Source organism: Helianthus annuus, chromosome 10 (assembly GCF_002127325.2).
Source record: "Helianthus annuus cultivar XRQ/B chromosome 10, HanXRQr2.0-SUNRISE, whole genome shotgun sequence".
Lineage (NCBI taxonomy): Eukaryota > Viridiplantae > Streptophyta > Magnoliopsida > Asterales > Asteraceae > Helianthus > Helianthus annuus.
The window spans coordinates 120,022,204-120,094,292 of NC_035442.2; the positions used below are offsets into that span (position 1 = coordinate 120,022,204).

General features: G+C 38.2%; 1 protein-coding gene across 1 annotated transcript; it reads left to right on the forward strand.

Moving 5' to 3' along the window:
• The first annotated feature begins 2,188 nt into the window (after positions 1-2,188).
• LOC110884842 (alcohol-forming fatty acyl-CoA reductase) lies at positions 2,189-29,625 on the forward strand. The gene is made up of 10 exons (XM_022132547.2): positions 2,189-2,328; positions 2,419-2,522; positions 2,776-2,978; positions 10,395-10,495; positions 11,437-11,629; positions 26,675-26,836; positions 26,946-27,027; positions 27,101-27,367; positions 29,063-29,190; positions 29,296-29,625. Exons 1-10 carry the CDS (start codon positions 2,250-2,252, stop codon positions 29,450-29,452), a joined length of 1,476 nt encoding a protein of 491 aa, XP_021988239.1. The 5' UTR covers positions 2,189-2,249; the 3' UTR covers positions 29,453-29,625.
• Positions 29,626-72,089: the final 42,464 nt, after the last annotated feature.

Here is a 72,089-nt window from a genome sequence, read left to right on the forward strand (position 1 = left end):
ATTTAAGAAAAATTATCTTTTATGTGGTTTTAATAATCTTAGAAAAATTATCTTTTAGCATTTTTCAATAATTTTCTTAAATGAAAAAAAAAAACATTAAAAAAACGTTTTCTTGGTTCACCATTCATAAATATGTAAGTAGGTTTAAAGTAATATACAGATATTATTTTAGATGTGATTTACAGATATGTTTTTTTCTCATATGTAGATATTCATTCTTTTTGGTTTGAAATAATTATTTGCTTTTATATTATATACCAAATTTTCCCATTTACACTTCTTATTAATAAAAACAATGTAGATATTGATAATTGTCACTGAATTATGTAATTAAAATATAACTTTTAATATAAATTTGTATTTTGTTTTGTAGTAAAAACATTTATAAAATTAACATAATTATTAAAGTTAACAGAAAATATTTGTGAAAAAACTAAGAAATTTTATTAGAATCTTTTCAAAAATAATTAAAGAAAAATGTTTAAAAAGGAATTGAAGAAACACTTATAAAACCTTTTTTTAAATCTCACGATTCCAAGTTTACCATTTTTTTTCCTTCAACTCTTGTTAATTAATATAACATATTTATAAAAGGAAGTATTTTTCATCCAAATAAAATTAGGAGTGAAAAAATGTAACTTTTTAAAAATATCCATTTTGGTAAATACTTTTCAAAATACCTATTTTGGTAAATAAGTTTTCCATCTACACCTACTTGGGAAAAAACTCGAGCATTTAGAAACTAGATATATTTTGATTTATCATCAAACAATTAATTAATAAAAATCTGAAACTATATATGGTAGCTAAACTTTTCAATCATTAATTCTTACAAGTTAGCGAATTTTTACTAAAGCCCAAAACCTAAAATAAACTAGACTTTAAAAATGAACTTTTAGAGATTATAATAATTTGTTGTCATTATTTGTAAATAATTATGAAATTTAACATTATGAAAAATAAATATTACAACTATCAGTAAATTTTAGAAACCCGTTCTTCAAGTTTTGTAATTTTTGCCAGCATCAGATCTAGAGTTCAACCAAAATCAAGTATTTTTTTGGCAATGTACGCGATAGCGATTGACGTGGTAACGTAAGCTTTATTGATTGATGTTATGGTTGTGGTATTGTGTACACGAACCCAGCTACTTATGAGAGAACATCGTTGCCAGTATTTTGTGCTAATGGAAACGGTATCAGTGTTCACCTTTACGATTTTCGGCAGGTCAAACCAGATAACGACCAAACTCTTGCCACGTCGCGTGTGAAAGAAAACCACATCAGTGTTCACCTTTACGATTTGCGGAGAGAAACTAATACCATTAATATATAAAATTACATTTAGTCACTGAATTCATTTAGTAGAGATTTAGAATATTATGATGAAAATGGATCTATAAATTTTAAGTTCTCTTATCTTGTTTGGAAGCCATTGTAGTGGCACACAATTGAAAATATGTGAAACTTACATAAATTCATGTAGGGAGGCTCGTAATAGACGTTATAATTGAATATGATATTAGTCCGGACACCCGCCACAATGCGCGGGAATTCCCACTAGTATTCTTACAAATCCGTTTGAAAAAGACATTAGAACAGTAATTAAAAAAATGCATCGAAATTCTTTGTTATTTTTAATACGAAACCCGTTTTTATTTCATGTGGGAACTGTTTGAAAGTAATGTAGTTTTTTCTTTGGACGGCTAGATAACCTGGTTAGGCATTTGATCTTTGATCACCCAGGTCACGAGTAGGGGTTGGCATATTATTGTCAGTTTGAACCGATGTCATAGTTTGCCTCCCGTAATATTCGACCCTGAGACCTCTCGGACAGGAACCCCACATAATTAGTGAGTCAACCTTCCCACCTCCTCCCAAACCAATTAGTGTGCGGAACACTAGTGAGAGCGTGTTTATTTTATATTTTCTTTTGCGAGATTACAATTTTCTTTATATCTCTCTTTTTTTTTTTTTTTGAGGGGGGGGGGGGGAGGAGGAGGGGTTGGGTAGGGATTGTTGTGAGGAGGTTTATTTAAATAATTTAGCAAGCTACCTAAATTGCCCTTGATTTTATCTAGTTGCATCTCTAGTGGTTATGATCTATCATGTTCTTAATTAATGGACACATCAGATGTATATATATAGGTGCACATACGCATATGTATATATTGTACGTTAAACCCTTTCACACGGCCTCATATCCATCTCTTAAGTTGAACTCGCTTCTCTCCTCATCTCTCTCTCCCAATGGAAGTGAATAACATAGTGCAATTTCTTGAGGATAGGACCATTTTAGTAACTGGTGGTACTGGCTTTCTGGCCAAAGGTTCTCTATCTGTCTATCTATCTCTATGTCACTCCCTCTCGTTCTCCTTGAATTATGTTGTAGACATGACTTTTCTTTTTGATATTACAGTTATGGTGGAGAAGATACTAAGAGTTCAACCGAACGTGAAAAAACTCTATCTTCTTATTAGAGCTTGTGACCTAGAAGAAGCCATCAAGCGTTTTCAAATGGAGGTATGTCTAACACTAGCTAATGTATGTGTTTGTGATAGTCAGTCTACTCTCTATTCCAATTCATGTAATGTTGCCCAACGTATATTCTATATGAGGTTGGCAAAAATACAATTAGCTATTCATTTCAACGTCACTTTTTCTAAACAAATGATTGTTGCCAACCCCATACATATGTTCGTTTATAAAAAAAGTGACCGTTGAAATGAATAGAGATGCCAACTAATAGTCCTATTTTTACGTCTTGATTATGCAGGTTGCCGGTAACGACTTATTTAGGATACTAAGAGAGAAACATGGTGCAAATATAGATACATTTTTATCCGAAAAGGTAACTCCTGTGGCCGGTGACATCACCATCGAGAATTTGGGACTGAGGGACTACAATTTGATTAAAGAAATGCAAAGAGAAGTCGATGTGGTTGTGAATGCAGCTGCCTCCACCAAGTTCTATGAGAGGTAAATAATTTGAACGTTATGATTATCCAAAAAATCACTTATCATTGAATAATATTCTTTAACAAATATATAATTTGAGTAAAAGAGGTGTCAACATGAAGGACTAATATTTAATAACATTGTTACACATAACATGTTAACGTGTGTTAGATTTAGATGAATGTTTGTTTGTTTAAATTAGAGTTGAATATATAAACACTCTAAGATCAGACAAGCTTGATAAAGTCACGTCCAACCCAAGGACATATTTAAAGCTGAGGTTTTTTTTCTTCCTTCAAAAGGGTGTTCAAACCGAATTCCAAACAACCCTACAGTTTTGAAATTAAATACATAATTCAGTATGGACCATTTATTAATTATTATGTTATATATAATACAAACTAGTGGGATTAAACTCACACCAAATTGATGGGAACGCGACAAAGTTTGATCGGTATCAACTCAGTACATATTGGTATATGTTATAGCAAGCAAAAAAAAAAAAACAGAAAATAAAAGATGGGGTAGTTTGCTTTTTAACAAAATTTAAATGAAAAAATACACACAAAGGAAAATATAACATGAATAAAAACGAATCCTAAAACTAAATATTAATAAAAGAACAATAAAGAAAATGAATGTTATTCAGAAAGGCTCAAAAAAAAAAAAAAAAAAAAAAAAAAAAAAAAAACATAGATAAATGAGCAAAATGTCATTTTAGTCCTTAGAAGTTTGGGTCAATTTACTACTTTAGTTCAAATGTTTCATTTATCATCTGTGGGTTTAAAATGTTTTTAACATTGCAATTTTAGTCTAATTGACTTTAACACTATCCATTGACATATGTTAGTTAAGGACAATTTTATCATTTCCCATGTTATTTTAATTAAACCTCTAAACGCACCCTATTTGTGTAAAAAAAAAAAAAAAAAAAAAAAAAACCCACCCTATTTGTGTAAAAAAACCCACCAAACCCCCACCACTACTCTCTCTCTCTCTCTCTCTCTCTAAAAATCCACCGTCACCCACCTCCTTCCAGTAGCCACCCTCTTTCCAGACCACCACCAAATGACTGTCACATATCCACACACTTTTACATCTACAATTTAAACAAAGCAAAAACCCAAAACTGTAGGTTTGCTTCACTCGTATATCATAAATAAATCTTTCAAACGTCTTACACCCTACCTTCTTCAACAAACTAGTAATATTAACACCCTACCTTCTTCAACAAACTAGTAATATTAACATCCAACGGTGGTGATCTCTTCAAAATCCCCCGGCTCAATGATTCGCAACCTCACTTCCAAAACACAAAGAGTTGCTATACATAATCTACTTCATAGATCTATAAAACAAAGCATCAAATTTGGATCCAACATCATGAGAACCAAACCCGACCTTACCGCCAACCAGATCCGTTATATATATTAAAGTATTCGGTACCGCCATTGATGGTTCCGATAGTTTGATACAACATCAATTAGCGGCCAGAGGAAATCATGGGTTGAATGAAGCGATGATGGGTAAAGAATACAAAAGGTGGATTAAATAAACTAGGGTTGAAAAATGAATGTAATAAACAAAGTTATGAAATGACGTAAATACTCCTATCTTAACGTTAGAAAATAGACAACGCTAACTAGTTGGACAGAAATGGCAAAATTAAAAACTTTTTAGACCCATAGGCAATTAAACGATAAATAAAACATTTGAACTAAAATGATAAAATGGTTCAAACCTGATGAACGAAAATGAAATTTACTCCAAGTAAATTCATGGTTTGAAAAAACACACAACAAAAAAAAAAAAAAAAAAAAAAAAAAAAAAAAAAAACAAACAATAGGCTTATTATTAAAAAGGAAATAAACCAACAAATAAAGGAACTATACTTTGTTTAGTGTTGATTAATATAAACATTCATTATTTCATACTAGTATTTTTACATAGAGTAAATTACAAAAATCGTTATTTATATGTCACTTATTGTAAATTGTATCCTTTATCTTCAATAATTACAAAAAACGTACTCGATATTTGCAAACACTTGAAAGTTATGTCCTTTAGCCCAACTCAGTTAATTTTTTATGGTTAACTCTGACCAAATAGACCCCGTTGCAAATTTTTTTTTACGCCCGGTTGCAAAAAAAAAAAATTACGCCCCTTTAAAAAAAATTAAACCTTTTTACACCACGGTTGTAAGCTTTTTTTAAACCGCGGCTGTAAACTTTTTTTTACAGACTTGTTGTAAACTTTTTTAAGCCGCGGCTGTAAACTTTTTTTGGCATCCCGGTTGTAAATTTTTTACGCCCCTGTTAAAAAAAATTAAACCTTTTTTTACACCCCGGTTGTAAACTTTCATACACAGTTTTTTCATGTATAGTTTTTTACGGGTAACGTAAAGTTGTTCAGTAAAGTTTTAAAACAAGTTTTTTACATGGACCGGTTGTAAACTTTTTTCGTACGTGAACCATCTAAAAAATAATTTTACGCACGGAGTCGTGTGTGAAAACGTTGCTATTTTTATATGGAGCGTAAAAAATCTACAAAAATATTTACGTAAGGCGTCGATTGTTTAACTAGGCGTATGTATGTAAACCATTTTTACATGGGGCGTAAAATACAAATTTACGCATGCGGTTGGGTATAGAAAAACTTTTAATCTTTATAAACACTTTATAAATGTTAGTGAACATGTGAACTAAAAAAACTATTTGCGATTTCAAATAAGCATAATTACATAAGGAAGTTCATCGTAATGGTATCAATCAGCATTTATACATTGATCAACCAAGAAGATCTTAATCTGAATTTTCATGTGAATAATTAAGTGATAATTAGCTTTCTATTGGGTTGCTTAATGGACACACAATATATGTGGTAGTTTTATGGATTCTTTGCATCACATCCATGGGTCTTGTGTATAGTAAAATTATGAACCCTATAGTTTTATAATACATAACTAGCATTGGTGTTTTTAGCTTTTTTGCTTCTATAATTGTTACCATATATCACTACAACAGTCGGATCCTATGTGGACAACATATTATCTCAATAGTTAAAACATATTCAAAGATGGTTTGGTACTTATAACCTGAACCTATTGACCGGAGCTAGTTCCTTGACCTCAGTACATGTTCGTCGACCAATTTCTATGCCGGCAGACCATGTTCCTCAATCTAAGTAACCAAATTCTTCAAATAATATTGTGAGTAATGGATGCTTGCTAGCTAGGAACCTGAATCACAATGAATGATAAATTGGCACAAAATGAAGAAGAAATAATCCGACGAACGAAAAGAAGAAGATATAAACTTATGTTGGAGGTCATAGATCTTTGGTTGCTGGTTGATGGGGTGGAGAAGTTCAACTCCCATAACCCGAGGGTCTCATTTGCTGGATTTACTCTTTATAAAATAAATCTTAAACTAATAAATAAAAGCATCTGCAGCGAAAATTCATACAATCGCAATATATTCGAGTGATCAAATACAACCAAAGTTTAAATGTCTCAAAACGAAAACATAATATGATAATATGGGATGCTAGATTCTCATAGACTCCGCAAGTGCCACTGCCATCTCTGGAAGCTCTTCACCTGATGTGCATATTAAAAGTCAGCTAAAATCAAACAATCGGATATCACACCACACGAAGAACACAAACAACTTGAACAACTTGTTCAACTCTTTTCTGTTAATCAAAGGAGAATTACAATGAATTAAAAACAAATAAACCTACCACCCTTTATATAGGTTAACTACTTGGAGGACAAGAAAACATTTAGACTTGGAAACGCAATCATAATCAACTTATAATTTTAATAAAACTCCATAATTAAAACTCATTTAACTATTAGTCCTTAGACTTAGATCTCCTCCAAACCACCCATTTGAGATTAATCGTATCACCCTTTGATGTCCCAACTTTATCACCCCTATCAACATCAACTTCCATGTTTATTCCTTTGCAAAAATCAACTAGTTTGGTGTAAGTCCATGATTCAGATCGAATTGATTGAATTTGATAAGATAAAAAAATCAGCTGATAAATATTAATGAATGAACTGACACACATTTAATTCATACCAAAAGAGTAACAACACACTTTAGGAGATCACCCCTTGTGATCTTCTCCCCAAACTTAGACGCCGTCTCTAGAAAGATCCGACTATAAGCTTGATAAGAAATGCAAATGATTAGGCTATTTATAGTGATGGCTAAACATTAAGGCTAACCACTTTAAACATTAAGCCTAATTGTTTACAATGTAAACAATCTGCCTAATCATTTGCTTACAAACACACTATTCAACACACACTTTAAATCTAGCTTATTCGAACAACAACGAACATCCCAAAATGCAATAACACTTCTTTCCTAGCAAGCTTTTAGAGAACATATCTGTTGCTTAGTCTTGGTTACTTATATACTACAGATTCACTTCTTTTTGCACACCGTCCTACACAAAGTGGTAATGCACCTGAATGTGTTTTGTTCTGGCATCAAACGTTGGATTGTTTGCTAGTTTGATTGAAGACATGCTATCACAAAACAAAGTTACCTCATCTTCAAACTCTTGGTTCCAATCATTCATAAGTAATCATAGCCACATTAAGTCTTGAGTAGCTATAACAACTGCTCGGTACTCTGCTTTAGTAGTAGACAGTGACATCATAGTTTGTCGTTTGCTACACCAAATGATAGCACAACCTCTTAACGTGATCACGAAATCGGTTGTGGACCTCCTTGTATCCAAAATCGGCAACATAACCTACATCACTATACTCAAGTTCTAGCTTTGAATTTTTCTTGAACTTAATACTATAATTCAAGGTTGTTTTCACATACCATAGAATCCTGCCTGACGGCTTAGATGTGTGGTTTTTGCGAATTCTACATATACCGGCTCAATATGCCTATAACAAAGGCTAAATCAGGTCTTGTCACGGTAAGGTAGATTAGACTACTTAATATTATCCGATACATGGTGGCATCTTCTAGGTACCTTCCTTTATCCACACACAACTTCTCAGTTGTATCTAAAGAAATGTTCAATGACTTGTAGTCCAACATACCAAACTTGACTAATAAGTTATAATAAGACCGTTTCTAATGAAGAACTAGCTCATCGTTGTGATCAACTTCCAAGCCGAGAAAGTGACTTAGTTTTCCAAGATATTTCATATTAAATTGCACACACAACTTCTCTTCTAACTGGTTGATTACTTCTTCACAATCTCGGATTGTAATTAAATCGTCCACACAAACAAGGACAATCACAACCATAGTTCTTATTGTCTTAACAAACAAACTAGCATTGGTTGACACCATATTAAAACCATTATGCTCTAAGAATTCGCTTATCATCTCGAACCATGCCCTAGGTAACTGTTTAGCCCGTATAAGGCTTTCTTTAGTTTACCCACATAATTGGGATGTTCTTTGCTTTCAAATCCCCTATCAATTCCATGTGAATTGCATGATCCAAGTCTCTGTACATACCAGCATTACTAACATCCATTTGCCAAAGGTTCTAAGACTTCCACGTTGCAATGGCGAGAGTGACGCATATTGTGTTTAGCTTATCCACTGGACTAAAGGTTACATCATATTCTATTCTAACTTGCTAAGAGAAACCATGAGCTACTTGTCTTCCATCCCATCGGGTTTTCTATTTAGTTTAAACACCCATTTGTTAGTAACAGCCTTCACACCGGTTGGTTTTAGGACAAGTTCCCATGTTACGTTTCTATCTAGGGATTTGGTTTTAGACTTCATGGCTTAAATCCATTCAACCTTCTCGAAAGCTTATTCGTAGGTTCGAAGTTATACTTCATGAGTTCCTGTTCCTGATTGCCTTGGGTTTTGATTTGAGTTGTGACCTGGATTTGAACTTAGACCTAGTTCAGTCAACTTCATTAATTAGGTCGGTTTTGTAATCAAAACCTAAGGCTAACGTAGTTGTTTCGTAGTTGTTTCGAGATCTTCACATTGCTATATAGAATCTGGTTAAACTTCTTTTTCACTAAACCACCATGACGAATTTTCATCGAACACAACATGCCTTTTAACATAACTCTTCCAGGTTGTCGAATCACAACAGTGCCATCCCTTTTTCTCTTCGTTACACCCCACAAAAAGGGATAATTGAGTTTTTCTCCATTTTGGTTCTTAATTTGAATCAAGATTTTCTAAATTTTAAATTGTCATGATTTTTGTATAGGCTAAGACATTATTATACTTACACAATTACATAACTACACACCTATACATACCATCATTCCATATAATTATACCTACATAATTATACTTCAACCTATACCTCAACACGTAACAATATTTCATATGATTTAAAAGCTACGTAAAAATAATACAATCCTACGTATAAACAACAAACTTTGTTAAATAATTTGTGTAGCATAAATTTCATGGATTTTGAAAGAGTATATATTTGGTTTGATTTAAGAAGAGAGATATTAGTGGAAAATTGAATGTTGAAGGAGAAACATTAGAGGACACCTTGAATAAGAAAAAAACAACTTCTTTTATTTATTTGACATTAAAGTCATACACCAACGAGAATTTGATTATCATATCGTTAAAGTAACTAACATTAGATTTTTTTTCTATTTTATCATATCCATTAATTGATTGCTTTTCATCAATGGCTAATATTTGTTCTTTCTATTCTCTCATTAAATTTTCTTCTCAATAGATCTCGACCGTGTGTGTAGTGGTGAATTCATTGTGAAACAACAAAAATAGTGGGAAACCGAAAACCATGGGTAAGACATTTAAAAATACAAATAAAAGAAAATTATTTTCATTTACATGTAAAACAAAAAACAAAAAATAAATGTAATAGAGAAAACAAAGGAAGGGAAAGAGAAAGATACGAGTTTCGAAGGAAAAAAAAAAGTAAAAATTTTATAGGTTTCTAGAGTTGAAAGGAAGAAAAAATAAAGGTACAATTTTACCACTATACCCACATTGGGTTTTATAATTGGTTAAGTGGAGGGTTAAAATGGTAAAACTTTATATTTGTCTTCGTTTCAGGGGCTTCCATTTTGGAAGAAAAGTTATAAGGAAAGATTTTTCTTTCACATCTTCCTCCCACTTCTTTTCACTTTCCTTCGGTTAATAAAACTTTGTAACACATATTTTATACTTTCTTTTGACCTTCTTTCACTTTCTATTAGTAAACTCGGGAACACAGTCTGAGATAGAGAAAATAACACATCCGTCCATGTACTTAACAACATTAATAAACTTTAACTATGTTTACAAGTGTTTGTATACAGGATTATGTTATTAACAGTTGTTTTAAGACCTGCAATGTCATCTGAAAGATTAAATTGTCATCCTTGAGCTGCCCATGATATTATTAAAGTAATATCCTAATGTCGGTTTAAACCCTTTGGTTTGCTTATTGTAGATATGATCTGGCCCTCAATATCAACACTTTTGGAGCAAAACATGTTTCTAACTTTGTCTTGAAGTGCATTAACATGAAGGTGTTTCTCCATATATCTACAGGTTTGTTATTTGATGTGTAAGTTTGGATCACCGATTCATTCTATCTTAGCTTATGTTTTTGCTTATACTTAAATACCAATGATCAAAACACAAAGGATGATCCAGTGTTTAGAATGCACATGATGCCAAAGTTTCCTGTCATATTAAGGTTTTCAAGTGAGAGGGAGTGATCCTAAGAATGGAGTAATCAACCTTCCTCCTCTCTACATGGTTTTAAAAAAGCGTGTGACGATTTGATTCAATTTGATTCCAAAAGCCGATGTGTGATGCACGAAGCACACACATCACTTTTCAAGGTTTCATTATTAAAATACCTAATAAAGATTTATGGATAAATTTTAAATGCTAAATTATAAGATATTCTCATCATATCTAGTCAGATTTGTTCAAATACTCAAACCCATTACTCAATCGATGGTTAGACTTTTTCAACCACATCATGTGATGAAGTTGCATCGCGCGACGCGATCTCCCCACCGCATCATGTAATGTGTGCATTTTAAAACCAAGCTCATATATATATGATCAAGATCATTTGAGAACCATTTGAGTTGAGAGAACCATAAGAACTCCCAACTCCCATGCTATCTTTTAGAAGAATCTCAAATCTCTTATATATTAGTTGTTTTGTGCTTGTGTAATAAGACCCCTATGATTAGTAAAAAAATCAGATTTAATTAATAGTACCAAAGGCACAAGTGATGGAATTTGAAAATGTATTAGTCCCAAGTTCACAATTAATTTTTAAATTTACTACGATTAAATGTGATATAGAAAATGGTGGGATATACTATTTTTTGGACATTGCTTTCAAGATAAAGTTTTAAAACTAAAACGGGAGTTTCTTAACATTTAAGAGCTCCACCATGCAAGTAATTGACCAAAATTTGTGTCATACATTTGGAACATAATGAAATGTAAACTGAGATGGTGCCTTTCAGCTTATGTCTCCAGTGAAAACCATGGGCTTATATTGGAAAAGCAATTTAAATCTGGTGACTCCATCAATGGGAAAACTAAAGTGGACATTAACAAAGAGAAAGAACTGATGGAGGAGAATCTGAAGCAACTGACGACTATAAAGGCTACGAATAAAGAGATTGCATCTTTCATGAAGGATTTGGGTATCCAGAGGTTCCCTCTTCTCTCTACTTTCTTCTCATTACTTGTCCCTCATACAATCTTTTCATTATTAGATTGCATAGGTTTTTTGAAATCTTTTTAGCTTACTCAACGTGTTTTGGATATATATATATATATATATATATATATATATATATATATATATAGAAAAAGTATATCGTACATTACGGCTTAACATACTTCACGTACGACAACGTGAGTGATTTCTTCTATAACATGCGTGATTAATGTTTTCAATATGCGTGATTATTGTGTTTCAACATGCATAATTTTGGATTTTTGAGTTATAACGTGCGTGATTTTAAAATGAACGTGCGTAATTACCTGTTATACGTGATGTACGTTAAGCAGTAATGTACGTTAACCTTCCTCTATATCTATATATATATATATATATATATATATAGGGAGAGGATCATGAGAAAACTACATTTAAAAATGAGAAAACTAGAAAACTAATTAAAAAAGCCTAAAAATAAAGCTAAAAAACATACCAAATTTTATTTTTTACAATTTTTTATAAAAATATCGCTATTTTTTATATATAAAAAAATTTTCAAAAAAAAAAATTGTTGTACTGCACATGTGCATTATATGTGTACAGTGCACATGTGCAACACAACAAAAAAAATATCTTTTTATTTTTTATTTTTGAAAATTTTTTTCAATGCATAAAAACTAGTGATTTTTTTTTATAAAAATTTGTAATAAAAATTTTTTTTTGTATGTTTTTTAGGCTTTTTTAGTTAGTTTTTTGGTTTTCTCATTTAAACTAGTTTTCTCATGATCAATCCCCTATATATATATATATATATATATATATATATATATATATATATATATATATATATATATATATGGCTGCTAGAATGAGAACCACCCCGAGTTGTAAGAACCGCGAGAACTACACCCCACGGAGCGCCGTTCGCCATGATTTTTTTTTACAAGTAGATGTGTGTATTATAAACACAGCCGTAAAAAATCATGGCGAACGGCGCTCCGTGGGGTGTAGTTTTTTACACCACAAGTTTGGTGTTTTTTAATTTTTTTTTCTTTTTTCTTTTTTTTTCACCAAACTTGTGGTGTAAAAAACTACACCCCACGGAGCGCCGTTCGCCATGATTTTTTACGGCTGTGTTTATAATATACACATCTACTTGTAAAAAAAAATCATGGCGAACGGCGCTCCGTGGGGTGTAGTTCTCGCGGTTCTTACAACTCGAGGTGGTTCTCATTCTAGCGGCTATATATATATATATATATATATATATATATATATAGGGGAAGGATGTATAGAAAACCCACTTTAATTTAGAAAACCCAGGAAACTCAAAGCTACCGATGTTTTTTTTTTCTTGAAAAAATTTACACATGTTATATACATGTTTTTAAGAGTTTTGGGCAAAAAAAAAAAAATCAAAAAAGCGCCAAGTAGATATTTAAAAAAAAAATAAACAAGTTTTGGTGTAACACATGTTACATTCATCTGACATATTTGTAACATGTGTTACAACAGAACTTGTTTATTTTTTTTAAATATCTACTCGGCGCTTTTTTTATTTTTTTTGCCCAAAACCCTTAAAAACATGTATATAACATGTGTAAATTTTTTCAAGAAAAAAAAAACATCGGGAGCTTTGAGTTTCCCGAGTTTTCTAAATTAAAGTGGGTTTTCTATAGATACTTACGTTATATATATATATATATAGTGGAGGGTTCAAATGAGAAGAAAAATTTTGTAAGAATAAAAAGAATAAGTTTTAAACCAATAGAAATGCTCCATTTTACTTCATTTAATATGTGTATTTAATGTTATTAATAAGGGCATATAGGTAAATTTATAATTGTAATTAATTAGCTAACTAATTAAACTTGTAACTCACTTTTAAATATATACTATTTCAAGAAAAAATAATTTAGGGTGAAAGACAATTTTCGACATGTGTAGAATAAATTTTAATATTTGTAGGATAAATTCTTAAATGTGTATGATAATTTTAGATATGCGTAGGGTAAAATTTCGGTAAGTGTAAGATATATATATGATAAATTTTGAAAATGTGTAGGATAAAATGTTTTTTGTTTTATTAATGAGAAATAACATAATTAATGGGAGGAGTTATAAACTATTTAATGTTTTACCATTATGCCCTTTCTTCTTTTTCTTCTCACATTAAATTTCTTCTCAAATGAACCTTCCCCTATATATATATATATATATAGGAAAGTTTACGTACATTACTTCTTAACGTACATAACATACGCAACCAAAAAACAACATGCGTGATTAATATATATAACATGCGTGATTATATATTGATCAATTTAACGTGCGTGATTTATGTACAAGTTTGTGCGATTATATACAAGTTTCCTGCATGCGTGATTAGATTTTTTAAGTTTATAACGTGCGTGATTTTCAAATGCACTTGCGTAATTTGGTCGCATACGTTATGTACGTTATGTACGTTAAGCCGTAATGTATGTTACAATTTTTCTCTCTCTATATATATAGGATATATATATATAGGAGAAGGATCCGTTAGGAACCATCCTTTATTGCGAAAACCGCGAGAACCAGTGTGAACACAAATAGTAATACCTAAAAAAATCTAAAAAACACCCAAATTTTTTTTTTACTATTTTTTTTTGTAAAATTCGCTATATTTCCTTTACAATAAAATTCCGAGTCACAGTTATCCATGCACATGTGCATTTGTATAATTTCTTTGACAAATTCCGTAATTCATTACAAATATTAGACAATTGCACTTTCATTTACACTATCACGTGTAATACACTACTTTTTACGTTAACAATATTAGAAGTGCACATGTGCATCTATATGTATCAACATGAAATAAGGTGTTTTGGTACACTAATTTCTCTTTCATCTATCATTCCATCCATAATACACAACATGCACATGTGCATTTGTAGGTCCGGCTAGGAGGATCTAGTCGCCTAATCCTTGTATACAAACCACCCTGGTTGTGCGGAATCCAACCGAGATAGAACACGCAATATAACGACACACAAGACTCAACGATTAACACCTCTGTATTAATACGTATGAAAAGTCAGTTACAAGCTCAATGTTTACAAATCTATTCTGTAAACTCTCTCTCAATGTGTCTGTGTTCTGTGCTCTCACTTGTGCTCTCTATGTCTTCTAACTAGAGACTGTCTATTTATAGCCACAGACACCATGAAACGAATCATGCTTGACGAAACAGACCAACATCGGCGAAACAAACGGAACATGGTCGACGAAATGGAATCCAGTCGACGAAACAAGTGTGTTTCGTCGACTTCCTTGTGTTTCGCCAATTATGGGCTTGGGCCCAATTGTGTTTCGTCAAACTGCTTAGCCCAAATACTAAGTTCAAGTCCTTTATGCATCTTGGCCTGCTTAACTTGTTCTTTCACATGACGGAGGAAAGCCGCGTCTTTAACCGAATCACGTCGCGTCGAGTCGCGTCCACATATCATGTATCAACAAACTCCCCCTTGGACGCTACTCGCGAGGTTCGCCTTTCATGTCTTCTATGTCGGAGGATCTTCAATGTCTTCACGTCCTGAAAGCATAAAGTGTATCAACAAACTCCCCGTTTCATGTAGGAAGTGTGTTGACAAACTCCCCCTTAACATAAGCTCCCCCTTGAGTTATGCTTGTGAATGACTTGATCTTCAGTACTTGAGATCCTTGTGGAGTTGATGATAGTCAGCGGCAACTCGATTATCTTTATCTTTTGAGTGCCTTCACGCCGTGTCTTCATTCCGAAGCTTGTCATCGACTATGTTCTCCTTGCCTTTAGAATCTGCACATGCAAGAAATCTAAACACGTAATGAGAACAACTGCTTGGAATATAGTTAACATGACAAACGACACACGTATGACCATATTTCAATCAAACACCGTCCGACAGCTTGAAAGTTTAACAAATTTATCAATTTTAGTTTCTAACTTTCAAAAACTTGCAAATTTCGACCGTTTATGAAGATTTAGTCAATTCGGTTTTCAGTCAGGTTACAGGTAACGAAGACTCGAGCTCCAACATCGTACGATCGAAAATAAGATAGAAATAAAATCTTTTTGGCTTTTATAAAGTTTATATTAAAACACACCTAAAATCTTTTTGGTGTTTTGAATATTTCAAATGTAAAGACAGAAAGCAGTAAATAAATATATACAGGCATTCTTTTTGCGAGTTTCGAGGGTAAGAGAATCATATCAGTGTACGGTCACGCCAAAACGCTCTTGTTGTTCAATTAGTTAACATTAAGATAAGCATCCTATAACGATTATCGGTATTGTTGTCCACATAAGCTCAACTTATCAGATGTAATCATGGCGAGGGGATACGTTAAGGTATGATTTATACTTACCGACTGGTGTTCATCCACATCACGACACATTCCCGTATCAAGGTATGCACGAGAGTTCATCTTACTGGTGAGTATACCGATTATCATCTGTTTGACCGTATATGATGTGAGATTCTCACTTATTTTGACTTGAAAACAAGCCCTATGTGATAGAATCACTTATTGATGAGGAACTTGATTTTCGATGCATGAAGGGCACAGGAGCAAGTCCGTGAACAGGTCAGTACTTTCGTACAGCAGAGAGACGAACTTGACTCCCGGATAAATGTGATATTTTATCACTTATTTGTTTGGACATGTGATTGTTGATCACTTATTGAGGTCGAATGCAATATGTACACGTATGTATAGTATCATGGAAGATCTAGACTTGCGTCCCCGTTATTTTTCGGTAAAAGAAACAACCATGATACCCAGATGATAAGCAGCATAAAGACCGAATCTCTCAGAACCTCGGCAATCTCTCAAACGAAATTTCGGTACTAAGACCATATGCCAATGAATGGTTCCCACCTGGTCTTCAGTCGATTTAAGATTTATATCACCCTGCACACTTTAAAATGATTGTGAGCCTACCGATACATCTTATATAGAGCTGCTTATCGTTTTTCATTTAAGGTTTAAAGAGGTTTGGATAGACCACTGATGTACTATCATTTTCTCTTTTGCTCGCCAGGAAACTCATTTTTGTTTTTCTATTGTTTTTGTGTTTTTGAAATTTTTCGATGTTTTTGGATTTTCAAATTTTGGATTTACTCCCCCTAAAATCAACAAACTAAGATAAATTTAAAGACACAAAGATATTTACAAAAATGATTTTCCGATGTTGGTTTTACTCTTGCTTGACCTTAATGTCGTTTACCAATAATAAAAGGTCAAATCTTGATTTGTCAAATGCTTTGGTAAAAAGGTCGGCACGTTGGTCATCGGTGTGGACCTTAACAACATCGATTAGCCTTTTCTCAAAGCAATCACGTATGAAGTGATATTTGATTTCGATGTGTTTGGTCTTTGAGTGCTGCACAGGATTTGTAGTGATCTGTAATGCAGCGGAATTATCAATGTAAATAGGAGTAGTTAGGAATTCAAAATCGTAGTCGCGCAATTGTTGTTGGATCCACAGGACTTGGGAGCAACAACTTGAGGCAGCAATGTATTCAGCTTCGCATGTTGAAGTAGCGACACAAGTCTGCTTCTTGCACTGCCATGTGACTAGGCGATTTCCCAAAAACTGACATCCTGCCGTTGTGGATTTGCCGTCGATTTTGCATCCGCCGAAATCAGAATCACTGAAAGCGATCAAGTCAAAGTTATTATCCCTAGGGTACCATAGACCGGTGTCAGGGCAACCCTTCAAATAACGAAAAATCCTTTTTACAGCTGCAAGATGTGAGGCCTTCGGGTTGACTTGATATCTGGCAAGCAGGCACGTTGGGTACATTATATCTGGTCTTGATGCTGTGAGGTACATAAGAGATCCGATCATTGCGCGGTAGTATGAGGGGTTAACAGATTCACCCTTCAAGTCCGGAGTAATTTCGTGATTTTGCGGCAATGGGGTACCGATGGGCGTTGCATCAGACATCTGGAACCGGCTCAAGATGTCACCAACATATTTAGTCTGATGGATGAATATCCCAGACTCGGTTTGTTGCACTTGTAGGCCCAAGAAGAAGGTCATTTCCCCCATAGCACTCATCTCGAATTTATCCTGCATAATGCGCTCGAAATTCCTACACAAGACATCATTAGTAGAGCCAAAAATAAATCATCAACATATACCTGTACCAGAAGAAGATCTCCATCTTGTTCTTTGATGAAAAGAGTACAATCGATTAGACCTCTGCAAAAACCATTCTCCAGAAGATAGTTAGATAAGGTTGCGTACCAAGCTCGCGGTGCTTGATGTAGACCATAGAGAGCTTTGTTGAGCAACCAAACCCGATCGGGATGGATAGGATCTTCAAAACCTGGAGGCTGTTCGATGTACACCTCTTCTTCAACCACACCATGTAAGAATGCACTTTTGATGTCCATCTGGTAAACCTTGAATCCTTTGAATGAGGCATAAGCCAGAAAGATCCGAATTGCTTCCAGACGTGCAACAGGTGCATACACTTCGATGTAGTCGATCCCTTCAATCTGACGAAAACCTTGAACGACTAAACGTGCTTTGCTTCGAATAACTACACCACGGTCGTCCTTTTTGCATTTGAACACCCAACGGGTACCAATCTTCTTGTAACCAGCAGGTTTCTCTACGAGTTTCCAGACACCAAGCTTCTGGAATTGTTGCAGTTCTTCCTGCATTGCTTCCACCCAGGAGTTATCTTTCATAGCTTCTTTCCATGTTCTTGGTTCTTCCTGTGAGACATAACACGCGGAAGACCAATAATTTTGTTGCCCGGATTCTCGAATAGTTGCATACAAGCCTGCATTGTTGTTGTTCCGCAACATGTTTCTTGTTTGAATGCCACTTTGCACATTTCCGATGATGTTTTGTTGAGGATGGGTATTATGAATCCTTGTTTCAGGATTATCTCGAACTGGAATATTCGTACCCAGATTGTTGAGATTGAGATCAACAACCAAATCAATGCCCGGAATTGACGAAGAGGATGATGCAGTAGCTTCAGCTGTTCTAGGAGCATCCACTGGCGGTGTTCCCTCTGAAGTACCATGAACTGCTGTTGTTGGAGCTTCTTGATCTGCATCTAGAAATTCATCATCCTCTGAAGATTCGTTCAATTCGGCAGCATCGTGAAAATCCTCATTGTCGAGAGCATTATTGTTCACTGAAGATGGCTCTTGATTGACAAGAATTGGACGAACCACCTGTGAAACTGTTGCATTGTCACTCTCGAAAAACATCCGTGCCGCAACATTTTCTTCAACGGCTTCAAAATTGATCGAATTGAAAAAGTCATCGTACTCAAACATCCAAGGATGACCAGGACATTTGACTGGCAATGTGTGCCTTTGTACTCTGACTTCAGACCATTCCGCGACCCTTTTTGTCTCTAGATTCCAGACTCTTAAGTTCGGGGTGGCATACCCAAGAAATTATCCCTCAATTGCTTTTGCCCCAAACTTTCCATTAGGATCGATTATTGTGCATGGAGCTCCAAACGGCTCAAGATATGATAAATCTGGTTTCCGTTTGTGAAGAAGCTCAAAGCAGGTCTTGTTGTGCCTTTTGACTGTAAGGACTCGGTTCAACGTGTAACATGCAGAGGCCACAACTTCAGTCCAGAATGGAATGGGCAACTGCGACTCTACCAACATAGTCCTAGCAGTCTCGATCAATTTGCGGTTCTTACGTTCAGCGACGCCATTCTGTTGAGGAGTGTAAGCCGCACTAAATTCATGAAGAATACCTTTTGAAGTGCAAAACTCCGCCATGGCATGATTTTTAAATTCAGTACCATTGTCGCTGTGTATCCGCCTAACCTTCAACTTATACAAATTCTCAATCTGAATGATCAAGTTTTTGATAATGCCAAAGGTTTCACTCTTGTGTGCCATGAACGCCACCCAAGAAAATCTTGAATAATCATCAGTTATCACGAGGCAATATTGATCATTCTGAAAGCTTTTGTGCTTGACAGGACCGAACAAATCCATGTGCAAACGTTCTAACGGAACTGCCACCGTGTTGATCTTCTTAGTCGGGTGTCGCTTCTTCGTTTGTTTTCCTTTCTGGCATGAAACACAGACGTCCTGAAGATGGAAATTTTTAAGAGGAACACCATTCACCAATTCATTTGACACCAAATGATTCATTTTGCGTAAGTGAATGTGACCCATTCGTCTGTGCCAAGAGATTAAGTCTTTTTCTGTGGCTTTAGAAACGAAACATGTTGCTTGTGCAGATGTAGTGATAGCTTGGCTCATATCAAGGACATACAAATCATTTATCCTTGGAGCAGACAAGAGAATCCATTCTTTTGGAATTTTGAAGCCGGGTTTCAGCACATAACATCCATTGGCATCAAAGTGTATTGAGAACTGCTTATCACAGATTTGTGAAACGCTGAGAAGATTGTGATCAAGTTGTTGCACGAAGTTAATCTTATCAAAGCTGACAATCCTGTTGGATATCATTCCTTCACCTGTAATATATCCGCCCTTATCTCCAGCAAAAGCAACATAACCTCCTCTAATAGATTTGATGTCGTAGAAAAGCTTCATGTCGCCTGTCATGTGCTTGGATGCCCCACTATCAACAATCCAATGACTACTGATAGTTCCTCGTGGAACACCCTGCACATGAACTCACTTGATTAGTTGGAGATGGGGACCCAAGCCATTCTGGTCTTGGGTCTTCCATTTTCATCAACAACAATAACTTCTATTCTTTGATGATTTGTAAATTGTGATGATCCCCTTGATTCAATAACCGTTTTTGGTTTCCAGGTCTGTTTTGTTTTACCAGTGTTATTCTTTAAAATTTTAACTTCATGGTTGTCAGAAGTTTTTGAATTTTCTGGTTTGACAGAAACAGATGTTTTGTTAACCACATCGGTCTTAATTGCCTTTTCAATTTTCTTGACCTGTTGGCGTTTCTGTTTCTTTTCCCTTTCTTTTACAAGACGGGGATCTAATTTTGTTGAAACAGATCGCTTACGGTCAATTTGGTCACGGGAATCATCAACTTTGCCTTTTTGTTTATGAAGATATGGACAGTTTCGAATTATATGTCCAATTTCACCACATTCAAAACATGACCTTCGTTCAACAAACCCCGAAGTATCATGTGATCGTCTTGCCGATGATGATGAACTTTGTGATCCCGAGGTACTAGGTTTTGAACAGTTTGGTTCATTTATTTTCAACACTGTTGCTTGTTTAACAAAATCTAAGTTAGATTTGTTTTCAAACGTTTCAATTTTGTCCGTTCCCTTTGATTTCACAAAGTTCACATTCTTGTTCTTCTTTTGATTCGGCTTCCTTTGACCTTGAGACGGTAATTTTCCTTTTGGTTTGGTATGATTTTGCTGTTTTTGTACTGTTGGTAATTTCTGATTGCCGTATTGTTTTCGAACTTCGGCCTTTGGAATAGGAGGGCACTGTGTTACTGTAACAAGTGATCCTGTCTTTCCCAAAAACTTACTTGTAGAATTTTCAAAGACTTTACTGATTAAATATTGATTAACATTCTTAATGGGAAAATCTTTGTCAGAATATATTTTATCATCACCAACAAGAGTGTACAGCAAATTCACACTCTCTGACTCTTTTGCAGACGTGGACTCGATTGCAACAGTCTTAGCGGTTTTTGCAGGAGGATCACATAGAATATGATTCTCAAGAGGTATGTCCTCTTCTTTGATTTCCGCATCAGACTTTGCTGGGTTAGTATCATCGGACTCATCATCAGAAGAATCAACATCCTCAATAATAATTGGAGGATCCTGATTCTGTTCAGCAGAAGACACACATGTATCTGCTGATACATTTGAATCGGATGATACTTCTTTCTTGTATCCGAGTCCTGTTGCAAATTCCTTAACGTCTAGAGGAACAGATGGTTCAAAGAAAGTTCTATCCTCCTCGTCAAGCATTGCATCATAATTATGTCTCACAGGTGGTGGACATTTCTTGTAACCTATGCATGTGACATCCCGTTTCTCTTTCTGAACGTCAATGATGTGATCCAACACATAGCTAGAGCTCAAATAACTGTCTAGCTTAAGTTGGATCGCCTCACTTTCAGTTTTGACACAAGCCATCTCTTTTTGCATTATCTCAAGGTGAGTTATATACAAATTAATGTCAGTTTGTTTTCTGGAAACCATTTTTGTTAATTCGGTTTTATCTTTCTTTAATTTCTCAATTACCGATTTAAACTCCTTTTCATGGTTTTCATAAAACATGTTGGCTTCAGTGCACTTTGAAAGATCCACGGTTAACTTCTGGTTGTGGATGAATGTCACATCATACTTTTCTTGCAAAGCCTCGTGTTTGCTTTGCAACTCACACCACTTGGTATTCAATGAAACATGTTTGTCTTGCAAGTCAAAAAAGCTAGCTTGTAAAGCATCATGTTTGCCTTGCAACTCAGACATGTTTGCTTCTAAATCAGCAAATTCAACACGCAAACTATCACAATTATCACAAATAACAACAGTGGGTTCATCGACACATACCTGACTCGATGAACTGTCGATATTAGCCATAAAGGCTGAATGGAGAGAAGACGAAGAATAAGCAGCTTGATCCACCAAAATAGATCTTCTATTAGTTCCTGCTGCAGCTTCCTCCAAAAGCTCATCAATATCTGCATCAACTGACGCACTTGATGTCTCACCCACATGATCATCACCTGAACTCGAGGATTCTTCATCTGAACTTCTACTGTAACCAGAAGAGTCTTCATCCTCAGAAGATTCACCACCATTGGCGGAAGATTCTCCACCACTGGTGTGAATTAAATCCTTGACAACTTCAGCAAAACACGCTGTTCCATCTGGAGCATCACCACTTAACTGAATTGACCAATCACAACCTTCATCTACTTGAACCACAAGTGCCTGGTTGGCATTTGATGGTCCCGCTTGGCTTTGGTTGTTGACAGGTATCAACGTACGCTCAGTGTTCCTGTTCTGATTCTGCTGGTTGCCTTGATTTCTGAAGGGATTCTGGTTCCCATGCTGTGCCGGCCTTGTACACTCCCTTTTAAAGTGACCCCGTTCACCACAATTAAAGCACTTTACAGCCTGCTTATCGAACCCATACTTGGTGTCTTTCTTGCTTTCCAAGCTGGTTCTGCCCGTTCTCTCCATGAAATCTTTTGCCCTCCTTACAGCACTAGCAAAGGCCCACTTGATGTCCATTAAATCCATCTCTTCCTTATCAATCTGCTGATAGTCTTCTTGAGTCAGATTAATGTTGCCAATCTGACCTTCCACTAGCCCACAATACGCACTCACTAAAGTGTTAAGCAGCTCCATGTGTTCCTTTGCTACTTCCACACTGACCTTAGAAAAGCTTGAAGTGTCGAGCCGTACTGTATTTGGCTTTGATTGCTGACTAGCAGATGACGTGCTTCCATATCATGCTTGTTGTTGAGCAGGAAGTGGATTCCCATATAGATCAGTTGCTACAATAGATGGCCGATAGACTTGCTGTTGAGGAACTGGCTGTAGAGGATTCCCATACAGATCTGTTGTCGGAGCTGGCTTGACCGGAACATGTATTTGATTCCCATAAAGATCTGTGCTTGTAACAAAAGCCGTCTGAAGAGGAGCATGAGATACTGGTCTTGCAGAGGAGGTGCTGGAGGTTCCATAATACATGTCTGGATTCTGTGGAACTGGAACCTTCTTTGCCTTCAGAGTTTCTTCCTGATCCTTATTCTCCAACAGCTGCACGAAGTCGTTGATGTTTGTTGTAGCCAAAACCCCATTGTACTTCAGGATTTCCAAGAAACTATTCCATTGGGGTGGCAACGCATCAGCAAACTTCTTCACTACCTCTACTGGAGTTGTCACTACCCCAAAATTACCCAACTCAGTAAGCAAGTGATAGAACCGACTTGTCATATCTCCCAACGATTCCTTATCCATACACGTGAAGCCATCGAATTCTTTCTTGAGTAGATCATGTCGCAATTGACGTGTTGCTTCATTTCCTACTCCTCTGGTCTTCAATGCATCCCACAATTTCTTCGTTGTCTTGAAACTGACAAACTGATGGTAAATATATTTGCTTAACGCCTGAGTAAGAATGGCGTATGCTTTCTTTTCCAGATCATACGTCTTTTTCTGATCTTCAGGAAGATCGGCAAACGTAGTAGCAGATGAAGCGGCAACCTCTATCGTTTGATCAAAATCTGTGGTGAAATGTAACCACAATTCTGTATTTTGCCCCAGCACGTATGTGTAGAACCTATCAACCCATCCCGGATACTCATTTAAGTGCATCAACTTTGGAGGCTGATTCAAACTTCCGGTTTCGCTCTCGCTCAATAAGATGCTTTGAATACTAGGTGTCTGATTCGATACAAACGCCCATTGACCGGTAGATATAGCATTTGATTGCGACGAAACGGATACGGGAGATTCGGCCCACGAAGGAGATAAACTTGTATTTCTGTACTTTCCCTCATCCGGAGACGGAGTTCCCCACCAACTTGGATTCATATTTGATAAAGAAAAATGAATACCTGAAAATCACACCTCAAACAAACAGTTAAGTCACAATTGCAAACCTTCTGTTTAAATTCAGAAAGTGTTTCGACGAAACAGTTTCACGAAACAGACTTTGTAACTTTAAACTTGACGAAACAGATTTATGTATGGTGAACGACGAAACAAAATCCCAACACTTATCCACTAAACAAATGGCCCACTTAGAAAGATTATTGGCGAAACAGATTGGGTGAAATGGGCTGGACGAAACAAGAAAAGGTCTTTTGGGCCTTATGATCTTGACGAAACTAGTTAGCTTTTGAAAAAGAGGCCCACTTGACAAAACAGTTTTTTTTTTAATTTGTAATTGACGAAACAAATGGGTTCTTTTGGGCTTACCAATCGGCGAAACAACAGGATCTTTTGGGCTTTTGACGAAACAAAGAGCCCAAATTGACTAGGGCAGCCCACTAATACTTCGACGAAACAAAATGCAATACAAAGTGACGAAACAGAATATTTATGAAACAGGGTTTGTGTTTCGTCGAATATATTTTTTTGGCGAAAGGAATCTTGTGTTTCGCCGAACTTAAATAGATTTTTGTTTCGTTGAATGTCTGTTTCGTCGTAAAAGGTGTCAGTGGGTTGGTAAACTTTTCAACTTTCTTAACCTGACACACACAGACATGCTTTTGGCTCAGGACATACTTGTTTCACCAAACAAGTATGGTTTCTAATATTTTAATCAAGTAACAATTTTCAAAGCACAAACAACTTTCACAAATAGTTTCCAAAGATCTAAAAGTGAAGAACTTGAAGAACACTTTGAATATTATATGAACACTATAAGTTTTCCGGTGAAACGAAACTTTCCGAAACACACGATTTTGCTAAAATGTTTAATAAAAACCAATAACTAACATGAGAACATGAGAAACAACAAGGTTTTTAATAAAACACCAAGCAAAACACAAGATATTTGAAGATTTGACCAGATTTTTCAAGAAAAAAAAAACAAAAACTTCAAACACCCGGAAAACACCCGAAAACACTCGGTTTTAACAAGGAGAAGAGCCAAGGCTCTGATACCACTTGTAGGTCCGGCTAGGAGGATCTAGTCGCCTAATCCTTGTATACAAACCACCCCGGTTGTGCGGAATCCAACCGAGATAGCAAACCGAGATAGAACACGCAATATAACGACACACAAGACTCAACGATTAACACCTCTGTATTAATACGTATGAAAAGTCAGTTACAAGCTCAATGTTTACAAATCTATTCTGTAAACTCTCTCTCAGTGTGTGTGTGTTCTGTGCTCTCACTTGTGCTCTCTATGTCTTCTGACTAGAGACTGTCTATTTATAGCCACAGACACCACGAAACGAATCATGCTTGACGAAACAGACCAACATCGGCGAAACAAATGGAACATGGTCGACGAAATGGAATCCAGTTGACGAAACAAGAGTGTTTCGTCGACTTCCTTGTGTTTCGCCAATTATGGGCTTGGGCCCAATTGTGTTTCGTCAAACTGCTTAGCCCAAATACTAAGTTCAAGTCCTTTATGCATCTTGGCCTGCTTAACTTGTTCTTTCACACGACGGAGGAAAGCCGCGTCTTTAACCGAATCACGTCGCGTCGAGTCGCGCCCACATATCATGTATCAACAGCATTTTTGTCATTTCTTTGAGAAATTCCGTAATTCATTACAACTATTAGACAATTGCACTTTCATTTACACTACCATGTGTAATACAATACTTTTTACATTACCAATATTAGAAATGCACATGTGCATCTATATGTATCAACATGAAATAAGGTGTTTTGGTACACTACTTTGAATACACTTTCCCTTTCATCTATCATACCATCCATAATACACTACCATTACCTCCTACCATCCATAATACAATATCGTTACCAATATTTTCACTTTATTACATGTATGTAAACACCATTTATACCATCCAATCAACATATTACATCATAAATTGACAACTATAACCAAACCATCAACCACTAGATATAACTAACTAAAAAACATGTATATGGGCCTACTTCTCCATTCAAAATCACAAACTTTTTGTACCAAAACACGTTATATCATGGTTATACCTAATGATGCACATGTGCATTTTGAATATTGGTAATGTAAAAAGTAGTGTATTACGAATGATATTGTAAATTAAAGTGCAATTGTCTATTCCTGATAACATATTACCGAATTTTTTGAAGTAATGATACATATGCACATGTGCATGGATAACTGTTACTCGAAAAAAAAACGTTTTTTTTTTTTTTTTTTTTTTTTATGGTAACGAAATATAGCGATTTTTGTTAAAAAAATAAAAAAAAAATTTGAGTGATTTTTTTATTTGTTTTTTAGATTTTATTTTGTGTTCATATTGGTTATCGCGGTTCTCGCAATAAGGGTGGTTCTCGCATGAACTTACCCTATATATATATAAAGTTGTTTGTATTGATTAATGATGTTTAACAACTGGGAAGGGCTAAGCATCATGGATGGCCAAATACATATGTATTTACAAAAGCAATGGGGGAGATGTTGCTTGGAGAATTGAGGAAGGATGTGCCCTTAGTCATACTACGCCCTTCCATTGTCAGCAGCACCTATAAAGAACCCTTTCCCGGATGGATCGAAAATCTCAGGTAATATACCAAAATCAACTTAACCAATTTACCTCTATGTTCATTATTTATAAATCTAGCAATTTCTAGTGGGTCATTTGCTAACTAAATAAGTGGTTTTCGACTACAGAACCATTGATACTGTATTTGCTGGTTACATAAAAGGAACGGCTACATGCTTGCGAGGAGATCCAGATTGTATAATGGATATAGTCAGTTTCCCCACTTGATGTGCTATAACATAAATTCTCAGAAACATTTACTTATTTGAATTCGGGGATGTAGGTACCAGTAGACATGGTGGTGAATGCTATGATTGTCGCAATGGCAGCTCATGTGAATCACCCCAATTCAGGGATCATTTATCACGGGACTTCTTCTGCTTCAAACCCCGTTAAATTACATCAGATTGTAGATTGGTCGGTTGAGTACTTCACTAAACATCCATACATAAGCAAGGACGGGTCCATTAAGGCTCGCGATTTCAAATTGTTGACTTCCGAAACAAGCTTTCAGAAATATATTGCAATTCACTACCAACTTCCCTTAAAGGTATATTAGATACTTTCAAATCGTTTCTTGTATATATATAGGATTAAGATTTTCGAGTTGTGAGAACTGAGAGAACTCGGTCTTTCCGTACGAATTATGCGCCAAATTTTTTCACACCCCTAGATTAAAATGTTAGAAAAAACTGGCGTAAAAAAATTGAAAAAAAACTTTTAAAGTGGTGTTTTTCGGCCCCTTATATACACCTGGTGTAAAAAGCTGATAACATATGCATGACATCACTTTTTACAGCATTTACGGCTGCCGTAAAAGAAAAAAAATGGTTTTTTTAGTTTTTTATTTTTTTAGAAAAGTTATTTTTTTTAGGATTTTTGGTAACAAAAATTGAAAAAACCTTTCGTAAGGTCGAGTTCTCTAAGTTCTCGCAACTCGTAAAAGTTTTCAGTTTAACCTAACCCTATATATATAAAATATATCATACAATATGCCTTAACGTACATTGCGTACGCGAGGCAAATCGCACGTTATATTTACAAAAAATGTGAAATCGTATGAATATGTTTTTGAGAAGTCGCATGTTTATATAATGAAATCCCATGTACATATATGTATAAAAGTCAATTTCGCATGTACATATATATACATATATGTATAAAATCGCATGTACATATACGCATATGTATAGAATGAAAGTCGCATGTATATATAGAAATGAAAGTCGCATGTTATAAACCCAATTTCGCATGTTGATACGAAATCGCGTACGCAATGTACGTTAAGGGATTTTGTACGTTAACCGGCCTATATACATATACATACATACATACATATACATATACATACATACATATATATGCATATGTATGTATATATATATATACATATATATAGGGGTGAGTTAACGTATAATATTCCTTAATATTCTATACTTATACTTATGAGATGAAATTACGTATATTATAAAACTTAAACTCTAATCACGCATGTTGAAAAACCATAAATCACGCATGTTGAAAATCATAATCATACATGAACATAATCACCTACGTACAAAATCAGAAATCACGAATGGGATAAACCTAATCACGCATGTTATAAGCCTAATTACGCATGTTATAATTTCATCTCGTACGTATTGTATGTTAAGTAATATTGTATTTTACACTTTCCCTATATATATATATATATATATATATATATATATATATATATATATATATAGGGGAAGGATGTATAGAAAACCCACTTTAATTTAGAAAACCCGGAAAACTCAAAGCTCCCGATGTTTTTTTGTTTTGAAAAAATTTACACATGTTATATGCATGTTTTTAAGGGTTTTGGGCAAAAAAAATCAAAAAAGCGCCGAGTAGATATTTTTAAAAAAAATAAACAAGTTTTGGTGTAACACATGTTACATTCATCTGACATATTTGTAACATGTGTTACACGAAAACTTGATTATTTTTTTAAAAAATATCTACTCGGCGCTTTTTTGATTTTTTTTGCCCAAAACCCTTAAAAACATGTTTATAACAAGTGTAAATTTTTTCAAAAGAAAAAAACATCGGGAGCTTTGAGTTTCTCGGGTTTTCTAAGTTAAAGTGGGTTTTCTATAGATACTTACATTATATATATATATATATATGTTAATATATTATACACGCACTAATGGCACACTTTCCCTATATATATATATATATATATCACACTAATGGATTAACACACCCGTGAGACCAGGCCTTGAAAATAGCCAACATGGTACTTTGTCATGCTCTTGATGGTGTATACACGGATTTCAGCCGAAAGCTACAGATTGGAACTCTATTTTCAGATCTTTTCAAACATTACGCTTTATCAAAAGCAATGTACGTATGTTATTTTCTCATGTATTAAGAAACCAAAAGTTGTTTCTTTTTCTTTTTTTCTTTACAATTCTAATGATCATAAGGACTACGTTATACCTTCTACAGCTATGATGATTCCAACCTCAAGAACCTGCTAAACATTTACAAAGAAAATGCCGATGATGAGGCACAAGTATTCTTCTTTAATACGAGTTCTATTAACTGGAAAGACTACTATATGAATACACATCTCCCAGGCTTAGTTAAGTATGCAATCAAATAACTACAGCAAATCCGGAAAACAATTTCAATAAGCTTCGGAGTAGTATGTCGATTTCTGATTATAGTTTGTATAAGATTCATCTCTGTCAAAGGCAATAATGTTCTCACGAATATATCTATTACTAGTTCACTTGTTTGAATAATTCAATCATGCAGTATTAATAATACTGCAGTATTAATAATACTGAAAGCATGAGAACAAAGCTTGGGGATTGTATCTCTTGAAACCAAAGATTAAACGAATATGATGAGTTGTTTGTTTGTATATTTCAATGAGGAATTGTACACATAGTGCTATCTTTTTTTTGTTATTGCAAGCACTATTTATACTAGAAAATTGGACCATGATAGTAGTGGGTTAAGTTATTCTACAAATGCTCCTAAAAGTAAAAAGTGTAAGAAGGCATTATACACTACTAGAAAAGGGGACAATTTCCTACACAATTTTTTTGGTCACAGATTACAACATTTTTATGACGAATTTCGTCCAAAAGAAAATTTCAGGATTTTGTTGCAAATTTTCAGTGTATTCACGACGAAAAATAAGAAAACCCTAATTAATTTAAACTTGCGTCATAAATCTGTCGGAAATAACCTACATAAGGTTAATTATTATTCTTTACCAAATAAATACTTATATAGGCAAAAGATCAAATACAAATAATCTTAACATACTAAACATACAAATTGAAGGAAAACCCAAAAAGACAAGGTGGCATTTTTGTAATTACCACCAACTATCAAAGTTACAACCAATAATACCTAAAAAAACACAAATTTTTTTTTAACATTTTTTATTAAAAAATCGCTACATTTCGTTAGCAAAAAAAATTTTTTTTTTGGCTGCTACTAAAAGTAGCGATTTTTTAATAAAAAATGTTAAAAAAATAAAATAAAATAATTTGTGTGTTTTTTTTATTTTTTTAGAATTTTTTAGGTTTTTTGGGGGGTTTAGTTTTTAGCATTTTAGCTTGGGTGGGTGTGGGGGGGGGGGGGTTAGGTTTTTGGGGGTGAGGGGGGGGGGGTTAGGTTTTTTTAGGTTTTTGGGGGTGGGGGGGGGTTAGGTTGTTTTTTAGGTTTTTTTTTTGGGGGGGGGGAGGAGGGGGGGGGGTTAGGTTTTTTTAGGTTTTTGGGGGGTGGGGGGGTAGGTTTTTTTTAGGTTTTGGGGGGGGGGGGTTTAGGTTTTTTTGGGGGTGGGGGGAGTGGTTAGTTTTTTTAGGTATATTTGTAGAGTAACTTTGATAGTTATTGATAATTACAAAAATGCCACCTTGTCTTTTTGAGTTTTCCTTCAATTTGTATGTTTAGTATGTTAAAATTATTTGTACAAGAACTTTACCCTACTTATATAAGCCAAAAAAAGTAGGGAAATTAATATCGTTTCCAACACATTTATAACGAAAAATAAGAAAATCCTAATTAATTGACAGTTGTGTCACAAAAAGGTCGGAAATAATCTACGAAAGGTTAATTATTATTCTTTACCGAATAAATATTTATATAAGCCAAAAAAATAAGGGAAATAATATTGTTTCCTACACATTTATGACACAAGGATTATTTTTTAATTAACTTAAACCATCCGTTGAAATTTCCGACATAAACCTAAACACCCACCCCACCACCACCCAAAACCTAACCCCCCCCCCCCCCTAAAAAAATAAATAAAAAACTATATCTCACCAAAAAACCTAAACCCCCTCCCCCAACCCCAAAAAATTAAAAAAAAAAACCTAACCCCCCCCCCACCCACACACACACAAAAACTAAATGCTAACAACAAACTATAAAGCTAAACCCCACAACTACATGCTAAAAAAAATCTAAAAAACAAATTTAATAATTTTTTAAAAAAATCGCTACTTTTCGTCACCCAAATTTTTTTTGGTGGGTGGGGAGTTTAGGTTTTTGGGTGATGGTATGTGTTTAGGTGTTTTTTTGGTGTAATGGGTTTATTTTTATGAGCCTTTGTACAACTTATTTTTAGGAGCATTTTTATTGGATCCTAAACCTGATAGTAGTTCGGATCTAATACTCGTTTTTTGAGAAATTTACGAAAATAGCCAAGAATAAGTTTGACTTACCAAAATGGCCACCCCATGCATCGGTGGAGCTGGGCATCACTGATTACGAGAGAGCTCATGCGTCCTTAAATATAGAAGTGACACGTGTCCATGACTCATCCCATCATCCCATGTGTCCGTGACTCATCTCATGCGTTGCCGACTCATCCCATGAGTCCTTAAATATAGAAGTGACAAGTGTCTCAATGGGATGCATTGGATGAGTCACGGACGCATGTGATGAGTCGACAACGCATGGGATGAGTCAAGGACACATGGGATGAGTCACAGACGCATGGAATGAGTCACGGACGCATGGGATGAGTCATGGACGCATGGGATGATAGGATGAGTCACAAACGCATGGGATGCCTCAAATCTCGCTAAAAGTAAATTTTATGAGTCACGGACGCATGGGACGCATGGATGTCATTGAGTCAAGTGTCACTTGTATATTGGCAGACGCATTAATCAGCCCTGTAGACGCATAAGCTCTCTCGTAATCAGTGATGCCCTGCTCCACCGACGCATGAGGTGGCCATTTTGGTAAATCAAATTTATTCTTGGCTATTTTTGTAAATTCACCCTTTTTTTCTTTTAAAATGGCAAACTCAGAAATCCACTACACCTACCAAATTCTACACCAGTTTTCACCAAGGGGCCGAAACCCTGACCACTTGGGAGACAAAACCTTACTGCACTCCTTGGTACTACCAGGCTACAAGCCCTTTGGCAATACTTCTTTCTTCCGCTATTAAATGCTCTTTTTATCCATTTCAAATACACAGTGGTGGATAGATTTTGGTCAATATGTGGCAGAGGCGGTAGATGTACTAGTAGTTCAAGTTTTTATTGCGAGTAGTTGAATGTGTAGGTCAAATGCTTAAACTCGCAGTAAACAGTCCTGATCCAGATCTATTAGCAGGGTAGATGCATGTTTTTTGTTGATAGGCTGGCTTTTAGTTGTATTGGTCCATCTGTTGGACCTTCACCATGTTAGGACTCTTCTAACACCGGTTCCGATAGAGAACTTTAGCGCGGCTAAAGTAGAGCGAATGCACAACATATTACGGTTAAGAGGAAACTTTGAATATTATTGAATAAAGCCTCTCTAATTCAAGCCAAATGTTTTACGTAATGAAATTGAATCACTAACATATGTGGAAAATATTGAAATAGTGATTTCTGCAAATACTTTAGTGTTAAAATAAACTATTAAAACAATACCTCATAGTAACAAGCATTACATCTCTTTTCTGATGCATCATATAGCTTAAAAGGATTATCCAGTTAAACCTTTACTAGCACTGTAAATCGATCCAATAGATATATTATTAACCAGACCCAAGACTTGATTCTTCTAGCTGGTAAACTATCAAACCATGCGCGTGCTGCGCCTACGAAGGTCTGAACAAATAGGACACCGAACTTGTAATGACCATCCTCCCACAACGCCTACGCTTGTGAATACTTTGAGGTGGTCATCTAGATCTGTGAGACGATTGTATTTTCTCACGTTGTGTGGCAGCTTAGTTTTCTCAAACGGAGCCATAGCAATCTCTTTGATGAATTTGGATTTCTTAGCTACGCCCTCTGAACGGTAGCTTAGGGTGAAATCATGTTCTGCAGCTAAATTATACCCTGTGCGCGGGGGGTTTTATGACTCATGATTCGGTGGAAGCCTGCTGAAAACATAGGTCTCTTCTTGTCTATATGTGGAGTCTTCATCTTTAGTGTTGTGCTCCCATGCTTTGTTGATGTTGCGCGGCCCTAGCCGGCTGCTTAATAAGGGTTTCTCCTGTTGATGAGTGTGTTGCTCATAATTACTCTTCATCTCCTCATAAGTGTCGTGCGTGTCGTGTGCGCTTTGCCTTCTTATCGTTGATGACCTTTCATGTTGTTGGGTCCGTGCGTGCGCGTGTTGTGGAGTCTGACTGCTCACTTGACGTGGAGCTGGAGTTACGAAAGGAGACGGCTGTGCTTGCGTTTGGTGCAGTGCTTTTTGTGCGCTCAGCTGCGCATAGATCAACTTCAGTGTTGCTTGCGACTTAGTATACCAGAAAGTGAGAGTTTCTCCTTCTGGTAACCCTAGTAATGCAGAGACATTTGGTTGTGCCGGTGCCGATGGTGCTGATGGACAAGCGCCATGGCTTGCGTTTTATTTGTAGGGAGTCATCTGTTGGATTACCCGGGAGGCACTTCCAAAGAAGTCAGGGACTCCGGCGCTTGCTAACTCTTCTCTGACGGGCTCGTCCCTTTAATGGCTTTGGACGTGCGCGTTGTCCATTGCTGGGCCAAACGGAGAGTTTTCTTCGTCATCTGAAAAGAGGGGTTTGGTTCAGCCATTGAAGAGTGGTTTTAAAGAGAAAATAGATGAAAATGGTTGTAAAAAATGTGGTGGGTGCCAATGATGAAACACTGGTTAACACTAGGTTATCCCAAATGATTGTCTTGTGGATTAAGGGTTCAATTTCTTCCTCCACACGCCGTTAGCTGAATATCCTGCAAAACAGAACACCGGTGACTCGCCACAAGGAGGGGAATAAGGGGGTTCTCCTTGTGACCACCCTCCGGCGTGAGAATAAGTACTGTTCTGAGGTGAATATTATGCGTTAAAAGTAAAGGGTGAGAGAGCAGAATCCTTAAACTTGAAGGTTGAGTCCTATATTTATAGCCGAAGGATGTAGGAAGAGGAGGAGGTGACCTGCAAGCTAGCCATTGGGTGCCAGTTGTTCGACCAAGGGGAATATCCTTTCTGTCCCATCTGCTATCGCCAGTCTAGTGGATGACGTGGCGTGCACTCATTTGTTCCAGCTGGGCGCCCGTTAGTACTAGCTGTCGGCTTGTCCTCCAAAGATCTTGCAGTCGTGGTTGACGTCCATCTATAGGTGCCACGTGTCGTCCTTCCTGTCTAGAGGAGCATCTTCCTTGTCACCTGCGACTCCTTCTAGAAGCTTCTAGAAGTTTCTGGATGCATATGGGTGACGTGGACGCCATGCTGGAAAATTGGTGTGGTCTCTATGCCATGTGTGTACTATTTTGGGACTATACCTCTTCAAGTGGCCAGCTAGCGGCTGAAAAGCGATACAAAACAGTTCTGAAAAGTAAGGTTACAACATTTCAGATATATCAAATTCCAGCCAACTTTCCCACTCTAAATGAGCAGCCTTTGCTCTATGTTTAGCCCCAAAGAAAGTCTCCTCCTTGATAAGCTGCACCAAATTTTTACATAGGTATCATGTTATTTTTGAACTCCTTTTCATTCCTGGACACCCAAAGCCGCCAAATACCGCCAAGCACTACCATATGAGACGTTTTTTTTTCCACCTTTTAGATCCAACCTAGTCCTGCACGTGTTTCAAAATCTGCCCTACGGAATCGAAGTCGGTAAGGATCAGAATTCTTATACGTCTAAACATGTGCCACCACACACACCTAGCCCAAAGACATATCATGAAAACATGACTGCACGACTCCTCTTTTTTCCTGCATCTGCTGCAGATAACGTCTTGGACATAGATCTCTGTCTTTACCAAAAGTGTCTTAGCCGCAAGCTTATTAAGGTCAGCCCTCCAAGCCAAGTAATTCACCTTTAGAGGAGCCCAAGAGTTCAATCTGAAAGACCCCATATTACTATCCACGGACGCCTTCAGAGCAAATTCATGACAGATACTATTAGTCGAGAACCTTTCACCTGCATCATTGATCCTAATACATCTGTCTTTTCCTCCCGGGAGGCTGACTTGCTGCAACAGATGCATAATCCCACCCAATTGAGCCCAATCCGCGTCTGATCTCGGATGCTTTAACCAGCCCCACCTCCATTGAACATGCCCCTCCCCCCACTTGTTCTAAGCAGTCGCAAATCTTTGCCCCCTTATTCACAACCAACTTGAAGACATTTGGGTACACTTGTTTTAACAGCCCATGACCCGTCCAGTCATCCAGGGAAAGTCTAGTGGATTCGCTGTCGCAACCACCGACCCCTACCCCAGGAGCGGGCGCCGCGAGACGCAGAGCTGGTGGTATTAGTGTTTATTAATTTGGCAGCGGAAATGAGACATCAGGACCGTACTTAGGAAATTGTTTCAGGGTTTCAAAACACCAACTTTTATAATAAATGGGACAAAACCCAAGTTTCATTAATAATACAATTATAGGGATAGACCCTAATTATTGAAAACATAATCTCCTTTTTATTTAGGTAACTCTTATAGCCACTTCTTTAAGCCTTCAGTGCTCCATGACTGGCTTCTATTAGCTTTACATTAAGTCACCTGAAACGTCTTTTAAAAAGGTTTTATCAGCAAGAAATACTGGCGAGTGCATCCCAGTTTAATCAAAACAAGCTCTTATAACTTTACAATATCAAGAGCGATGACAATGTTTATATCTACCAATATACTTATTCAGTATTTGTCATGTTGGCAGTTCCATGACTGTGGTCATATTACTCATTGGCTAACTCATTATCCAATAGTAACGTATTTACTAGTAGTGTATACAAAACCCACATACCGGCAACAATTGTAGAATACATAGACTCAATCACTGTAAATATAATTGAAAATATTTGAGATTTTGTAAAACAGTTTGGTAGAAAAAGAGAATGACTCACTCTGTAGACTTAGGTAATTCTACAGCTTCCTGTTGTTGTTCCTAATTATAGTATATTAAAAATAAACAATGCACACGTGTTAGTAAGATAACCCAAATCACATTAGCCATACAACACGAGACAGAACTCCAACGAACTTATTCAGGTAGAGCCTCAACATGCGTAACGGAGCCCTAGATCAATCGGGTAGGGTAACGAATTAGTGATTGGGGGTTAAAATACTTACAACGAGGCAGAGCTTCATGTTTTAGGGGTATAATATCGAGCAGCTTTTAGCTATTATAGGGACTGAGAGAGAAAAGAAAATGAACGAATTTTAACTGAGGCCGATCACCTCCTTTTATAGGCTGATTTTGGGATGTCTCGCGCCCAGCGACCCACTGGGGTCAGCCCTTCGCGGCCTGTGAGAGACCCTAGGTAGGGTTTAGCTTTGGCATCTCACAATGTAGGTTCAACACGAAGTGGGGACATGTGGCTCAAGGGGGTTCTGGAAAGTAAGGGGGTCTCGCGCCCCACGACTCTCACGGCTAGGTTGTTCGCTACCCGCGAGTGAGACAGAAACCTTATTTTATTTGATTTTTGCTAAAATTAAGGTTAAAGGGGTTCGGTTCTCGTATAGGGGGGTGTATTTGAAGGCGTTTAGGGGTGTTTTTCGGGGGTTGTTATATCCTCCCCACCTTGCTTTAAATCTCGTCCTCGAGATTTACTGGAACAGGTGTAGATATTTCCGTTTCATTTCTGACTCGAGTTCCCAAGTGTATTCTGGTCCTCTCTTTGAATCCCATTTCACTTTGACCAGAACTAATCTCTTGTGCTTGAGATTTTTGATCTTTCTATCTTCAATCTGTAGTGGTTTCTCTATAAGCTTAAGTTTCTCATTTATCTCTATGTCCTGAAGAGGTACCACTAATGATTCGTCTGCTGAGCACTTTTTGAGATTACATACATGAAACACATCATGTATACCTGCCATTTCCTCTGGCAATTGTAGCTGATAAGCTACTGGTCCCATTCTTTTGATAATCTCAAAAGGTCCAACATGCCTTTGGCTTAGCTTTCCTCTTTTAACGAATCTGACAACTCCTTTCCATGGAGAAACTTCTAACAATACCTTATCTCAAACTTGAAATTCCAATGGCTTTCGTCTATTATCTGCATAACTCTTTTGACGATCTCGTGCTGCTTTTAGTCTTTCCTTGACTTGAAAAATTTTGTCCGTTGTTTCTAGCACTGCCTCTGGTCCAGATAGTTGCTTTTCCCTAATCTCTGCCCAACAGACTAGAGTTCGGCATTTTCGTCCATAAAGTGCTTCAAACGGTGTAGCATTGATGCTGGTATGATAGCTGTTGTTGTAGGAAAATTCTATTAATGGCAAGTGATCATCCCAATTTACTCCAAAGTCAATTACACAGGCTCTAAGCATATCTTCCATTGTCTGAATTGTCCTTTCGCTTTGTCCGTCCGTTTGAGGATGATAAGCTGTGCTTAGATTCAACCTGGTTCCATTGCTTTTTGGAAACTTGTCCAAAAGTGAGATGTAAAATGGCTATCTCTATCACACACAATGGATAAAGGAATTCCATATAAGGAAACTATTTCATTTACATATAACTTGGCTAATTGTTCCATACTGAAAGTTTCCTTCATTGGTAAGAAATGAGCAGATTTGGTTAATCTATCTACAATCACCCAGATTGTATCATCACATTTTCGTGTTTTGGGTAATTTTAGTAACAAAATCCATTGTTATCAATTCCCATTTCCATGTTGGCATCTTTAATTTCTGCAATAACCCTGAAGGTTTCTGATGCTCAGCTTTAACCTGTGAACATGTTAGACATTTAGCAACATAGTTTGCTATATCCTTTTTCATTCCAATCCACCAAAAATTCTTTCTTCAGTCTTGATACATCTTATCACTACCGGGATGTATTGTATATTTAGACTTGTGAGCTTCTTCTAAAATTTGGTTTCTTAGTTTTCCTTGAATAGGTATCCAGATCCTTTTCTTATGAAATCTCCAAATTCCGTCGGTTCCTTTTCCTAATTCCTTAATCATTCCTTTTAAACCTTCAGCATCGTCCTTGATTTTTGTTTCCTGTACATCTCTAATTTGCTCATTAAAATCTGTCTGTAAATTTAATCTGAGAGAGCAAACTCATTTTGGCTTTTCATGATACTTTCGACTTAAAGCATCGGCCACTATTTTAGCTTTTCATGCATGATACTGGATATCACAATCATAATCACTAAGAATTTCCATCCAACGTCTCTGCCTCATATTTAATTCCTTTTGCCCAAAAACATATCTCAAACTTTTATGATCTGTGAATACAACAAATTTACTACCATAATGATAGTGTCTCTAAATCTTAAGGGCAAAAATTATGGCTCCTAACTCTAGATCATGGGTTGTATAATTCTCTTCATGTTTCTTAAGTTGTCTAGAGGCATAAGCTATAACATTTTGACGTTGCATCAACACACATCTGTATCCTAATTTAGACGCGTCACAATAGACTATAAAGTCTTCAGTTTCTTCTGGTAACGCGAGTATGGATGCGTTGGTTAACCTTTCCTTTAAAATCCTAACTGCTTCCTCCTATTTTGGTCCCCATTCAAACTTAATTGATTTGCAAGTCAGTTTGGTTAATGGAATGGCTACTCTAGAGAAATCTTGAATAAAACGTCTATAATATCCTAGCAGTCCAAGAAAACTTTTTACCTCCGTTGCCGATTCAGGGACTTTCCATTTGGTAATTGCCTCGATCTTTGTGGGATCCACATGAATTCCTTCATGATTAACTAGATGTCCAAGGAATTGTACTTCTTGCAACCAGAATTCGCATTTTGAGAATTTAGCGTAAAGCTTTTCTTTTCTCAATAATGTCAGAAGTGTATGCAAATGTTCCACATGCTCTTCTTTACTCTTAGAGTAAATTAGAATATCATCTATAAAGAAAATTATGAATTTATCCAGGTATGGTTTACATATCCTATTCATCATGTCCATAAACGCGGCTGGGGCATTGGTTAAACCAAATGGCATGACTGTAAATTCATAATGACCGTACCTTGTTCTGAAAGCAGTTTTAGGAATGTCCTCTTCCTGTACTTTCAATTGATGATATCCTGACCGTAAGTTGATCTTAGAAATGAATCGACCTCCTTGAATTGATCGAACAGATCATCGATTCTTGGTAGTGGGTACCGATTTTTAACTGTAACCTTGTTCAATTCCCGGTAATCAATGCACATACGCATCGATCCATCCTTCTTCTTGACAAATAATACCGGTGCTCCCCATGGTGATGAACTAGGTTGTATAAAACCATTCTCTAGTAATTCGTCAAGCTGTTTCTTCAGTTCCTGCATCTCCGTCGGTGCTAGTCGATATGGGGCTTTGGTAATCGGTGTCGTGCCTGATGTTAGGTGAATTCTAAATTCAACCTCTTGATCTGGGGGTAATCCAGGTAACTCTTCTGGAAAAACGTCTAAGAATTTAGGTACTAGGGGAATATCTTTTAATTCTTTTCATTTAGTGTTAATGATTACTGAAATCATATACACTATTCCTCCTTTCTTTGCATGGCTTGCAGCTTTCATCACAGAGATGAATTTTGTTGACCTGGATGGCTTGTCTCCTTTAATTGTGATCTTTTCACCCTTTGGTGTACTTACTTGTACAGACTTTTGATCACATAAAACACTAGCATGATTGGCTACCAACCAATCCATTCCTAATACGACATCGAATCCGGCTAGATTCATTCGAAAAAGGTTAGCAGTAAAATTATGGTTTAGAATTTTTATCCTTGCTCCCTACAGGATTTCGCTTATCTTATTAGAATCTCCATTTGTCGTCTCCACCAGACAGTCTTGTTGAAGTTTAGTTAATGGTTGGTTGAGAAGTTTGTAGAAAGAAGTATTGATAAAACTTTGGTTTGCACGAGAGTCAAATAATACTTTAGCAAAAACATCATTAACTAAAAACGTATCGGCAATCACATCCGGAATCATCTTGGCTTCTTCGGCTATCAGAACGAATGCCCTGACATTCTTCTTGGGTCCTTCGGTTGCCTTAGCTTTGCTGGTTGTTGCTAGAGCTAGTTTTGGACAGTTCGATATGATATGACCAGCTTCTCCACAATCGAAGCATAGCCTATTGCTAGCTTTCTTCCTGCAGTCTTCTTCCTTATGCCCAGACATCTTGCAGAAGTTGCAGTATATTGAGCACCTTCCTGAGTGCTTCTTTTTGCAATACTTGCAGTTGGGTGAAAAGCAAGAACCTGTACCTTTCCCACAGTAGGAATTACCATATAGAAACTCTTGGGTAAGCTTTTAAGCTAGGTTCTTTCTCTGGTTTTCTTCTTGCGTACGTACCAACTCATCAGTCAGGGTGTTGGCCAGTTCTACTGCCTCTTCTATGGTTTGTGGCCTAGCTGCCTTGACTATATGTCTGATCTCACTAATTAATCCCCAGATGTAACGGGATATTAATACTGGCTCTGGTGAGGCCAAGGTTGGTACTATCCTAGCATATTCAAAGAATATGGTAGTGTACTCCCTGCAGCCTATTCCAATCATTTCATGAGGAGCACATAGTTTTCTTTCAACTATCTCCTTAAAGTTGTTTAATTCCATGTTATAAACTCTGTCACTTCCTCTAGATGGGAGAATGGTATTCCACCACTCTAAGGCTGCATTCTTAAAAATATTAGGAGCAAACATGATTTTATCTTCATCTACACATTTACTTATTTTTATGACTGCTTCTGTCTTTTCTATCCAGCGCAAGGCTGAAATAGCTCCTTCATTGCCTGAGAATTCTATTGGTTTGCAGGCCAAGAATTCTTTATAAGAACAACCATAAGAGATGAGATGGTTCTTCTTCTTTTTGGAATTGGAGCTTGGATCAGAAGTCCGTGATTTCCGTTCACGCTGTGACTTGGTTCAGTGGTTTGACGTTTACTTCCAATTACAGAATTATTATTTTCTGCTTCTTTAATAGTCTTAATAATATATGGCATAACATCTATGATTCCTTGTGCGACTATATATTCAATGGCACTTTTAATCACTTGGTTCCCGTTATTATCATTATTCTGGTTTTCCTGATTTACTTCGTTGTCCATCTGAATTGTAAACATTACCAGGTATTAATATCACAGGATAAGATTATATTCAAACAAACATTCAAACAGGTTGAACTAAAAACGTCGAGCATTGCAACTTACTTTTATATATATATATATATATATATATATATATATATATATATATTCATCTAGTACAAATTACAACTGGAATTTAAATACTAGTAACTATGCGTTGATATATATATTAGTTTATCTGGTCTAGTTGATGATATATTAATTTTTTTATCAAAGTACAAAATTACACATACACACACACAAACATATATATATATATATATATATATATATATATATATATATATATATATATATATATATATATATATATATATATATATAGGGTGTGGTTTGGCTACAAAGTCCATTTTTCCTACAAAGTGTACAAAGTCATAAAACACCACAATTTCAGTCGTAAAACACACTTAAAACCAACAAATAACAGAGTAAAGATCACTAAAACACAATAACAAAACCCTAATAGTCAATAAAAACTTCAAACACACCATCATAGAACTATAAATATAAAACACAACGTGATAATCAACATAAAACACACTAATGTTAGTCATTCGATAATCAAAGCCTTATCATTCAAAACACAACACAAAACCCACAAATATGGCGTTTTAGTAATCTTCACTTTGTTATTTTTGGGTTTTAAGTGTGTTTTATGGTTGACATTATGGTGTTTTATGAATTTTTACACTTTGTAGGAAAACTGAACTTTGTAGCCAACTCCCACCCTATATATATATATATATATATATATATATATAGAAAACCCTAAAAATTACATGTAATATACATGTAAACTAAAAATTTTAGAAAACCCTAGAAAACCCTAAAATTTTTAAAAAACCCTAGAAAACCCAACCTCCCGATACTTTTTTTTGAAAAAAATAATACATGTAATATACATGTTTTTAAGAGTTTTGGGCAAAAAAAAAAAAACAAAAAAGCGCTGAAGGAATGTTTTTAAAAAAATAAACAAGTTTCAGCATTTTTTGTCTAACACATGTTAGTCACTGTAACACCTCGAAAAATTTCGTCCAATAATGTCTTGACACGTGTCATAAGGTTCCGTTATGTGAAAACATACTTTAGAGGGACTAAAAATGACAAACAGTGAAAACGATGAAACGTAAGGGTCCAAAGTGTCAACAATGGATAAATAGGCTCTATGATAACCCCACATAATGTTTATAACCTTTAACGGATGGTTCATGGATCATACGACGCGGAAATTGCACGAAAGTGAAGTATTTTAAACTATAGGGGCCAAAAGTGTCAACATGTTTAAATTATACCTCTGAGTGAACTTTTGGCAGACCCGAAGCTTTGTATAGCTAAGATATACTCACTAGAATATGTGGTAAAAATTTCATGAAGTTTCGTCAACGTATGAGAAAGTTATGGCCAAAACCGTACTTAAGGGACTAAAAGCGTCAACGTCGAATTTCAGGGCATTTCGGTTGAGCGCTAAGTTATCCGAGGACATTACCATGTTGGTAAAAGTCCTAAGGTCCTTAAAAGCCAAGGTTGGGGGTTTACGGATCAAGATAAGTAGCCAAACCATCGCATCTAAAGTTCAAGGACCAAACGTGCAACAAATGAGCCAAGTTTGACCAGCTGACCCCCAGGCGCCCCGCCTGAGGTGCCACGCGGGCCGCGACCCAGCGCCCAGCGACAACAGTCGCGAATTGGGCTGTTTTGGCTCCGATTTTGAGTGGAATCCAGCTCACTTGCACCTCCAATCGACCCAATAGCATGCCTTGCATGCCTACAACTACAGGAACCTCGAAAATACTGATTTAAAACAAGAATTGATCTCATTTTGATCATTTGCACTTGAAGAACATAAGCTCTCAACATTCAAGAACTTCAAGCAAGCTTTCTGGAGCATTTCTGAAGATCAAGGTCGACTACTAGTGATCATTTAACATCTTTAGGACCATTGTAAGCATTCAATTCGTCCTCTAATCCATTCTTGTTGTGATTATTAGTAAAAGTCAAACTGGGTGATCATAACCTTTGACTTTCTGATTAAACGGATTTCTTTCCGTAATTTCTCGAATTGAAACTTGTTATAGATTGGTATTTATGTGGGAAACAAACCCTCTAAAGGGTACTAACTGATTCCCACTACATGCATGCTTAATGTCGAGTCAAACCTAATTCTAAAAAGTCAACAGAAGCGATTTTTGTGAAAAATGACATGATTAATGATATAGATGACATGCAACCTGATTGATCATTGAAAATAACTTGTAATATATATATAAATGTGTTTTAATCATCATCAACTCGACAATCTATAGTATAGCCATGAATCGGAACCGAAAGTCTTGTAAAACGATTATTTCATAGACTATCGATTCGGATTCATACATGCATGTTCGAGATCTGCATTGGAATGTATTTTTGACTATTTTCATTTTAGTTAAACTTTCTGGAATTTTCGTTGATTGAGTCTATGTTTAGCCTATTCGAATGCTTGTTTCCGGTTTATGCATAAAATTGACTATTTTGCCCTTTTTGATTTAAAACGGGATTTTTGGAAAAGTGAAAGGATAGAAATCTTTATTTTTATTATATAAACTTGCACCGAAAGTTTCGGATCAGTTGGTGGTCCAGATTGTGAGTTATGGCCATTAGCGTAAACTATGTTATAAATTTACATAAACGGTCCTTTTTGCGTAGAACCCGTTTCTGGCCACATTTTGGTACGAAACTTTTTACCAACTGATTATATATAATATTCTGGGAATTTTGATGATTTTTAATTAATTTTTGGCTGAACGGATCCTCGATCACCTAGTCATTTCGGCTTATGTCGGTTTTGACCGTTTTAGCCATAAAATGGGTTTTACACATCCTTTTGACCCGAAACCTTTTTCTACTGATTTTGTATGATGAATAAATTATTATAAGACTTCTGGAAATATAAAAATCTCAGATTTACTGTGAAAACCCGAAAACGCCCTTAAATCGTATTTTTAGCGTTTTAAGCGCGTAATAAGCGTTGTACTTGTTTTAAACCCATAAGACTTATACCTACTGATGTAAATTACATATTTTCATATAATAACAGTAAGTATGATATTTTGAACTCAGGTTTCCAGTTTTGGCATTTTTAGCCCTTGTGAAATTACTAAATTGCCCCTACGGTGCATAGTTTGGTTTTAAATGATATGTTTGATATATGAGTCATACCCTACTGATTTAAATATGTTATATTAAGTATATTTACTGTATGAACCAGACCCGAAACTCAGATTTCTAATTTTATCCTTTTATTATCTTTTAAATGACCAAAATGCCCTTCTAAGGCATAAATTGAGTTTAAAATTATCCCGGGCAATATAGGACATAACTTACTGGTATAATATCATATTCCAAGCATATTAATTCAGGGAACTTGCATTTGAATCTTTTGGCTACCCGTATCGCCCTTTTCGCGTTCGGTTCGGTTTACGTAACTAGTTTGCGTAAATTGACCGAAACGGGTCAAACATTATCATTTTTACTTCAAAATCCAGAATGTATTTAGTATACCCATACTATACAAGTATTCAAACTTGTCGGGTCTAAATCACATTCTATCCGGTCTTTCGCTTAATCGTGCGTAAACCGTATCACTCCTAAAACTAACCGGTCAAAGCTTAAGCTTAAATAAAAGGCCGTTAGGAATCTAATAGGTTAATTATAAACCTTTGTTCCAGATTAGGAAGCCCGGTAAAAGCTACCACCACTTATCGTTTGTGACTTATACTTGCTCAGGTAAATACATTTTGACTTATTTTCCCTATACGGGCTTGGGGTACGGTATTTAAAATACCGCTTGATCGGGCGCACAAGTCCTGCTCCCTATGGGTGTTCAGTCTTGAATAGCTTGTGCGATTTCGTTTAAACAGTTTTGTCTTACTTAAAGGCTTTGGGGGGTTGTTGACCATGTCCCGGATATCCTTGGCATTATCTTACGAGATGGCCACGACCAGAGCACGGGGTGTAGGCGTACACCCGTCGTGTATAACTCTTTGATGTGGTGTGTCAATTAAATCTCTAGCCCGGACAGTAGATCCCGGGCCACCAGAGATATAAGTGCATGTAATTCGTTCACAAGTTTATATTTTATAATTATCCCAAGTTAATAAAATATTTATGCCTTGTGCATTTAAATAAATTTTCAATCATTTTCAAAATGAGTCAGTCGATTTGTATTTACCAGTGTAAACTGACGTATTTTTCCCAAAAGATTAAGTGCAGGTACTATACGGAAATAGGCTGGCTGTTTCCTAGAGAGCGTCCACAATAGTCTCGCAAACTCGGACGACATTTATCTGTTGAACTATTATTTTATCTTATTTTATTGATCCGCCTGTGGATCCATTTCAACTACTGTGATATTTATTATTACGCTTTATTTAAAAGTTGAAATGTTTCTATTCTGCTTCCGCTGTGCATTATTATATTGTGTTGATTGTCTATGACGATGCCAACTACGTCACTGTACCCCACACCGGGCCCACCGGTGACACGTGGAAAATCGGGGTGTGACAGGTTGGTATCAGAGCCAACGCTGAGTGAATTAAACACTATCCTAACGTGTTTAATCTCAGTTACACAATTGCACATTCCTCGATTTTCGAGTCTAGACAAAGAACTTAGGAAATGTTCAACATTTCGTTTAATTTATTTTTAATTATTATTGCATTGTCTTATAAATATGTTGTGCAACTTGTTTGACTTTTGACAGGATCAGGATGCCGCCAAGGATGAGAGGTCGTGGAGGATTTCCTACATCCCATGATCATGAGGCTGGTCCCTCGCATAGGCGGGCCCCATCTGCTACACACCACACAGCCGCCAACGACCTTTGGAGGTCTTTTGCCGAGCCTGCTAGGCATTCGGTTTCCGCGAGCACTTCTCCGTCATTACCCCACTCGTTTGGGCCCCATTCGGAGAACGGGCCCCATGATTCGCTTGGATCATACATACCGTTGCACCAGTCACCGCACCAGCATCCAGCGCCAGCCTACCAGGGTTTGTATAACCCTAATGCTTATGTGGAGGAGCCAGTGGGCCATAACCCACTTGGACAGGAGGACCACTTTTCTGGTGGTCACGGGATGGACGTGGACGAGGAGACAGACCCTTCGCTCCCACCATCAGGTACACCAAACCACCCGATTGAGATATCGGATGGGTCGCCATACACAGGATCACCATTTAATGGTGTGGACAGCTTCCAGGAGAGGTTCAAGCAGCACGATTGGTACTTCACCCCTAGCCACAACTCTCCTATGCTTCAGTCACTCCATGGTACTCCGATGCTCCAATCGCTCCATGGTTCGCCGGTGCACTCACAGCACCACTCGCAGCAGCAGCAGCTCCAGCAGCAGCCGCCTCTACCGCAGGACCTATCTGAGGCCCTGTGGCGTGACGTGATCACTCCGTCACCACTGCCGCCACCAGTTTTACCTCCTCCGCCTCAGAGGCCGAGGAGGAATGCGCGTATATCTACGCGCGGAGGGATTCGCATAGGCACCCCTCCACGTGTTAGTAGCAGCCGCTACACGTCCCTACCCGGGGAGTCTGAGACAGGGGAGTCTCAGCATCCAGTATCGGAGGTTACTTCCGTTCCGATCCCGCCTCTGCCGCCGCAGAATTTTGGAGAGCCGATTCCGGCTTATGCTAGTGCCGCTCAGTTCAACCCGTTCGAGCAGGTATTCCCTCAGGGTTATGATTACACGGGAGACCCTTATTGGCAAGCTGTGAACTACAGCTCACTCCCACATAGTGGTCCACTTGGAGACCCTTGGGCTGCTGGCCCATCTACTTTTGGTTACCCTCCGGGTTACCAGCAGCCACCGCAGCCGCAGTCTTACCAGCCGCCGCAGCCGCAGCACTACCAGCCACCACCACCGGCGCCTATGATGTCGCCGCCGCAGGTTCAGGAGATCCTGCAGGGGATTGATAGCATGCGACGCGAGTTTCAGCACAACATGCGAGAGGATCGCCGACGCACCAGTGGCATGTTTAAGAAGGTATTTGATTTGCTCAAGGGTAAGAGCAAGAAGGATCGTTGAATCCTTCGATTATCATTCCATGTACTCATGTCCCTGCGTGGACATTTATTCCAGTACTCTACCCTGCGTGGGTATATCTATCTTTCTCTACCCTTGCGTGGGTATGTTATCCTGTTAACCCCTGCGTGGGTTTGTTTTATTTTATTTTGTTATTGTTGTACTTGTTTAGCCCCTGCGCGGGCATGTTATTCATGCTAGTTATGTTATTTCAAAGTCCCGTTTAGGGCAATTATGTACTGGTACTTTATTAGAAATTTAAATGGTTAATTTGAATTTATCATTTTATTTGTATGCATGAATAATATTAAAATAATGGAAAATATCAATTTTTATTTGATTTGCCATTTTATAAGAATCTTAGTAAGGTATAACCTAGCCTGAATGCCTTATTAACAGGCCTGGCCCTGATGGTAAAACCTGGTTGAAAGGATTCAACTCCCTGTTAACATCTGGGAACATGTTAACATTCTGGCTAAGCGTGATCTGTAGAATCACACAAGCCACCCTTTTTAATAAATTATCTACAGATTATATCTGTATACAAGTCTATTAATGACTTGATACCTACGGGTTATGACTATGTCATATAGTGGCAGTTGTGGTCTATGACTCCCTGCCTAGTAAAGAAATATCTACAGATTTTATCTGTACACAAGTCTACTAATGGCTTGATACCTACGGGTTATAACTATGTTATATAATGACAGTTGTGGTTTATGACTCTCTGTCTAGTAAAGGATTATTTGTTTAATTATACAATTTATAATCCTATAAAAATCTAAATTTATAATTTAGTAATTGTCCGTTGTGACTAGGCCTGTGGTGCCAATATATATATTTTCATTCCTTGATTGCTAATAAGAGCCTGAATGAAATCTATTAAATTAACTGCTAAGGTTTTTGATACCATGGTTAATAAATCGTCTAGGACGATAATACTGTTAGGTTCTAAATAAGACCTTGTCCTTTAATGTAGCTTAAAGCTACGATGGCCAAATCGGAAGAAACCAACAGTCATTCTGGGGAACGCTCAGATAATGCAAAGATTCACGTTACCGGTGCAGAATTGCAAGCACTGATTGATAATGCTGTCGCCAAGGCTATGGATAGGCAGTTCAGAGAATCTAGTGGTACTCAGAGTAGAACCCGCTCAGTGACGCATGTCAAGGCCAAGACTCATTCTGGGGCTCATAGTAAGCCGCCGTCTAAAAAGAGTGAGCCAAAGAAAGCTGAGGATGATAATCATTCCTCCAACCACAGCAGCGTTCCAAAGCAGGAGATTGAGCTGAAGCGTGACACGTACAGCAGGTCCTGTACGTACAAATATTTTGTATCCTGCAAGCCCAGAGATTTCACTGGGGAAAAGGGAGCCGTCGATTGTATGACGTGGATCGACGAGATGGACACTGTAGTTGATATCAGCGGGTGTGCTGATAGGGACGTCGTTAAGTACGTGTCCCAATCATTCAAAGGAGATGCGTTAGCATGGTGGAGGTCACTCCTACAAGCTGCCGGTAAGGCCACACTGTACGGTTTGTCATGGGAACAGTTTATGGCCCTGATTAAAGAGAATTTCTGTCCGCAGCACGAGGTCGAGCGAATCGAATCGGATTTCGTATCCTTAGTCATGAAGAACCTCGACTGTCAAACGTATCTTACTACGTTCAACACGCTGTCTCGTTTAGTGCCTTACTTGGTGACCCCGGAGCCGCGTAGGATTGCTCGATTTATCGGGGGTCTGGCACCGGGAATAAAGGCGAGTGTTAAAGCTTCAAGACCTACAACATTTAGATCCGTAGCGGATCTATCCCTCTCCCTCACTCAAGACGTGGTTAGATTGAGAGCCATGAAGAGCTCTGAGGAGAACAAACGGAAACGTGAGGATGACACCTCACGAAGATCTGAAAAGCGACATAGAGGGAACAACGACCACAGGAAAGGGTCGGGGTCTAGGAAAAGTGATCATCAGTCGGGTGAAAAACCCAGATGCAAGTTTTGTAGGAGACACCACTTTGGGAGGTGTCGGTTTGAAACAAAATCCCAGTCTTCGGAGAAGCGATGTGGAATCTGCAAGTCCACCGATCATAAGGCTGTGGATTGCAAGAAGATGAAGGATGCAACGTGTTTTGGTTGCAACGAAAAAGGTCATATTCGGCCCAACTGTCCAAAGTTTGCGAAGAAGGCCGAGGAAGGGAAGAAGACTAATGCGAGAGTCTTCAAAATGGACGCAAAGGAAGCAGTCCTTGACGATAACGTCATTACCGGTACGTTTCTTGTAAACGATATTTTTGCTAGAGTCTTGTTTGATTCTGGAGCTGATAAGTCGTTTGTAGATAATAAGTTTTGTAAACTGTTGAACCTTCCTGTTAAAACCTTAAGCGTGAAATATGAGGTGGAATTAGCCGATGGAACCATAGAAACCGCCTCAACTGTTCTAGATGGATGTGTTATATCCATTAGGAATCATTCTTTCCCGTTATCCTTGCTTCCCTTTAAGCTAGCTGGATTCGATATAGTGATAGGCATGGATTGGTTGTCAAGTAACCAAGCCCAGATTCTGTGCAATAGAAAGCAAGTAATAGTTAAGACTCCGTCTGGCGAGTCACTTACTATTCAAGGAGATACCCAGCATGGATTGCCGGAGCAAGTGTCCATGCTCAAAGCATCCAGATGCATGCAGAAGGGATGTGTCATTTATATGGCATAAGTTACCATAGATGAGCCGAAGCCGAAGATTGAAGATATTCCTGTTATTTCGGAATACCCTGAGGTATTTCCTGAAGAACTACCCGGATTGCCACCGGATAGACAAGTAGAGTTTCGGATAGATATCATACCAGGTGCAGCACCTGTAGCAAGAGCACCATACAGATTGGCACCAACGGAGATGAAGGAGTTGAGGACGCAGTTAGATGAGCTTTTAGCTAAAGGCTTTATTAGACCTAGCTCGTCTCCTTGGGGAGCGCCAATCTTGTTCGTCAAAAAGAAGGATGGTTCGATGCGTCTGTGCATCGATTACCGTGAGCTTAATAAGGTCACTATCAAGAATCGGTATCCGTTACCCAGGATCGACGATCTATTCGATCAGTTGCAAGGAGCAAGTTACTTCTCCAAGATTGACCTCAGGTCAGGTTATCATCAGTTAAAGGTCAAGGATGAAGATGTGCACAAGACCGCGTTTAGGACTCGTTATGGACATTACGAGTTCCTAGTGATGCCGTTTGGGCTCACAAACGCACCAGCCGCGTTCATGGACCTCATGAACCGCGTCTGCAAACCCTACCTAGATAAGTTTGTTATCGTCTTTATTGATGACATTCTTATCTACTCGAAGAGCCAAGCTGATCATGAGAAACACCTTCGTTGTATTCTCAAACTTTTAAATCAAGAGAAGCTTTATGCCAAACTCTCGAAGTGTGAATTTTGGCTTCGTGAAGTCCAGTTCCTTGGACATGTTGTTAGCGAGCGTGGTATCCAAGTAGATCCCGCTAAAGTCGAAGCAGTTATGAATTGGCAGGAGCCGAAGACTCCTACTGAGATTCGCAGTTTCCTCGGATTGGCAGGATATTACAGAAGATTCATCGAGAACTTCTCAAGGATTGCTGCGCCCCTAACCTCATTGACCCGTAAGAAGATTAAGTTTGATTGGGGCCCTAAGCAGCAGGAATCCTTTGACATTCTGAAGCAGAAGCTGAGCAATGCGCCAGTGTTGACATTGCCCGATGGTATAGATGAATTTGTGGTGTATTGTGATGCATCACATACTGGCATGGGCTGTGTACTCATGCAGAAAGGCAAAGTCATTGCCTACGCCTCTCGACAGCTAAAGGTGCACGAGAAGAACTACACCACCCACGATTTGGAACTGGGTGCGGTTGTATTTGCTTTGAAGTTATGGAGACATTACTTGTATGGAACCAAGTGCATAATTTATTCGGATCACAAGAGTCTTCAACACTTGTTCAATCAGAAGGAATTGAACATGCGTCAAAGGCGATGGATGGAAACTCTCAATGATTATGATTGCGAGATACGATACCATCCAGGCAAGGCAAATGTGGTTGCCGACGCCTTAAGCAGAAAGGAAAGGGTGAAGCCGATCAGAATCAATGCCAAGCGCATTGAGATAAGGAATAATTTGAATGAAAGGGTGTTAGCTGCACAGAAGGAAGCTGTGCTGGAAGCTAACTATCCTGCAGAAAAGTTGGGAGTAACTGAGGAGCAGTTATCCCACGACAAAGATGGGATGCTACGCCTAAACGGACGAATATGGGTTCCAGTATATATGGAGGACTTCGGGATGTTATCCTCCAGGAGGCCCACAGCTCTAAATATTCCGTTCATCCTGGAGCTGATAAGATGTACCAGGATTTGAAATCAAACTACTGGTGGATTGGTTTGAAAAAGTCCGTGGCCGAGTATGTGGCCAAATGTTTGACTTGTGCGCAAGTCAAGGCTGAGCATCAGAAACCGTCAGGTTTGCTTCAGCAACCTGAAATTCCCAAGTGGAAATGGGAAATGGTGACAATGGATTTCATCACCAAGTTGCCAAAGACGAAAAAGGGAAATGATACCATATGGGTCATAGTAGACAGACTGACTAAGTCAGCTCATTTTCTACCCATCAAAGAGACGTATAGCTCAGATATGTTAGCTCAATTATACGTCGATAAGATAGTAGCGCTACATGGTATACCTATATCTATTATCTCCGATAGAGATACTAGATATACGTCGCATTTTTGGAAGAGTTTCCAACAGTCGTTGGGCACTCGTTTGAATTTTAGTACGGCTTACCATCCTCAGACTGATGGCCAGAGTGACCGTACTATTCAAACTCTGGAAGACATGCTTCGTGCATGTGCGATCGACTTAGGTGGTAGTTGGGATAAGCACCTACCACTGATTGAATTCTCCTACTACAATAGCTACCATTCCAGCATAAAGGCTGCGCCTTTTGAGGCCCTATACGGTAGGAAGTGTAGATCGCCCATTTGTTGGGCAGAAGTTGGAGATGTCCAGTTGTCTGGACCAGATATCGTCTTTGAGACGACAGACAAGATCGTTCAGATCCGTGATCGTTTGAAAGCTGCCAGGGATAGGCAGAAAAGTTATGCGGATCCTAAGCGCAAAGATTTTCACTTCGATGTGGGTGAAAAAGTGTTGCTTAAAGTATCACCTTGGAAAGGTGTAATGCGATTTGGAAAGAAAGGCAAGCTAAGCCCAAGATACATAGGACCTTTCGAGATAATCGAACGTGTCGGGGCAGTCGCTTACAAGTTAAAATTGCCTGAAGAGCTTAGTGCTATTCATAATGTGTTCCATATCTGTAACTTGAAGAAGTGTTTCGCTGACGATTCACTGGTTATACCGCATACAGATATACACATAGACGAAAGTCTAAAATTTGTGGAAAAACCTTTGTCGATTGAGGATCGACAGGTAAAGAAGCTTCGAAGGAAGCAAGTGCCTATTGTTAAGGTCAAGTGGGATGCCCGTAGAGGTCCCGAATACACATGGGAAGTGGAATCCACGATGAAAGAAAAATATCCCCATTTGTTTGAATAAATCTCGGGGTCGAGATTTCTTTTAAGGGGGTGAGGATGTAACACCTCGAAAAATTTCGTCCAATAATGTCTTGACACGTGTCATAAGGTTCCGTTATGTGAAAACATACTTTAGAGGGACTAAAAATGACAAACAGTGAAAACGATGGAACGTAAGGGTCCAAAGTGTCAACAATGGATAAATAGGCTCTATGATAACCCCACATAATGTTTATAACCTTTAACGGATGGTTCATGGATCATACGACGCGGAAATTGCACGAAAGTGAAGTATTTTAAACTATAGGGGCCAAAAGTGTCAACATGTTTAAATTATACCTCTGAGTGAACTTTTGGCAGACCCGAAGCTTTGTATAGCTAAGATATACTCACTAGAATATGTGGTAAAAATTTCATGAAGTTTCGTCAACGTATGAGAAAGTTATGGCCAAAACCGTACTTAAGGGACTAAAAGCGTCAACGTCGAATTTCAGGGCATTTCGGTTGAGCGCTAAGTTATCCGAGGACATTACCATGTTGGTAAAAGTCCTAAGGTCCTTAAAAGCCAAGGTTGGGGGTTTACGGATCAAGATAAGTAGCCAAACCATCGCATCTAAAGTTCAAGGACCAAACGTGCAACAAATGAGCCAAGTTTGACCAGCTGACCCCCAGGCGCCCCGCCTGAGGTGCCACGCGGGCCGCGACCCAGCGCCCAGCGACAACAGTCGCGAATTGGGCTGTTTTGGCTCCGATTTTGAGTGGAATCTAGCTCACTTGCACCTCCAATCGACCCAATAGCATGCCTTGCATGCCTACAACTACAGGAACCTCGAAAATACTGATTTAAAACAAGAATTGATCTCATTTTGATCATTTGCACTTGAAGAACATAAGCTCTCAACATTCAAGAACTTCAAGCAAGCTTTCTGGAGCATTTCTGAAGATCAAGGTCGACTACTAGTGATCATTTAACATCTTTAGGACCATTGTAAGCATTCAATTCGTCCTCTAATCCATTCTTGTTGTGATTATTAGTAAAAGTCAAACTGGGTGATCATAACCTTTGACTTTCTGATTAAACGGATTTCTTTCCGTAATTTCTCGAATTGAAACTTGTTATAGATTGGTATTTATGTGGGAAACAAACCCTCTAAAGGGTACTAACTGATTCCCACTACATGCATGCTTAATGTCGAGTCAAACCTAATTCTAAAAAGTCAACAGAAGCGATTTTTGTGAAAAATGACATGATTAATGATATAGATGACATGCAACCTGATTGATCATTGAAAATAACTTGTAATATATATATAAATGTGTTTTAATCATCATCAACTCGACAATCTATAGTATAGCCATGAATCGGAACCGAAAGTCTTGTAAAACGATTATTTCATAGACTATCGATTCGGATTCATACATGCATGTTCGAGATCTGCATTGGAATGTATTTTTGACTATTTTCATTTTAGTTAAACTTTCTGGAATTTTCGTTGATTGAGTCTATGTTTAGCCTATTCGAATGCTTGTTTCCGGTTTATGCATAAAATTGACTATTTTGCCCTTTTTGATTTAAAACGGGATTTTTGGAAAAGTGAAAGGATAGAAATCTTTATTTTTATTATATAAACTTGCACCGAAAGTTTCGGATCAGTTGGTGGTCCAGATTGTGAGTTATGGCCATTAGCGTAAACTATGTTATAAATTTACATAAACGGTCCTTTTTGCGTAGAACCCGTTTCTGGCCACATTTTGGTACGAAACTTTTTACCAACTGATTATATATAATATTCTGGGAATTTTGATGATTTTTAATTAATTTTTGGCTGAACGGATCCTCGATCACCTAGTCATTTCGGCTTATGTCGGTTTTGACCGTTTTAGCCATAAAATGGGTTTTACACATCCTTTTGACCCGAAACCTTTTTCTACTGATTTTGTATGATGAATAAATTATTATAAGACTTCTGGAAATATAAAAATCTCAGATTTACTGTGAAAACCCGAAAACGCCCTTAAATCGTATTTTTAGCGTTTTAAGCGCGTAATAAGCGTTGTACTTGTTTTAAACCCATAAGACTTATACCTACTGATGTAAATTACATATTTTCATATAATAACAGTAAGTATGATATTTTGAACTCAGGTTTCCAGTTTTGGCATTTTTAGCCCTTGTGAAATTACTAAATTGCCCCTACGGTGCATAGTTTGGTTTTAAATGATATGTTTGATATATGAGTCATACCCTACTGATTTAAATATGTTATATTAAGTATATTTACTGTATGAACCAGACCCGAAACTCAGATTTCTAATTTTATCCTTTTATTATCTTTTAAATGACCAAAATGCCCTTCTAAGGCATAAATTGAGTTTAAAATTATCCCGGGCAATATAGGACATAACTTACTGGTATAATATCATATTCCAAGCATATTAATTCAGGGAACTTGCATTTGAATCTTTTGGCTACCCGTATCGCCCTTTTCGCGTTCGGTTCGGTTTACGTAACTAGTTTGCGTAAATTGACCGAAACGGGTCAAACATTATCATTTTTACTTCAAAATCCAGAATGTATTTAGTATACCCATATTATACAAGTATTCAAACTTGTCGGGTCTAAATCACATTCTATCCGGTCTTTCGCTTAATCGTGCGTAAACCGTATCACTCCTAAAACTAACCGGTCAAAGCTTAAGCTTAAATAAAAGGCCGTTAGGAATCTAATAGGTTAATTATAAACCTTTGTTCCAGATTAGGAAGCCCGGTAAAAGCTACCACCACTTATCGTTTGTGACTTATACTTGCTCAGGTAAATACATTTTGACTTATTTTCCCTATACGGGCTTGGGGTACGGTATTTAAAATACCGCTTGATCGGGCGCACAAGTCCTGCTCCCTATGGGTGTTCAGTCTTGAATAGCTTGTGCGATTTCGTTTAAACAGTTTTGTCTTACTTAAAGGCTTTGGGGGGTTGTTGACCATGTCCCGGATATCCTTGGCATTATCTTACGAGATGGCCACGACCAGAGCACGGGGTGTAGGCGTACACCCGTCGTGTATAACTCTTTGATGTGGTGTGTCAATTAAATCTCTAGCCCGGACAGTAGATCCCGGGCCACCAGAGATATAAGTGCATGTAATTCGTTCACAAGTTTATATTTTATAATTATCCCAAGTTAATAAAATATTTATGCCTTGTGCATTTAAATAAATTTTCAATCATTTTCAAAATGAGTCAGTCGATTTGTATTTACCAGTGTAAACTGACGTATTTTTCCCAAAAGATTAAGTGCAGGTACTATACGGAAATAGGCTGGCTGTTTCCTAGAGAGCGTCCACAATAGTCTCGCAAACTCGGACGACATTTATCTGTTGAACTATTATTTTATCTTATTTTATTGATCCGCCTGTGGATCCATTTCAACTACTGTGATATTTATTATTACGCTTTATTTAAAAGTTGAAATGTTTCTATTCTGCTTCCGCTGTGCATTATTATATTGTGTTGATTGTCTATGACGATGCCAACTACGTCACTGTACCCCACACCGGGCCCACCGGTGACACGTGGAAAATCGGGGTGTGACAGTCACGAAAGTTGCTGAAATTTGTTTATTTTTTTTTAAATAATCCTTCGGCGCTTTTTTGTTTTTTTTGGCCCAAAACTCTTAAAAACATGTATATTACATGTGTTATTTTTTTCAAAAAAAAAAAATGTCGGGAGGTTGGGTTTTCTAAGGTTTTTTTAAAATTTTTAGGGTTTTTTGTCTAGCATTAGCCTATATATATATATATATATATATATATATATATATATATATATATATATATATATATATATATATATATATATATATATATATCAGGTTTTGGCTTGGCTAGAACTGCATCTCACGCTCATCATACTTCTGGCCGAGTTTCTCACGTATCTGACGGATCCTATTTCCTTCTTCAACTAACTCTTCACCATATTGGCGAAGTTCCTACACATTCTCTTGGTTGATGGGTGGTAGTGGTGCTGGTACTAGCTCAAGATAACGTGGTATGGGTTCTCAGTAAGGGTATGGGTTGTCTAGTATATCCTGAATTGCCTTGGTATCATTCCACCATGGGTCTAAAGGGTTCAGTGTTGTATACTGTGCTATAGGGTTTGGTGCAGAAATTCTAGGGATCTCATTGGGGTCAAATGCTGGGATTGGGAATTGGTTCTCCTCGTTTGGTTCTAGCTCCATTGGTTGGTTAGGGAATTAGGGTAGAAATTGTGGTTCAACTACTTGGTTAAGATTAGGGTCTACTACTGAATTTGCTAACATGTGGAAATCAGCTAATTGCCTATCAAGTTCCTCCTCCCATAATGGTCTAGCTTCCTGGGTTTGGGCATTCATTTCTCTATTTGCTTTTGCAATTGCTCACTGTTGTTGGAGTTTTTTCATTCTTTTCCTCCTTTCACGCGCTCCTCTACTAAACAAATCTCTCTTTTTAGGGGGGGAATGGTTCCTCAGATTGTGCCTTAAAGATAAAGATTCCTTCCTCAGAATCAGCGGTGTAGCCTGAGGTTGGCTGGGATGAGGTTCCTTCATTCTTTGGGGAATTAGGTAATTGACGGTAAGCATCAGAGGTACCTTGCTCACTCATACCGTGAAGTAACAAATTATCAAATAACACAAAATAGTAATATACATATTTACTCAGAATCACATAAATTATTTCCAAACACAATTGGTTAAAATTTAGGTATTAACAGAACACCTAAATGGCTTAAACCTGTGTCATGGCTCTGATACCTCCTTCTGTCGCAGCCCCCGACCCCTACCCCAGGAGCGGGCGCGGCGAGACGAAGAGCTGGTGGTATTGGTGTTTATTAATTTGGCAGTGGAAATGAGACATCAGGACTGTAGTTAGGAAATAGTTTCAGAGTTTTAAAACACCACCTTTTATAATAAATATATGGGATAAAACCTAAGTTTCATTCATAATACAATTATAGGGATAAATCCTAATTATTAAAAACATAATCTCCTTTTTATTTAGGTAACTTTTATAGCCACTTCTTTAAGCCTTTAGTGCTCCATGGCTGTCTTCTATTAACTTCACATTAAGTTACCTGAAACGCGTTTTAAAAAGGTTTTATCAGCAAGAAATACTGGAGAGTGCATCCATGACTGTGGTCATATTACTCATTGGCAAACTCGTTGTCCAATAGTAACATGCTTTTATAACTTTACAGTATTGAGAGCGATTACAACGTTTATATCTACCTATATACTCATTCAGTATTTGTCATGTTAGCAGTTCCATGACTGTGGTCATATTACTCATTGGCAAACTCGTTGTCCAATAGTAACGTATTTACTAACAGTGTATACAAAACCCCATATACCAGCAGCAATTGTAGAATACATAGACTCAATCACTGTAAGTGTAACTGAAAATATTTGACATTTTGTAAAACAGTTTGGTCGAAAAAGAGAATGACTCACTCTGTAGACTTAGGTAATTCTACAGCTTCCTGTTGTTGTTCCTGATTATAGTCTATTAAAAATAAACAATGCATACGTGTTGGTAAGATAACCCAAATCACATTAGCCATACAACACGAGACAGAACTCCAACGATCTTTGTCAGGCAGAGCCTAGACATGCGTTACGGAGCCCTAGATCAATCGGGTAGGGTAACGAATTAGTGATCGGGGGTTAAAATACTTACAACGAGGCAGAGCTTCGTGTTTTAGGGGTATAACATCGAGCAGCTTTTAGCTATTATAGGGACTGAGATTGAAAAGAAAATGAACGAATTTCAACTGAGGTCGATCGCCTCCTTTGATAGGTTGATTTTGGGATGGCTCGCGCCCCGCGACCCACTAGGGTCGGCCCTTCGCGGCCCGGGAGAGACCCTAGGTACGGTTTAGCTTTAGCAGCTCACAATGTAGGTTCCACACGAAGTGGGGACACGTGGCTCAAGGGGGTTCCGGCAAGTAACGGGGTCTCACGCCCCGCGACTCGCAGGGCTAGGTTGTTCGCGGCCCGCGAGCGAGACAGAAACCTTATTTTATTTGATTTTTGTTAAAATTAAGGTTAAAGGGGTTCGGTTCTCGTATAGGGGGGTGTATTTGAAGGCGTTTCGGGGTGTTTTTCGGGGGTTGTTATATTCGCCATTTCCCACCTCCACTCTGAACTTGTCTCTGATAAAAATCCCCCATTTGCCGATATTGCCATCCACATAACTGATATCTTTCCACCAACCTGTGATAGCTTTATCGACCGGAATTAATATGCAGTCAATGTTTGACCCGTGAATAGCCTGGAAAACTTTCACCCAAAGCTGGCTCGAATCATCCCGAAACCGCTACCACCACTTAGCCAACATGGCTAAGTTGAAGTCTTCCAACCCCCTAACCCGAGTCCCCCTTGTCTTTTCGGCTTGACCATTTTACCCCACCGAATCTAGCACATCTTGCTGTGATTTCCCACTCGAGCCCACACGAACGCACGCCGGATACCTTTAGTTGTCCTCAACACAACTTTAGGGGGTCTAATAACTCCCAAAAAGTAAGATGGGAGGTTGCCCAAAACGGTCTTCGCTAGCGTAACCCTTCCAGCAAAGAAGATTATCACCCAAGAAGACACAATAACCATTGGTGGAACGGCGTGAATCAAGACAACCGCCCCAATCGGCATCAGAGTAGGCGACAAGAGGATGTACAGCAGACTTGATTATCCGAATCCCATACGAAATCGTGCCCTGTAAGTAGCGGATGATATGTTTCATAAATTTAAAATGCAGATCTCGCGGCTCATGCATGAACAAACCCACCTGTTGAACCAGATATCGGGCCTGGTAAACATCAAGTATTGCAGAGCACCGGCCAAGCTTCTGTATAAAGTGGGGTCGTGGAGAAGAGCCCCGTTAGTAGCGCTAAGCTTACACGACAAGTCCACAGGAGTAACACAGGGCTTACAAGAAGACATGTTAGCTCGGTCAATAATATCCTTTACATACTGTGACTGGGAGAGAAATAAGCCACTGTCTTGATGTGTTACTTTAATGCCCAAAAAATGATGTAGCCATCCCAAGTCAGTCATTGCAAACTCTCGTGAGAGTGAAGTAATAATATCCTGTAAAAGAGCATCCGTGGATGCGGTGAGAATAATATCGTCCACGTATAGTAATAAATACGCGACGTGAGGCCCCTTGTTGTAAATGAACAAGGAAGTATCGCATACTGATGTGAGTAAAATGCAACATATAAATTACATCAAATGAGGCATAAAACTAACCCTTTTTAAGTACTAATGTTGGAAAAAGTGTGCTTTTGTCTTCCTTTTGTATTTTCAGGGTTAAAAGAGCTTAAATGAACAAAAGAAGCAAAAATGCAGCCAAATCCAACATAAATACAAAGAAAAGGAAGAAACGTGGCATGCCCGACTCCTCGACAGCATCTCCCAAAGCAAAAACAAGAAGAAAGCTGAGCATGGGGCTGTGCCCGGCTGAGCATGGGGCTGTGCCCAGCTGAACACGGGGCTGTGTCCAGCGGACACGGGGCGTGTCCAGCTCAACACGGGGCCGTGCTCAGCGAGCACGGGGCCGTGTCCAGGATAGTCAGCCCTGGCAGAAAAGACAAAAGTGATAGAAGCTTCTACTACCCACCACGGGGCCGTGCCCAGCGGACACGGGGGCGTGGTCAGAGTGCTGCAGGTGCATTTATTGTAATTGCGAATTACAATTAATGAAGAGAGAGAGTGTCAGACGGGCACGGGGCCGTGTCCAGCGGACACGGGGCCGTGCCCAGGCTTCTGTTCAGCCTATAAATAGGAGTGCTTGGCTTCATTTCAACTCATCCCTTGGCACACCACCTCTCTCACACTTCATCCACCACCCACCACCACCATAACACCATCATCCACCACCATCATCCATTGTCCATCATAGAGTGTGTGAGTCGTCTCGGGATCCAAGATTGATCGTAAGAGTTCTTGACAATCAAGGCCATGTTTGCCTAAGTCTCTTACATCACTTGGTGAAGACAAGTGTTTAGTATAATACTTTTTATTTTTAATCTTTTGCACTTTTTATTTGGTTTTGTATTAATGACTTTAATAACTAGTTACTTATGTTGAAGGTGATCTTTCCTTATCGTTTGTCCGTGGTGTCTTGGCATTATTTTACTGTCTATATAAAATAAAAGATTTTCACCATTCATATCTCCACGGTCTATATGGAGGTATGTTGGCTACCTGGTCGGGGGTTAAGGGAACGGTTTGGTAAAGGTCTTGCCCTTGTTCAGCGTTTAGAGGTCCTGCTTGGGACCTGGGTCAAATTTAGTAGGATCTCCTTCAATGCCCATAGGTATTGGATGGCGGGGATCCAAACTCTTTGACCCCCTCATAAGCTAACTACTATTAATACTATACCCCGGCTATTTAGGACTGTATCCCTGCTGACTCAGACTACTTAGCCGAGGGTAACGTCGCCGCCAAAAGCGGGGCCTACCATAATTTGCATTAATAACTTAATTCATTATCTTTCAATAATCCAACCCTTTAGGATTGTATCCTTGCTGACTCAAACTACTGGGTTGAGGGTAACGTCACCTCCGAAAAAGGGGCCTACTACAATAACTAAGATAATCTCTTAAACAAGTGCAAAAGTGCGAAAATAATCAAAGGTTATACTAATACACGTGTCGGATCCAAGTGATTCATCTTGTCTATCTGTTTTTATTTTATTTTATTTTTCAGCATTTAGTTAGTTTTTATTTTTCTTAGTTTAAAACATTTTTCTAACTTTTTGATTTGATTAGACGTTGAGGATAAACCGGTATTAAAAGCTCTTGTGTCCTTGGACGACCTCGGTATCTTACCAACACTATACTACGTCCACGATGGGTGCACTTGCCCATATGTGTGTTTAGTGTTAGTAAATATCGTGTTTTATAAATTTAAAACTTGGCTAAAAGTGTAAAAAGGGCTTAAAAATATATCTAAAAGTATAACACACTTCACGCACATCAAGTTTTTGGCGCCGCTGCCGGGGACACAAGGATTTTAAGAAAGCTTAAAATCAACGGCCTAATCAGTTTTTCAAAACCTTTTTAAAACGCGCGCATTTTTTTCTGCATTTTAGTTTAGTTTTGCATTTACAGTAGCCTGAACACGGGGCCGTGCTCGCTGAACACGCCCCCGTGCTGCATATTTTTAGTTAGATACCCAGATACAGAGTCTGAACACGGGGCCGTGTTCACTGAACACGCCCCCGTGCTCAACGTGACCAGTAACTTTAATTAAAACGCCCAGATACAGACCCTGAACACGGGGCCGTGTTCACCCAACACGGGGCCGTGTCCAGCTTCTGTTTCCGTCTTATTTTTGTTTTCTGGTCCCGAGACTCAGTTGTGGTCTGTTGAGTGATTCTTATGGATCAATACTCAAGAGGTTACAACTACACCTATGATGAGGATGATTATAGGGGTAATTATTGCACTAATTGTCGTAACACACGCTCGGTTCAATATAATAACTCATATCAACCATCCAATTCATACAACCATTATGAGGAGCCCAGGTACGAGCCATCAACTTCATACACATCCTATGAAGACCAAAGGTATGAACCTCCTCCCTCATACTCATATTTTGATGAACCAAGGTATGAGCCTTCATACTCATACTTTGAAGATTCAACATATGAGCCACCACCTTCATACACTTATTATGAGGAACCATGGCGTGAACAACCCACCTCATATGAGTACTATGAAGAACAAAGTTTCGACCCTTATCCATCATATACTTACAATGAAGAACAATGGTGTGAACCATCTACTTCATATGAGAATTATGAGGAGCCAAGGATCGAACAACCGGATTCAAGCTTTGAGGATCCAAATTCTTTCAATCTTACCGAAGTGACCAATAGGATATTAGAACACATTAAAACTATCGAACGTTGCATAAAAGAATCTCGCGCAAGGGAAGAGGAATCCCGCGCAAGAGAAGAGCTAAAAAATGATAATAACGTAGAGATAGTTGAAAGTGTAAAAATGGAAGAACAAGAAAGTGAAAAACCAACACATGAGTTAAACAACGAAAATGGTGAGTCCAATAATGACAAAATTCAAGAAGAGTCTAATTTTGAAGAAATTAATCTCTTATCACCTACTTTCGAAAATCATTGTTTAATAACCCCTCATGCCAAGTTTTTAAAAGAGTTAAACACTAGTGCTAAAATCAAAGACTTAGTAAGTGTTAAGTTAACTAATGATCAAACCTCGCTAATAAAAGAAGATCCTTTTGAAATTAACATTACACCGGTTCCATGTTTCTTTCAAAATTCATTTATTAGTAATATCACCATTGATAAAGATCTTTGTGTTAACATAATGCCTAACTACATTTTTGAAAAATTAAGTATTAGTGATTTTACTCCACTTCAAATACCCATTTTTCTATCCGATCGAAAAGTGATAAAATCAATCGGTGTAGTTGAAGATGTTTTGGTTCACACAAATCAATTGGTAATCCCAACCGACTTTGTCATCCTCGATGACGCTCCTTTAGTCTTGGGAAAACCTTTTGTACAAACTCATAAAGCTTTGAAAAACCGGAAATTCAACAATCTACCTCTTCAATTAGGGGCATTCAAAAGGAGCATAGATCTTGAGCGCTCAATGAAATATCCTTTTGGCAATAATGATCCCCTAATTGAAGATGAGCCTGAACCACCCGATAAGGAGGGTCTAGCCAAGGACCCTTATAAACGTGGCGCACCACGGAGGCATTCCGCGGAACTATCCTTAGTTTTAGATTAGTTTAACTTTTATGCTTTCTAGTTTAGTTTTAATTTGCAGGAATAAAACACACTCGGGATGGTGAAGGATACTAAGGGAAGCTTGAACCAACACCCCATGCGCAAAAACAGAGCCTCTCGACAATTTTTCTTCATTACTGCAAGTTCAGCACGGGGCCGTGCTCACCCAACACGCCCCCGTGCCCAAAAATCTGCAGAAATGCCCAGTTCAGGTACCTGGACACGGGGCCGTGCTCACTGAACACGCCCCCGTGCCCAGCCTTCTGTTTACTTTTGGTACTGGCAGTATGGACACAGGGCCGTGCTCAGCCAACACCACCCCGTGTTCAGCTACCCAGTAACATAAAATCTTGTTTTTAACCCACTTTTACACATTTTAATCAACCGAAAAACTTATTTTTGGAACACATTGAGGACAATGTGTAATTTAAGTGTGGGGGGATACTAAAACCTTGAATTTTGCAAGTCCTAATAACAAGCCTTACATAAAACTCTATTGGAACCGCTAATCACCCCAAATTTTTTCAAAAACTTTTCATTTTTTTTTACTTGTCTTGGTTTAATTTGGGAATAACAAGTTCTAAAAAGGTTATATTTTTATAAATTTACAACCGATAGCGTCGTGATAAAAAGAACCAAATAAGAAGATTATGAAACGGCATGACAATCTTAGTTAAAATTTGATTATATATACTTGATCACATAAAAACCCATTCCCACAAAAGTGAGTTTTGAGCCTTTATTGAGCATACAAATATACATCTTTAAACTAAATGCTCATTTTTCGTTTCTTGTGTGAATAGCCGCTTGGTTCTTACGACTCTAGAACTTGCCACGACGATACATTCCCGGTCCTTACCAACTTAAACCCGAGTAAGTAAATGATGGAGGCATTAGGACTAACCCCTTTTTATTTCTACACCATTAATTTTTTTTTTTACCACCTACCCAAAAATCCCCCTAGTTAACCCCTTTGAGCCTAAACCTTTTCGTTTCTTTCCCCAAAACAAACACCCTTTACCCACCAAAACCTTTTTCATTTTAAACCCTTTATTTTAGTAACAAAGCTCGGTTTTCTTGTGACACAAAAAAAAAAAAAAAAAAAAAAAAGAGATGAAGTTAGCAATAAACAAACAAGCTCATCAAAAGAAACCTTGTTTGAAAAATGCTTCATTAGAAAAAAAAAGTGAAGAAAAAAAAAAAAAAACAAAGTGTTTTACGAAAACCGACGCTTTTTACGATTTTCGCCCTTTTTACTAACCACTAACCCAACCACCCACCTTTAACCCAAGCCTAACCCTTCACCCAAAAGTCCTCTTGATATTTACAAAGGTAAAAAGTTAAAAAGGAGGAGGATTGATTGCTTGGCAAGCCTATGGAAGGCGTAAGTTCCATGCCGCTCTCGAGTGATTCACTAAAATATACACCTTCGGCCGAGTGTTGAGTGATCTCCCGTGAGGTATGTAAACTTGTATATAAATGGAATTTTAATAAGGCATGCTATGCCCAAATAAGTAATTTATCTTATGAAACGTTCTAAATAAATCATAACGAATAGGATTGTAAATAGTATAAAAATAAAACCCAATAAAGATCTTGGATTCCCGACACTCAAGACAAGCCCAAAACCTTCTCTTCTACCCATTCCATTTGGGAGTGTAAGCCACATATTAAAGAGTTTTGCTTGAGGACAAGCAAAGATTCAAGTGTGGGGGTATTTGATGTGAGTAAAATGCAACATATAAATTACATCAAATGAGGCATAAAACTAACCCTTTTTAAGTACTAATGTTGGAAAAAGTGTGCTTTTGTCTTCCTTTTGTATTTTCAGGGTTAAAAGAGCTTAAATGAACAAAAGAAGCAAAAATGCAGCCAAATCCAACATAAATACAAAGAAAAGGAAGAAACGTGGCATGCCCGACTCCTCGACAGCATCTCCCAAAGCAAAAACAAGAAGAAAGCTGAGCATGGGGCTGTGCCCGGCTGAGCATGGGGCTGTGCCCAGCTGAACACGGGGCTGTGTCCAGCGGACACGGGGCGTGTCCAGCTCAACACGGGGCCGTGCTCAGCGAGCACGGGGCCGTGTCCAGGATAGTCAGCCCTGGCAGAAAAGACAAAAGTGATAGAAGCTTCTACTACCCACCACGGGGCCGTGCCCAGCGGACACGGGGGCGTGGTCAGAGTGCTGCAGGTGCATTTATTGTAATTGCGAATTACAATTAATGAAGAGAGAGAGTGTCAGACGGGCACGGGGCCGTGTCCAGCGGACACGGGGCCGTGCCCAGGCTTCTGTTCAGCCTATAAATAGGAGTGCTTGGCTTCATTTCAACTCATCCCTTGGCACACCACCTCTCTCACACTTCATCCACCACCCACCACCACCATAACACCATCATCCACCACCATCATCCATTGTCCATCATAGAGTGTGTGAGTCGTCTCGGGATCCAAGATTGATCGTAAGAGTTCTTGACAATCAAGGCCATGTTTGCCTAAGTCTCTTACATCACTTGGTGAAGACAAGTGTTTAGTATAATACTTTTTATTTTTAATCTTTTGCACTTTTTATTTGGTTTTGTATTAATGACTTTAATAACTAGTTACTTATGTTGAAGGTGATCTTTCCTTATCGTTTGTCCGTGGTGTCTTGGCATTATTTTACTGTCTATATAAAATAAAAGATTTTCACCATTCATATCTCCACGGTCTATATGGAGGTATGTTGGCTACCTGGTCGGGGGTTAAGGGAACGGTTTGGTAAAGGTCTTGCCCTTGTTCAGCGTTTAGAGGTCCTGCTTGGGACCTGGGTCAAATTTAGTAGGATCTCCTTCAATGCCCATAGGTATTGGATGGCGGGGATCCAAACTCTTTGACCCCCTCATAAGCTAACTACTATTAATACTATAACCCGGCTATTTAGGACTGTATCCCTGCTGACTCAGACTACTTAGCCGAGGGTAACGTCGCCGCCAAAAGCGGGGCCTACCATAATTTGCATTAATAACTTAATTCATTATCTTTCAATAATCCAACCCTTTAGGATTGTATCCTTGCTGACTCAAACTACTGGGTTGAGGGTAACGTCACCTCCGAAAAAGGGGCCTACTACAATAACTAAGATAATCTCTTAAACAAGTGCAAAAGTGCGAAAATAATCAAAGGTTATACTAATACACGTGTCGGATCCAAGTGATTCATCTTGTCTATCTGTTTTTATTTTATTTTATTTTTCAGCATTTAGTTAGTTTTTATTTTTCTTAGTTTAAAACATTTTTCTAACTTTTTGATTTGATTAGACGTTGAGGATAAACCGGTATTAAAAGCTCTTGTGTCCTTGGACGACCTCGGTATCTTACCAACACTATACTACGTCCACGATGGGTGCACTTGCCCATATGTGTGTTTAGTGTTAGTAAATATCGTGTTTTATAAATTTAAAACTTGGCTAAAAGTGTAAAAAGGGCTTAAAAATATATCTAAAAGTATAACACACTTCACGCACATCACATACACTGCTTCGAAACCCCTGTGATAGAATGTAAGTAGCAAAACGAGTGTACCAAGCTCGAGGGGCCTGTTTAAAACCGTATAAAGACTTCTTAAGTCGACACACAAAATTCGGGCACCATCTGTCCACAAAACCCGGGGGCTGATGCATAAATAACGTCTATGCAAATGCCCATGTAGAAAAGCATTCATGACATCCAACTGATGGATTGGCCAAGAACGCGAGACGACCAAAGATAAAACCGTACGTATAGTAGCAGTTTAACAACCGGACTAAATGTGTCTTCACAATCAATCCCAACAGTCTGAGACTTACCGTTAACCACCAAACGTGCCTTATATCGTTCTAAGGACCCGTCCGACTTATACTTATGGCGAAAAAGCCACATACAACGAATGATGGGTCTGTCAGTCGGACGGACGTGGGACCGAATCCCATGTTTCATTTTCCTGCAATGCATTAAACTCGGCATGCATGGCGTGTATCCAATAAGGATCTAAGAAAGCTTTGGCATATGTAGTGGGTATAGGTGAGATGGTGGACGTGTGAAGGTTGAGTGGTGGATGAGGTTTTAGCGAGCCAGTTTTGGACCGAGTCGTCATTGGGTGAACATTAGTGGATTGGGAATGAGGATTGGTGGGAGCCGATAAGGGGACGGTGGGGGCTGTTGGTAAATGTCACACCCCAACCGATGGTGGAATCATCGGGGCGCGACACTAGGCGAACCAGATTGCTCAAGAGAATCCATAACAACTATATTGCGATTATATTTATTACATTCGTTATCCTATACTAACAAATAATACAATCACATATGTTATTACAGATTTCTTGTCTCGAACAATACAAATCCGATAACCTAGATTTTAGGTGAGTTTCTAGACTTCCTAGCTTAATTTGAGATAGCTTGCGATCTAACTTGCTACATACGTTAAAATAATGTCAATCCAAAAGTATTGGCGAGTATACAGGTTTGATATATAATAGCATAATAGATTAAAAGTGTTGCGAATTTCCTACATACATAAACGGGATACACGACATATATACTCACAAAACTGATACTACCAGCTAAGTCCTCGATGCTCGATTCTTCGATGGCATAACTAGACCCCGTCGGGCGCAATAGTACTATACTAGTCATGGTGGGACATCGCGAGTATAAGTCCTAGCACATATGCAACTAGCATCACGTATAACTATGCACGTACGTCATTCGCAAGTGATAAATAGTTTTAGCATTCGACGTGATTTTCGATAGAACGTATGTTACACCCAAAAGTGCGATAAGCAAAAAGGGTTCACGTATACTCACTGTGCGTATTTGGCAAGAAAACACAACTTGATTTGGATCGATTGAGAGTGCGTCTAAGTTTCCCTAGTTACGGATTGTTAAGCGATGAATAGCGCGTTAAGTGGTGGCGAAAGAACCAAGGTTTGGAGGATGATCCGATCGGATGGCTATCCGTTCGGATAGGTTGCTATCCGATCGGATGGGTTACTGTCCGATCGGATGGCAGACTGTCTAATCGGCTGGAAACTTGTCCGATCGGGTGGCAGCACGTTCGATCGGACGGCGACCCGTCCAACTGACTTCGTCGTTTTTGGTAGTTTTGATCGAGATGGTGTGCCTTCGTGCTTAAACAACTGATATTCCATCAAGTCCGACCTGTTCTAACGGCCGGGGACCACCCCGTTCTATCAGATCTGGCCGTTCTTGACGGTTTTTCCATGTTTAACCCGAAATCACACACACTTTGGCTAGATAACATAGATTTAGGTGAGATTTATTATAAAAACATGTGAAATCACTTAGATTCGAGCTGTTTATGGTAAAAATGAGGTTACACTTTGAAGTTCATATGAACTTATGATGACATCATCTTTGAAACACCTCAAATCCATAGAAATCACATCACTCCTTGATTAGAAAACATAGATTTAGGCGAGATTTATATAAAAACGTATGGAAATCACTCAGATCCGAGTCATTCTTCATGGGATGACATCACTCTTGAAGTTCATAAGAATTCCATGGTGACATCACTCTAGAATGCCCAAAATCCAGATATTTCATGGTTAAAAGTGGAGATTTAGAAGGTAGAAATGTGTAGAACTGAATGTAGATCTTAGAAGTACAAGATTCAGGTTAGAAACTTACAAGAATCACGAGGAATCGAGAGAAAATAGTCCAAGAGCGTGTTGGTCGAATGGGAGCTTCTCATCAGAGCAAATGGTGAGTGAGTGAGTGAGGTATTTATAGGCAAGAGAGGGAGGAAAGGGGAGTGTGGGCTGTCCGTTCGGCCGGCCCAGCCGTTCGGCTAGCCCAGCCGATCGGCTAGCCCAGCCATTCGGCTGGCCCAGCCGTTCGGCTGGCCCATCCGTCCGGACGGCCTACCCGTTCGGATGTGCTTCAGCGAGCTACGTTTTGGCGTTTCGATCCGTGTGTTGCGCGTTGCGATAGTTTTGGTCCCACATTTTCATATACTTATTTATTTATTTATTTATTAATCACGAAAGGGCCGTATATACGTATTCATATTATATATTTAGTTATCCAAAGTTGCGATACAATAACTGAGTTTCGTTTCGAGTATTCGATTTCCTTTCGACGCTTCACGGTCATCGAGGAGGGTAGAATAGGTCCTCTCTCAATGCCATCGTGAACGTTAGATGTATTTTAAGTAATGAGTTGCACTACGACACATCACGGCTATCAAGGAGGATTAAATTGGTCCTCACTTGACATCTTCGTGGTTGTCAGCAAGTGTAACGTGATGTGATAGTGATAGAATATGCGAAAATATTGCGATATAGTGATGTAACAAATGTGAGCACATTATGATCCGAATCTCTGGTGCTAGGCGTAACGAGTATATCGAGTAGTAACAATGCACGAAAGTGCGGGTTGTTACAGTCTCCCCTGCTTTAGGAAATTTCGTCCCGAAATTAATCCACCAGTAGGGTTGTAAGAGTTGATGCGACTGAGGGTAGCGGTTAAAAGCTCTAGGTAAGCGAGCGATCGATTAAGATTCGGCGAGCGAGAGTGTTGCGATAACCGGCGATAGCAGCGAGTAGGGTGATTTGCAGGACAAAAGATGATAACACACACCGAAAGTGATTAGAGGGCGTTTCAAATTTTTGAAAAGTCGATTAATTAGGAAGAACTTGCTTATGAAAATCTTCTCGCGGTGTGGCGTTAGCTGTAGCGTTGTTCACACCAGCACGATGAGAAAGGTTTGTTAGGTTACTGAAAAATTTTTAAGTGACTAAACTAATCTTTTTTTTACGAAATTTTCTCGCCCCACGGTTTTGACTTGAGTCGATTGTCACACTGGTGTCACAAGAAAATCTCGTTTTGTACAAAGGTTTTGGAAAAGTTTTATAGGAAAAGTCTTGTGAGAACAGATAAGTTAAAAATTTGTGTAAGCAAAGCCTTTTAATTATACCAAAAAATTTAAATTTAAGTTCGGCCCCGCATGGCACTTTCCCACGAAAGTTCTACAATATGGCTAAAACGCTTATATATAGGAAGTACCAGCTGCGTATCCACCATGTTTTACTCATATGGCTTCCGTCTCGTGAGGCGGTGTCATACGTGTCGACATAGTACAGACAGAATTGCGATGACTCGATCCAAACGAGAAGGGTTGGATCAAGTCTTGAAAGGGCGAACTGAGCGATGAAGTCGTTTTCGAACTCAGTTCAGCGATACAAGTGAGGTAATAATCGATTGATAGCACAACATACCCTTAGTCGAAAGCGGCGACAATAAGTGAAAAGCGATAAGCGACAAGCAAAAAGCGATGGCATCAATTGTTAGTGACAACCGTCGAGCGATAAGCGACAGTCGATGCGTTGCAAGCGATGGAGACATTTGATTCGATTAGATTTAACAACACCATAATTTTAAACTAACACTAGCCCCCATGGCCTTTTTCCACGAAAGTCTGCTAATACGGCTAAACACCACTATGTCTTAGCCCTATTAGTTTCGTCTCGTGAAGCAAGGTCGTGAGTGTTATCATAGATTCGGATAACACAGAAAACACAAATAGCGATAAGCGTTGAGAATAGCAAAGCGATGAGATAGGTGTGAGAAGTGTTACAGCGAGAAGCGACGAGCGACGTGCGATACTCGTCAAGCGATTCACGATACCCGATTCTCCGCAAGTGATACACAGTAGCGGTAGAGATTGCAAGATACGCACAATATATGATTGCGATTTCGAGCCACATAATAAGCGTTTGAGATTAAAAATAATAAGCGTTAGCGCGAGACACCTAATATACGATTTCGATTTGCGAGATAGGTTCCAGCGATAATGCGTTTGCGTGCGTGTTGACTTACGAAAAGTCTTGCGAGCACATGCTTTGGTTTGCGATTGAGATTGTTACGCCTTGCGATGTATAGTTTAGTGTGTCGAAAATAACCACAATAGTATAATAGGTCTACGTTCCAACTCCACGTGGCACTTTCTTCACAAAACTTTGGTTAGCACAGCGAAACACCGCCATGTTTAAACCATGCGCCTCTGTCCTGTGAATAGGTGTCACATTTCGTCAGACATGGTCAAGACGCTTATATATAGGAAGTACCAGCGGCGTATCCACCACGCTTAACCATGCCCTGAACGTTAAGGCATCATTGAAACTCGCTACGATCTCCGTGCACTAACCAAGATAATCCCGTGTGCACCCGTGATTAATTTGATTCTTGCACGTTTATCGTACTTTATCTCAAGAACGCATAATAGGGGTAAAATACATTACATAGTACATAGTGCTAGCATTTAGATTGTGCGTGAGTATAAGAGAGAACAATAGAATCCACACATAAAGGAGA

Excerpts from the sequence above, each read along its gene's own strand:
- LOC110884842 (XM_022132547.2), top strand. The coding sequence starts at position 2,250 with ATGGAAGTGAATAACATAGTGCAATTTCTTGAGGATAGGACCATTTTA. Across the intron at positions 26,837-26,945 it reads GGATGGATCGAAAATCTCAG|AACCATTGATACTGTATTTG; the intron begins GTAATATACCAA and ends TTTCGACTACAG. Across the intron at positions 27,368-29,062 it reads ACTACCAACTTCCCTTAAAG|GCCTTGAAAATAGCCAACAT; the intron begins GTATATTAGATA and ends CCGTGAGACCAG.